This window comes from Primulina tabacum, chromosome 13, assembly GCF_025594145.1.
Source record: "Primulina tabacum isolate GXHZ01 chromosome 13, ASM2559414v2, whole genome shotgun sequence".
Lineage (NCBI taxonomy): Eukaryota > Viridiplantae > Streptophyta > Magnoliopsida > Lamiales > Gesneriaceae > Primulina > Primulina tabacum.
In genome coordinates, this window is record NC_134562.1 from 4,833,114 (window position 1) to 4,905,202 (window position 72,089).

The 72,089-nt window shown below is 40.7% G+C and overlaps 4 protein-coding genes and 1 long non-coding RNA gene across 6 annotated transcripts; 4 read left to right on the plus strand and 1 right to left on the minus strand.

Moving 5' to 3' along the window:
* The first annotated feature begins 24,189 nt into the window (after window positions 1-24,189).
* On the plus strand, window positions 24,190-26,534 carry LOC142521805 (uncharacterized). Its single transcript, XM_075624986.1, has 3 exons — window positions 24,190-25,005; window positions 25,117-25,306; window positions 25,444-26,534. The coding sequence occupies exons 1-3, from the start codon at window positions 24,190-24,192 to the stop codon at window positions 26,532-26,534; spliced, it is 2,097 nt and encodes a 698-aa protein (XP_075481101.1).
* A 22-nt stretch (window positions 26,535-26,556) lies between these two features.
* LOC142521806 (uncharacterized) lies at window positions 26,557-27,333 on the plus strand. The gene has a single exon (XM_075624987.1). The coding sequence runs from the start codon at window positions 26,557-26,559 to the stop codon at window positions 27,331-27,333; it is 777 nt and encodes a 258-aa protein (XP_075481102.1).
* A 96-nt stretch (window positions 27,334-27,429) lies between these two features.
* On the plus strand, window positions 27,430-28,131 carry LOC142521807 (uncharacterized). The gene has a single exon (XM_075624988.1). It carries the CDS (start codon window positions 27,430-27,432, stop codon window positions 28,129-28,131), a length of 702 nt encoding a protein of 233 aa, XP_075481103.1.
* Window positions 28,132-47,080: 18,949 nt separating this feature from the next.
* Window positions 47,081-50,533, minus strand: LOC142522697 (gamma-glutamylcyclotransferase 2-3). Of its 2 annotated transcripts, none has more exons than XM_075626235.1 (8): window positions 50,206-50,533; window positions 49,980-50,080; window positions 49,472-49,525; window positions 48,946-49,002; window positions 48,816-48,856; window positions 48,668-48,739; window positions 47,707-47,786; window positions 47,081-47,441 (listed from the first exon to the last, which is right to left on the minus strand). In XM_075626235.1, the coding sequence occupies exons 1-8, from the start codon at window positions 50,312-50,314 to the stop codon at window positions 47,362-47,364; spliced, it is 594 nt and encodes a 197-aa protein (XP_075482350.1). In that variant the 5' UTR covers window positions 50,315-50,533; the 3' UTR covers window positions 47,081-47,361. The 2 variants fall into 2 exon arrangements, with proteins under 2 accessions (XP_075482350.1, XP_075482351.1); XM_075626236.1 differs by having other exon boundaries at window positions 50,004-50,080; window positions 50,206-50,529.
* Window positions 50,534-66,460: 15,927 nt separating this feature from the next.
* On the plus strand, window positions 66,461-68,887 carry LOC142523459 (uncharacterized). Its single transcript, XR_012814670.1, has 2 exons — window positions 66,461-67,271; window positions 68,658-68,887. It is a non-coding gene; the product is annotated as an uncharacterized LOC142523459 (long non-coding RNA).
* Window positions 68,888-72,089: the final 3,202 nt, after the last annotated feature.

Sequence of the window (72,089 nt, forward strand, 5' to 3'; positions counted from 1 at the left end):
CGAAGTGTGTCGTGTGTTTCGTCGTTCTTCCAGTGACACATGTTGGGAGATTTAGCATAGCTTTTTACTCAGACCTTCAAATGACATGAGGCCAATTGGGGATGCAAGCCAAGAGATAGAGCTACAACTTGTCTGTTTACCACTTTTCCTAATTATGAAGGGAAGAGGCGTTTCGGAAGCAATTTTTGACGTAGCTGTGCGCAGACCGCGCCCGAGCGGAAAAAGATGTCCGCCCGGGCGGGCCTAGTTCGAAATTTTTTTGTTTCTGGCCGAGAGGTCTGCGCTAGGGCGGTAAAAGACGTCCGCCCGGCCGCCCAGCAAAGTGTAAAAGCGTGTTTTTGGTGATTTAAGGCATAAAATCAAAGGAGACTCTCATTTTTCTCATTTCTCTTCTCTTCCTTTCTCTTCTCCATCGTGTAAGGCTAGGGTTCTTCATCATCTTCTTCTTCTCTCATTCATTCAAGCAATTAATCTTCAATCCGGAGTTGGAACTTCATCTTTTTAGTGAAAGGTGCAAAGGTAAGTGGTTTCTCTTCTTGCTCTTGAGTTATTGTAGATGGTGAAGTTGAGGGATGATAGTTGTGATTGATGTATTGGATTAAATGGTCATTTAAGATTATTATTTGGGTTTATTGTTGTAGGATCATCGTTAAGGTTTAGGAAACCAATTTCTCCAAGTGTAGTAAGTGGAATCATTTCTTCAATGCATCACATGATCCTATATATATGTGTTTTGATGATTTTATGATGTTAACTCCTTTCAAATTCCATTCATGATATATATATGTAAATATGTATATATGGTAGTGCAATTATATGCATTTTTGAATTAAAGGAGTTAAACTTTATTTGATGCTTCAAAGATGTTCGATAAAATGTTTGATTGAAGTTTTATATGATTGAATGATTGGATTGATAGTGATAGTAGCGGTGTTGCCTCTGGCAATTCTAAATCCGCAATGTAATTGGCCAATTAACGATGAAAACATGTGCTCTCTTATAAGATGCATTTTATGCAGAGGTACGTGTCCCTCCTATATGATTCGTTTTTATGAAGAGGGTTAGCAATGAATGAACTATCTTATAAGAACTATCAATTCTTCAGTTGATCAATGAAATGAATATCATCCCTATGTATTGTTGTATTATGATTATTGACGGATGATATTAATGATGATTCTACGTTTATGAAATGAGATGGATAATGTTTTCAAGAAAATGAAGTTGAGGCTATGCATTTTATGTTTTTCAATAAAATGACATATATGTATCTTGTTAGTATTGATTCCATTTGCTGAGTTTTATACTCATTCCAGTTATGTTCATGTGATGCAGGCACAGGTAAGAAAGGCTGATCATCCCTGAGTTGTCGAAGCGAGAGAATGGAATATGCCAAACATTGGAGATAGTAGTTGGATGCTATTTTGATATGTATTGCTTTTTGGTTATTTTGGGAAACCTTGAAAACCTTGTTTTGGTATTTGAATTAGAAATATGTGTAGATACTATATTAAATGGTATTTGATTATTATGAAAATCTTTTGCATGTGTTTATGTGTTGCTTGAGGCAGGTGACATGTCCTATTTACGGGGAGAAGCTGCCCAAATTTTTTTAAATTACACATTTTCTCCAAATTATATTTTAAAGCTTCCGCACTAATTATGCATTTTAGTCACGAGTGTTACATTTAGTGGTATCAGGGCAAAGATTTTCGGACCAATGATTTGGCATATGACTTCCTCTGCTGTCGACAATTCGGTATGTATGTACCTGCATCATTTGATCTAATATGGATGTGTAGCCTCAATAATTATGATATGTTATGTATGGAAATGGTTTTTAACCTATATGTATCATAGGATCATGCCGCCTAAGCGTAAAGCACCAGAAGGGGAGGATAGTTCATCATCTAGAGTGGTTGATGAATTTAGCAAGTTACTGAAAAAACAGGCCAAGGTACATGGCGAGCAAATTCAGCAGCTCTTACAGATGCAGAATGTAGGGCAAGGGAGAGAGAGAGAGCAAGTGAGGCCCGAGCCCAGTAGTGAAGGCGCATACGAAAGATTTCGTAAGATGAAGCCACTAGAATTTGAGGGAAGCACTGATCCCATGGTTTCCTTGGAATGGGTCAAAGCTGTAGAGGCTATTTATGATTATCTGCAGTTTGACGATAAAGATCGAGTCAGCTGTGCCATTTTTCTACTGACCAAGACGGCGAGGATTTGGTGGGACGCCACCAAGATATCAGTTAATGTCTCGGCACTAAAGTGGCAGGAGTTTAAAGATTTATTCTATGACAAGTATTTTCCACGAGATGTTCGAAGTCAGAAAGTGAAGGAATTTCTAGAACTGAGGCAAGGAAATATGTCAATGCAAGAATATATTCTCAAGTTCGAAAGTAATGACATTGAAAAGGGTGAGCATTTTCTTAGAGGTGTCAGGGCTGAAATTAAAAGAGATGTTCGAATGTCTAAAGCTACTTCATATAAAGAGATTGTTGAAAAACAAGGATGGCTGAGCAGGAGAAGAAGGAAATTGAAAGAGAAAGACAGTTGAAGCGCCAAGATTTTTCTACTAAGGGCCAAGGATCCGGATGGAAAGGTAAGGGCAAGTTCAGAGGCAAAGAGAAAGAGGAGCATCGACCCAAAGCTCCTATGCCACCACCTACGTATGATCGACTTGTATGTCCAAAATGTGGCAAAATGCATAGAGGTGAGTGTTTGGTTGGAAGTAATCGATGCTTTCGTTGTGGAGGTGTTGGACATGTCGTCAAAAATTGTCCAGTAAAGGGTGAGAAAGGGAATGATAGGGTTCAAGGCAGAATCTTCGCAATGACCAAAGAAGGCGCAAATCCTGATTCTTCTGTTATATCAGGTACTATTTTAATTTCAGGCAAGGCCGCTATTACATTGATTGACACTGGTGCTACGCATTCCTTTATGTCTGAAATTTTCTTGCGCTCCTTGAATGTTGTTCCATCTTGTGAACCACTCCACTATAGTATTTTGTTGCCATCGGGAGACGAATTATGGCCTTCTAGTATTCTTAAAGGTTGTACAGTACAAGTGAATGAAAAAATCTATTTTGCTGAACTTATTATTATTCCCATGGTGGCGTTTGATGTTATTTTGGGAATGGACTAGCTATCGTCATATCGTGCTGTTATAGACTGTGTGGCTAAGATAGTGCGATTTCCTGCAAAAGATGATGATAGCGAGATTTTCCAAAGTTCAGATATTTCGCTTGGAACTCCTTATATTTCTTGTTTGAAAGCTCAGGAAATGTTATCAAAGGGGTGTCAGGGGTTTTTAGCTACTGTAATAGATGTGAATACTGAGATGACAATGAAGTTGGGTGAGATTGAGGTAGTTCGAGATTTTCCTGACGTATTTGCAGATGATGTGCCTGGATTGCCACCTGAGCGTGAAGTTGAGTTTGTGATTGACGTGGTTCCAGGTACTGCTCCGATTTCGAAAGCTCCATACCGAATGGCCCCGACTGAAATGAAGGAGCTGAAGAATCAGTTGCAGGATCTATTAGACAAAGGCTTTATTCGTCCGAGTTCTTCTCCGTGGGGAGCTCCGGTTTTATTTGTCAAAAAGGAAGATGAATCTTTGCGGTTGTGCATTGATTACAGAGAGATCAATAAAGTCACAATCAAGAATAAATATCCATTACCGAGGATTGACGATCTCTTTGATCAGCTGCAGGGAGCGACAGTGTTTTCAAAGATCGATCTGCGTTCTGGTTATTATCAGCTGAAAGTTAGGGAAGGTGACGTCCCTAAAACTGCATTCAGAACCAGGTATGGCCATTATGAGTTCTTAGTCATGTCATTCGGGTTGACGAACACTCCGTCTGTCTTCATGGATCTAATGAACCGGGTCTTCAAGCCATATCTGGATAGCTTTGTTATCGTTTTCATTGACGATATCCTGATTTATTCTAAGACTCGGGAACTTTATGCCGAGCATCTCAGAACTGTATTGCAGTTATTAAGGGAAAAGCAGTTATACGCAAAGTTGAATAAGTGTGAATTCTGGTTAGAGTAAGTATCATTTCTGGGCCATATTGTTTCGAAAGACGGCATTGCAGTGGATCCCATGAAGATTGAAGCAATTAAACAATGGCCTATTCCTACGACCGTCTCCGAGGTGCGTAGTTTTCTTGGTTTGGCAGGCTATTATCGACGTTTTATTGCCAATTTCTCCAAAATAGCTCTGTCATTAACCAATTTGACAAGGAAAGCAGTGAAGTTTGAGTGGACAAGCGAGTGCCAACACGGATTTCAAGTGTTGAAAGACAAGTTGACATCAGCCCCTATCCTAGCACTTCCGTGCGGCACTGAAGATTTTATTGTATACACTGATGCGTCAAAGATGGAACTTGGAGCTGTACTGATGCAGCATGGGAAAGTAATCGCTTATGCTTCTCGTCAATTGAAAGACTACGAGAAGAATTATCCCACCCACGATCTTGAATTAGCGGCTGTGGTATTCGTACTGAAAATATGGAGACACTATCTGTATGGCGAGAAATGTGAAGTTTTCACAGACAACAAGAGCTTGAAATATCTATTCTCACAGAAAGAACTCAATATGCGGCAGAGAAGGTGGTTAGAACTTGTTAAAGATTATGATGTGACCATTGGCTACCACCCAAGTAAAGCAAACGTCGTTGCAGATGCTTTGAGCCGTAAGTCAGCTTCTTCTTTGAGTTCATTGATTCAGAAACCGTTGTTATTGGATCTTCAGAGGAGCGAGATCGCTATGGTAGAGCAAGGAACCATCGCTAGACTTTCAGCTTTGGTTATTCGACCTATGTTGACAGATAGGATACGACAGGAGCAACCTAATGACAATCAATTGATGAAATTGCAATCTAAAGCCGATGAGAAAGGAAATATAGAGTTTGCGATGAACACTGATGATTTGTTAACGTTTAGAGGTCGGATATGTGTTCCCAGTGGTGATGACATTCGATGGGATGTTTTGACAGAGGCTCGTACCGCGCCATACTCGATACTTCCAGGTAGCACCAAGATGTATCAGGATCTCCGACGTCTATACTGGTGGCCAGGTATGAAAAGTGATATTGCAAAGTTTATATCCGAATGTCTAACATGTCAGCAAGTAAAGATTGAGCATCAAAGACCTGCTGGAACTTTGCAATCCCTCCCAATACCTCAGTGGAAGTGGGAGCACATCACTATGGACTTCGTAACGGGACTTCCAAGAACACCAAAGGGTTACAACTCCATCTGGGTGATTGTTGATAGATTAACCAAGTCTGCTCATTTTCTTCCGGTCAAGACAACGTTTACAATGAACCAGTATGCTGAAGTCTATGTAGCTGAGATTATGAGACTTCATGGTATTCCTGTGTCAATTGTATCTGATCGTGACCCGAGGTTTAATTCTGAATTCTGAAAGAGCTTGCACAGAGCCTTGGGCACCAGATTGGGTTTTAGCACATCATATCATCCTCAGAGTGAGGGGCAGTCAGAGAGCGTGATTCAGGTTCTTGAAGATATGCTACGAGCCTGCACAATTGATTTTCCTGGTAGCTGGGATTCTAAATTGCCACTTGTTGAATTTACGTATAACAATAGTTATCAAGCAACGATTGGCATGGCACCATACGAGGCATTGTACGGCAGGAAATGTAGGTCACCGTTGAACTGGGATGAAATCGGTGAAAGAAAGATGTTAGGACCAGAATTGGTCCAACAGACAGCTGATGTAATTACTTTAATCCAGGACAGAATGAAGACGGCCCAAACAAGACAGAAAAGTCATGCCGATAACCGAAGAAGGCCTTTGGAGTTGGAGATCATGTTTTTATAAAAATAGCTCCTCTCAAAGGCATTATGAGATTTGGCAGGAAAGGAAAGCTGAGCCCAAGATTTATCGGTCCATTTGAAATATTGGACAGGATTGGAGAAAGAGCATATCGTCTAGCCTTACCGCCAGACTTGGATAGAGTCCACAATGTATTTCACATCTCAATGCTAAGGAAGTACATCTCGAACCCTTCCCATGTTCTCAGACATGAACCATTGGATCTGATGCCAAACTTGACTTATCAAGAAGTACCAATCCAGAATTTAGATCGCAAGGTTAAAGTATTGAGGAATAAGAAGATCGGCATTATAAAGATTCTTTGGCGTAATCAGTTGGTTGAAGAAGCAACGTGGGAACCAGAGGAAGAAATGAAACAGCGATATCCTGAGTTATTCGCACAGTAATGGCAATTTCGGGGACGAAATTTCTTAAGGAAGGGAGAATTGTAACGCCCAGACATTCGTATGCATATGATGTAAGGCAATGATTATGATTAAGTATGGTCATTATTCCTTTTATTGTTTATTATGATGATCGTTTGGGGATATGTCATGTAATGGTGATGGTTTATGGTTTCAAGTATGATATGAATGGTATTGAATGATATAGAATGAAACAAAGAATGGATGGGTAGAATAGAAAGTTGATCCTTAGCCAAATAGGTAATGGAAGTGCTGAAACGGTATGAAACTGTGGCAGTAGTTGTGGTTTTTAGCATAATGTTTTGTATATTTATCCAAATTAGGTGAGGCCACTTTCATTAGAAAGATAAGATATAAAGCTATAACTTTCTTATTTTGAGTTTTGTTCAAATCATTGTGGAAGGTAAGCCAAAAGTGCCCCGAAATGTGTCGTGTGTTTCGTCGTTCCTCCAGTGACACATGTTGGGAGATTTAGCATTACTTTTTACTCAGACCTTCAAAATACATGAGGCCAATTGGGGATGCAAGCCAAGAGATAGAGCTACAACTTTCCTATTTACCACTTTTCCTAATTATGAAGGGAAGAGACGTTTCGGAAGCAATCTTTGACGTAGCTGTGCGCAGACCGCGCCCGAGCGGAAAAAGATGTCCGCCCGGGCGGGCCTAGTTCGAAATTTTTTTGTTTCTGGCCAAGAGGTCTGCGCTAGGGCGGTAAACGACGTCCGCCCGGCCGCCCAGCAAAGTGTAAAAGCGTGTTTTTGGTGATTTAAGGCATAAAATCAAAGGAGACTCTCATTTTTCTCATTTCTCTTCTCTTCCTTTCTCTTCTCCATCGTGTAAGGCTAGGGTTCTTCATCATCTTCTTCTTCTCTCATTCATTCAAGCAATTAATCTTCAATCCGGAGTTGAAACTTCATCTTTTTAGTGAAAGGTGCAAAGGTAAGTGGTTTCTCTTCTTGTTCTTGAGTTATTGTAGATGGTGAAGTTGGGGGATGATAGTTGTGATTGATGTATTGGATTAAATGGTCATTTAAGATTATTATTTGGGTTTATTGTTGTAGGATCATCGTCAAGATTTAGGAAACCAATTTCTCCAAGTGTAGTAAGTGGAATCATTTATTCAATGCATCACATGATCCTATATATATGTGTTTTGACGATTTTATGATGTTAACTCCTTTCAAATTCCATTCATGATATATATATGTAAATATGTATATATGGTAGTGCAATTATATGCATTTTTGAATGAAAGGAGTTAAACTTTATTTGATGCTTCAAAGATGTTCGATAAAATGTTTGAATGAAGTTTTATATGATTGAATGATTGGATTGATAGTGATAGTAGCGGTGTTTCCTCTGGCAATTCTAAATCCGCAATGTAATTGGCCAATTAACGATGAAAACATGTGCTCTCTTATAAGATGCATTTTATGCAGAGGTACGTGTCCCTCCTATAAGATTCGTTTTTATGAAAGAGGGTTAGCAATGAATGAACTATCTTATAAGAACTATCAATTCTTCAGTTGATCAATGAAATGAATATCATCCCTATGTATTGTTGTATTATGATTATTGACGGATGATATTAATGATGATTCTACGTTTATGAAATGAGATGGATAATGTTTTCAAGAAAATGAAGTTGAGGCTATGCATTTTATGTTTTTCAATAAAATGACATATATGTATCTTGTTAGTATTGATTCCATTTGCTGAGTTTTATACTCATTCCAGTTATGTTCATGTGATTCAGGCACAGGTAAGAAAGGCTGATCATCCCTGAGTTGTCGAAGCGAGAGAAGGGAATATGCCAAACTTTGGAGATAGTAGTTGGATGCTATTTTGATATGTATTGCTTTTTGGTTATTTTGGGAAACCTTGAAAACCTTGTTTTGATATTTGAATTAGAAATATGTGTAGATACTATGTAAAGGCCCGTATTTCGTATTCATAATTTTGCGGAATTATTAAAATTTTTCTAAATAAATAATTATCTTGTCTTATTTAATTAAAATAAACATGTAAATAATTTTAACTTTAAAATAAGACAAGATAATTATTTATTTAGAAAAATTTTAATAATTCCGCAAAATTATGAATACGAAATACGGGCCTTTACAGTTGGTATCAGAGCCTATGATCTTGTAAAGGGTTGTACTACTACTGCTCGCAAGAAACTAATGAAGTCACGTCTTCGGTCTGTAAGTTTTACGATTACGCATTTATTTTAAAGCATGAAATATTTTTACATCCTGATTGCATGAACTGTTTTATGTCAAGATTATAATTATGCAATGTTTACTTAAATTTAAAGAAAATAGTGGAATTATGCATGTTGGTTACGTATGGATTATAATTATGGAACAACATGCCTCCTAGACGCCGTGTTGGACACCCGAGAGGTGATGATGAGTGCCGTCATGAGAACGGCGAAGATCAGAGGCAAAGGGAGAACGAGGAGAGAGATCTACCACCTCCTCCTCCACAAGACATGAATGCCCAGATGCTAGCTGGGATGACTCAGTTCTTCGCACAGTTTGCGGGGAACAATGCAGTGGGAGCCAGACAGCCGGGACCGGAGGCTATCTATGAGCGGTTTATGAAGATGCGACCAAAGGAATTCTTAGGGACGTCCGATCCTATGGCTGCCGAGGGCTGGATTAAGTCACTCGAGGTTATATTCGAGTTTATGGGGCTTGAAGATGGAGATAGGGTTCGATGTGCGACCTATCTGTTCGGAGGAGACGCTCGCCTATGGTGGGAGGGAGCATCAGTGGCTTTAGATTTGACTACTTTGAGTTGGACGCGCTTCACAGAGGTATTCTATTCTAAATATTTTACTGAGGAGGTGCGTTCGAGGCTGACTACGGAGTTCATGACCCTGAGGCAGGGGGACTTGACTGTTACGGAGTTTATCAGTAAGTTCGAGAGGGGATGTCATTTTGTGCCCCTAATTGCTAACGATGCTGGAGCTAAATTGAGGAATTTTCTGAATGGTCTGCGGCCGATCTTACGGCGTGATGTTAGGGTGGCTGGCCCTACTACCTATGATGTTGTTGTTTCCAGAGCTCTAGCTGCAGAGCAGGACCAGCAGGATATTGAGCGCGATCGCCAGGGTAAACGACCATTTCAGGCACCACACCGTCCCCCTCAGCCGCAGCATCAGAATAAGAGACCTTTCCACGGTCCACCCAGGAACAGAGGGCCACAACAGCAACAGCAGGGACGAGCCGTCCCGAGGACAGTGGAGTATCCAGTCTGTGCCAGGTGCTCACGTCGTCACGCTGGGCCTTGTATGTATGGTTCGGGAAAATGTTACAAATGTGGTAGTACTGACCACATATTGAAGAATTGCCCACAGAAGAATCTGCCTACCCAAGGCAGAGTTTTTGCTCTCCATGCTGCGGAGACTAACCCGGAGACGATGCTCATGACAGGTATCGTAAATCCTTAAGTTGTATTTGAAGTTTAATGTTTTGGGTTAATATTTTGAACTTAGAATTTATGATAGGATTGCATGCTCTAATCAGTGTTATTTACGGGAATTTAGGTTAGAAGAACTTTGACATTTGCATGTCTATAAGCATAGTTCTTGTAAAACTATTGGGTTTAGCATAATATCCCAATCTTTCAGGGAGAATCTTTATAGCCGGTTCAGCTACGAAAGCCTTGATAGATTCAGGGGCTACCCTTTCGTTCATTTCAGAAACCTTTGCAAATTCTCTCATTGAAGGATTCTTTCCAAGATGAATTGCACTCTGACTGTCACAGAACAACTTGTATTGATCTTGCACAAAACTTAATTCCTCCAAAAACCATTTCATCCATAACATTTCCTTGCATGCCTCAGTTGCTGCAATGAACTCCGCTTCAATGGTTGATAATGCTACACACTTTTGCAATTTTGACTGCCATGACACAGCTCTCCCTACAAATGTAATCAGGTATCCTAATGTTGATTTTCAGGAGTCAACATCTCCTGCCATATCTGCATCTGTTGAGCCTACAAACTCAAATCTGGATCCCCCAAAACTCAATCTATGTTTAGAGGTTCCCCGTAGATATCTGAATATCCATTTTACTGCAACCCAATGTTCTTTTCCCGGTTTTGAAAGGAAATCTACTCACTACACCTACTAAATGAGCTAAATCCGGTCGAGTACATACCATGGCATACATCGGTCTTCCAACAGTTGAAGCATATGGAACACCTTTCATTTCTTCTTCCACATCCTCTGTAATAGGACTCTGTTTTGAGTTCAACTTGAAGTGGTTGGCAAGAGTACATCCAACCGCTTTGGCCTAGTCCATGTTGAATCTCTGAAGTACCTTCTCAATATACTTTTCATGCGACAACCAGGTCTTCTTGGCATACCTGTCTCGATGGATTTCTATGCCAATAATTCTTTTTGCTGGCCCCAAGTCTTTTATAGAAAAAGTCTTGTTTAGTTGCTTCTTTAGGCCTTTGATTTCAGAAGCATCTTTGCCAACAATCAACATGTCATCTACATAGAGCAGAAGCACCATCAAATCATCATCAGAGGTATCTTTGACAAACACACAATGGTCTGCAGTGGTTTTCTTGAATCCCTGTTGAGTTATCACCGATTCAAACTTTTTGTACTACTGTCTTGGTGCTTGCTTCAGACCGTACAAATTCTTCTTTAATCTGCACATGAGATCCTCTTTCCCCTTCTCTGCAAACCCCTCTGGTTGCTCCATGTAGATTTATTCCTCCAAATACTCATGAAGGAATGCGGTCTTGACATCCATTTGTTCCACCTCCAGATCGAGCTCTGCTGCTAACCCTAGCACAATCCGGATGGATGTCATCTTCACCACAGGTGAAAATATTTCATCAAAGTCGACCCCATGTTTCTGTCCGAAACCTTTGACGACAATCCTAGCTTTGAATCTTGGTTGACTACTGTGTTTTTCGTGCTTCAATCTGAACACCCACTTATTCTTCAAAGCTTTCTTGCCTTTCGGCAACTTCACCAGCTCAAACGTCTCATTATCATGCAATGATTGATTTCTTCTTGCATAGCCTTCATCCACTTATCATTGTGTTCACTGGCAATAGCTTCCTCGAAGCTTTCTGGTTCGTCCTCATCAGTTAGCATGATATATTCATTTGAGGAATATCTGGTTGAGGGTCGCACTTCTCTTCCAGAACGTGTGGTCATTGTACCACGAGAACTTTCTGATGGTGGTTCACTGTGAACACGGCTCTCATCATCATCCTCATGATCGTTCTGCAATTCTTCATCTTCAACCGGTTGTGGATTTTCCGTTAAAGGCCACCATTCCAGATCTTGTTCAGATCCAGAATTCTTCTTTTCCGCAGTCTCCAAGAATTCATTCTCCTGAAATATGGCATCACAACTTCTTATAGGATTTTTGAGATCTATATTATAAAACTTGTAACGAAGTTGATCCTCGCCATAGCCTATAAATATGCACTTTCTTGTTTTGACATCCAACTTCTGTCTTTCATCCTTTGGTATATGAACATAACTAACACAGCCAAATACCCGCAAATGATTTATAGGAAACTTCTTTGCCTTGCTACACCTGCTCCGGGACATCATAATTGAGAGGAACACAAGGTGAGCAATTCAATATATATGCAGCAGCAACCACGGCCTCACCCCAAAATTCCTTAGTCAGCTTTGCATGTGAGAGCATGCTTCTGAATCTTTCTGCCAAAGTTCTATTCATCCTCTCAGCTAATTCATTGAGTTGTGGTGTCTTTGGTGGTGTTGTTTGATGTCTGATTCCGTTCCTTTTGCATATCACATCAAAGGTTCCAATGTATTCTCATCCATTATCTATTCGGATACATTTGAGTTTAATGCATGTTTGCCATTCAACCAAGTTTAGAAAATTGTTGAACGTTTCCGCAACTTGGTCCTTGGTTTTGAGTGTCCACACCCAAACTTTCCGAGAATAATCATCGATAAAAGTTACCCAGTACCTCGCTCCTCCGAGCGACAATGGCATCGGGCCACATAGATCTGAGTGCACCAGATCTAGAATTTTATCCGCTCTGCTAGGAGGTGAACTTTTGAATGACATTCTGTTTTGTTTTCCGGCTAAGCAGTTTGTGCATTGTTTTATATGAACCTGCTTTATACCAGGAAGAACTTGCTTGCTCACAAGGCGTGTAAGATTCTTTTCAATTATGTGACCAAGACGTCGGTGCCATAACTCTGTTGAGTTTTCTTCCCCTGCGTAGTTCACTCATTCAGAATGATTTTCCTGAACTACATATAGCTTTGACATCTTTAATCCCTTTGCCATCACAAGTGATCCTCTTGAAATCTTACATACCCCATTTCGGAAGGTTGTACAGAAACCTTCTTCATCGAGTCTTTAGACCGATATCAGACTCAGGCGCATATCTGGCACATGTCTGACGTCTTTCAGGATCAGTGTAGAGCCATCCATGGTAGTTAAGCTCACATCTCCTTTTCCCACGACTCTGGATAAGTCGTTATTCCCCATCCTCACCACACCAAAGTCCCCTTGTGTGTAGGATGAAAAGCATTCTCTTCGAGATGTGACGTGGACTGTTGCTCCACTATCGATAACCCAACTAGTTACCTGAGTTGCCAAATTTACAGACTCCTGCTCTAGCTCGTGAACAACATTGAATTCGTCAATGACGTTTGTTTGCTCATCATCGGTTTCATGTTTGTCTTTCGATTTTTGGCAGTATTTTTTAATATGTCCTTTTTCTCCACAGCGATAACACTTTACGTTGGCATATCTCCCTGAGGACTTGCTTCTTCTTGACTTCTGATTTGTGTTTTTCTTGATCTTGTTTCTACCCCTTCACTCAGCAACCGAAACATCTGACTGTGAGGTAGAGGAACCTTGAGATCTCCGCCTCATCTCTTCATTCAAGATGCCACTGTTGATGAAGTCCATAATCACGACTTGGTCTTGTTTCATATGAACCTGCTTTATACCGGGCAGAACTTGCTTGCTCACAAGGCGTGTAAGATTCTTTTCACTTATGTGACCAAGACGTCGGTGCAATTACTCTGTTTAGTTTTCTTTCCCTGCGTAGTTCACTCCTTTAGAATGATTTTCTTGAACTACATATAGCTTTGACATCTTTAATCCTTTGCCACCACAAGTGATACTCTTGAAATCTTACATACCACATTTCGGAAGGTTGTACAGAAACCTTCTTTATCGAGTCTTTTGACCGATATCAGACTCAGGCACATATCTGGCACATGCTTGACGTCTTTCAAGATCAAAGTAGAGCCATCCACATCTCCTTTTCCCACGACTCTGGATAAGTCGTTATTCCCCATCCTCACCACACCAAAGTCCCCTTGGGTGTAGGATGTAAAGCATTCTCTTCGAGATGTGGCGTGGACTGTTGCTCCACTATCGATAACCCAACTAGTTACCTGAGTTGCCAAATTTACAGACTCCTGCTCTAGCTCGTGAACAACATTGAATTCGTCAATGACGTTTGTTTGCTCATCATCGGTTTCATGTTTGTCTTTCGATTTTTGGCAGTATTTTTTAATATGTCCTTTTTCTCCACAGCGATAACACTTTACGTTGGCATATCTCTCTGAGGACTTGCTTCTTCTTGACTTCTGATTTGTGTTTTTCTTGATCTTGTTTCTACCCCTTGACTCAGCAACCGAAACATCTGACTGTGAGGTAGAGGAACCTTGAGATCTCCGCCTCATCTCTTCATTCAAGATGCCACTCTTGATGAAGTCCATACTCACGACTCCTCCTGGTGCTGTGTTCGTGAGTGATACTTTCAGAGTCTTTCAAGACTCTGGCAATGAAGCTAGCACAATCAGAGATATCATCTCGTCATCAAGTTTTATGCTCATACTTGATAACTGCTCCACGAATCCTTGAATCTCGTTCAGATGATCTGCGACCAAAATTCCTTCTTTGTATCGAACCTGGAAAAGCTTGCTCAAATAGAACAATTTGATGTTGCCACTTTTGGAGGCATATAGTGTATCCAACTTTGTCCAAAGCGTACAAGCATGTGTCTCGTTAGAGATGTGATTATACACGTTGTCATTCACAAATTGTCGGATGTACCCACAGACTTGCTCGTGCTCGAAGTTCCATTCAGCATCTGATTTATCATCTGGTTTAGACTCGCTGAATACCGGTAGGTGCATCTTGGTGACGAATAGAAGATCTTTCATCTTACTTTTCCAAAGTTGATAATTATAGCCATTAAGGCTAATCATCTTGCTTGTGCGTACCTCCATCTTTTGTGACTGCTACAAACCAATTAATCGTCAAAGCCTGAACACAAAAGAACCACTTCCCTAATACTGTCTAGAAAGCCTTTTCTGATGTGGAAGTTCAGATTAAGCTGCAACCACAGAGCATACGAGGATTTCCTATAGTATTTGAGAACCTTGCTCTAATACCAGTTGTTGGGATATCAGGGAAATAAACGAGGTAACATCGCACCGGAACATCATAAGTGATATCAACAATGAATAAGATGAACGCCAATATTTATAGTGGTTCACCCCAAGATTGGGCTACGTCCACTCTAGACCACTCAAGGAGATCACTTCTTTATTAATAACAAAGAAGACAAGAGAATTGAAAATACAAAATATTTCACTCAGAACACTCTGATTTTAACACTTACTTTCTCTCCACTAATTCTATTCCTTCCAAGGATAAACACTCCTTAAGAAATCTCACACTAAATCCTTTGTCTCACTTCTACACTTATGATTATAGATGAGAGGATTTTGTGTTTTGGTATGATTTTGAAATGAAGAATGGATGAGTATTTATAGGTGAATTTTATTGAAAAAACAAAAAATAAAACATCATTGCTTACATAATCAAACCAACCATGTGACGTACCGTACTTTTACTACTTAAAATTTGCGAAAAAATTAAAAATTTTCTTAAAAGAGTAATCAAACTTCAATTTTGATAACGTAAACCGTACGTCCCAAAAGTAGTTGCAACAAAAGATCTAAAAATAAAGTTTAATAAAAGTATTTGTTTGAAATCTTATAACCAGTAGCGTGAAATCAGAGTATTAGACATTTCATAAAAGCTTAAAAACTTGGGCGGTCCTCGAGTCTAGCCTCCTGCTCAGTCCAAGCCCAGCTCCTTGGTCCCCACCCCTAGTCTCCTTGAAATCATCATCACCTGCATCGATCAAGTCTAGTGAGTCTAAAGACTCAACACGTATAAACTGGAAGTAACAAGTAATACGTAATAAAATCACAAGCAACTTTAAAATAGGAAGTACATACTTAAACTTAAACTTGCATATCAAAAGCTTGAACATACGTACATACATACATAGACGTGCCATTGTCATAAAACTTTTCTTAAACATGCTTGCATACTTGAACATACTTGAACATACATAACTTCATCATTTTGTGTAGAGGCATGTTTCAATGCAAGTGACCCATAAACATAAATTGCCTGATCAGACTAAACCACAGTACTTGGGCTGACAGGGACGAATCTACTGCCACATACATGAGATCCCCGTTCATGCTTTAACGGGTGGATTGGTCCCCGTTAATACTTTAACGCTTTCCAATCCTGATCTAAACCCGTTCATGCTTTAACAGGGTGGAGAGGTCCTCGGCCACGTTCACCGACTTCCAAACCCATTCATAATTTGGTCACAAGACATTTAGCATACCTCAAAAACATGAAAATATTTTCCTTGCATGTCTCACTTACTTACTTGGCGTTGAGAGATTCGTTGGATCTCGTTTTGGGGCCACTGCTGCAACTTATTAACATGAGTTCGAATACTTAACTTGCATAACTTAGACTTACTGTCATGCTCTCACCCAAAAATGAAAAATTTCCTTAAGACGTTCTAAATCTCTCGGGACTTGACCTCGTTTAATCATCGTGCTAAACCATGACATCAACCCCCGAAACAACTCCTAAAATGATGTGTGAACAATTCCCAAAAATGTAGAAGACATTAGCATAAAATAGTGGTTTAAAAGTCATGTTCAAGTGCCTAGGCGCTGGGCTTACTGCGCTGCGGCGTTGCCTAGGCGCTAGGCTTCTAGCGCCTAGGCGCTAGGCCTCTAGCGCCTAGGCGCTAGAGGGCCGCAAGTCTAGCGCTGCGGCGCCACAAAGGGAGTGCCTTGGCGCTAGACTTGCGTAGATCGGGCGAGCGCTGCGGCGTTAATCCTGCACACTAACAACCGAAAATCACCCATTTTTGATGCAATTTGAAAAGTCATGCTCCAACGACTCAACCTATGCAACGAGACTCCTCTTAGGACGCTATGACAAGAATTCAACTCAAACAAATGTCCCCAAGACAACGACGCACAACAACTACGCAAAATAATCCGTAAACATGAATTTTGACACCAAAATACTTCAAACGACTTCTAATGCAACCAAATGCCTATCGACACAAGACTAAATACCAAAATTCATCCCAATGTCATTCTCACAATACCCAAACGCAGCAGCTATCCACCAACGGTGTCCAACGAAGCCTGCAACTCAAAAACTTCAAGAATACATCAATACAAAATTTTTCCAGAAAACGCAGTTTGAGCAGTCCCACGAAAAACACCATAACTCACTCAATTTTTATCCAAATAATTCGAATTTTATATCAAATCGAAGGTATCGAAAAGTTCTACAATTTTTGTGTTGAACGTTTTCTCAAAATCGCGATCCAAAAATCGCTGAAATTCAAAATACAGTGAAAAAACGAAATTTCAGATCTAAAAACGTTCAAAAATCGATTCGACAAGTTTATGCTCAAACTTCCACATAATATACACATGTTTTCATACATAATCAACATCACAAAACGTAACATAATGAGATCGATGCAGAAACGACAGATTATACATGCCTTTTGATAATTAAAAGTACCGAAACGACGATACCGACGCGGAGAAAGATGCGAGGTTGATCCGGGACGAACGTGGAACGATTTTCTTTGAGAAAACACAACAAAACCTTGCTGGAATTTGAGAGGAAGGGGCGGCTGCTATTCTTTTCTAAGAACCCTAATATTTTCTCTCATAGATATGAAACAAAAATGTGAATTGTGAATTGTGTGTGCTGAACGTGTTTGTGTGTGTGTGACTCGGTGTGTGTGTGTGGTCAAGTTAAGGGATTTAAATATTGCTTAAAAAAATATTAACCCCTAATTAAAAGTTAATTAAACACTAACTAAAATACTAACTCCTCACAAAATACTAGCATCAAAAAATTTGAAATAAAATGCACAATAGGTACACCTTTTAAAGTTCTGAAATTTTAAAATCACCTAATAACAAAATTAGGCTTTTAAAATGCTAAACTAAATAAATTATTTAAAATGCCCCAACCTTAACTTAAAATAAAATACCACATTTACAAATCGTCAAATCGTCACCGATTTCCTTCCTCAATCCGCATCGAATAATCGCCTGAAACATGAAACTCGATAAAACAATTAACGTGCATCACATAAACATAGATAATTTAAAATAATGCAATTTAAATAAATCATGCCTGGCTAAAACTCATTTTTTTAAATTAAAATAAATGATTTAACAAATAAATAAATGCATGAGTTTTACGTGTACTGATTTTGGGCTCTACAAATCATATTTGACTAACTCAAACCATGTGTTAATTGTGTTGTTGAATTCTAAAATGATGTTCTTTGAATTCAAATTTAGGTGACTTCGAATTCAAAGATTGCTTGATTGATTACTTAGCAAGAACTTCCATTGTCGTATAATGGAATCTGGAGTGAGGTTTTCTTCAAATCTTGCGTTTTTCGAGTAGTTGCAAGTGCAATGGCCAACTTTTCGTGATCTCAATTTTCAATAGATGTATTTTAAAGAATATATTTCAAGAGTCTGTCGAAAAAATGAACAAATTAAATGCCAATGTATGTCACTACAATACCTACCCCCCAAAATAAGGTTTAAGTGATATTGAAAGATGATAATAATATCCTTGACTCTTGGTTTCATTGAATCCACGGGGAGGAGCAAACATTCAAAGATATTACATAATTTAGAAAGTATATTAAAAATTATTCTGTTGCTACAAGACATTTGTATTTGTACATAATTTGTAAAATGACAAAAATAAAAATTGTTGTCAATTCAACCACCAAATTTAAACAACTAATTTAATTCATTACATAAAAAACAATTATCTTGATTGAACCTATGAAATTCAACAATTATTCAATATTATCAATCTTCAATGGGATCTTGATATCCCCCATCGAAGAGAACGAGGGAACAACTTCAAACTACGTCGTACACCCAATGAAGGAACCCTCTCATAACCCAATCTTAAACCAAAATCAATAATATTTAGTTTATTAAAAAAAAATACAATCATAACTAAATAAACAAAATATGAATCATCAACCCTACATTGCATCCATCAAAATAAGTTTTTATTATATTGTTGTGTAAATCGAAATGCAGCTTCTCCCCAAGCATAGTAAAAAAATTTGGTAAGATCATTGAGATAAAAAAAGATAAAATTCGAGGAATAATAATTTTATGTGGAGAATATCATGCAATTGAATATGAACAAAATTTGAAGTCTAATAAAATGTTCAATTTCTAATTCATCATCGCTGCATGCAAGAGAAATAAGCTTTTGAAAGATTGCTGCTCGTTTTGTTTTTCTCATTTGGCCTCCAAATTGATGAGCCACAGATAGAGACTCCATTTTAAGATCTAAGTCTACTGGTTGACCAATATGATGTAAACCAAGAATAACTAGAAAAATCAGTTGGACTGAAAGGAATCTTAATATCATCACCAACAATCAAAGTGCACTAACTAATAAAATCTATTTAATATGAAATAAATTTTGCGGTTGCTGATATCACCTCAGAAGTTCATGCTTTATCATGCAAGGTTGGTGAGTTTGACAAAAAGGGAGAAGAGGTAGAAGATCTGCAGAAGCTATCCAAGAAAAGACCGAGTCAATTGACTGATCAAGGACCAGCCGATAAGTGTGCCAAGCATTGATGAAGTCCAGATCAGTTAAGAAGACAATCTTCATATTCAGTTGAGAAAATTTGGCAGATTTTGAGGATTTTAGTCAGTAGAAGATTCTTTTATTCTTTCATTCTTTGTACGAATTTGTACATTGAAAGAGTTGTTAATAAAAGATTATTTTATCTACAAAGAGTTCAGTTTGACCAGTTCATATATTCTAAGTCTTGTCAAACACCTAAAAAGGGAAAATTGTTGGAAACTTAATTTCGGAGTTTGACAAACTGAGCGTGAAAAAGATGAACAACTGATCAAGAAGATTAAAACAAATCGTAAACTGACAGTTGTCCAAACTAAAGATTAGTGCGTATTTAAGGCAATGAATCAAGCTAACTGAACTTTATAGTCAACTGGATGATTAGTTGGAACTGATCAGTAAAACTACAATCAGTTGAGATTAATAAGTTAATCATATCGACTTTGTCAATTGATAAATCAGTTTGACATGTCATTAGTTAAGGAACATGGCTATCAACCGACAACATTACAAGAGCAGAATACAATGCATAGTGGGAACTCCGCATATCAGAAAAGCTACAGTGTACGATTGTCAGAAGAATGTTGAAGTGGCTATACAACGGATATAAAGTTTCAAATGGATTTATTGTTACCGTTGGAAGCAAGCTTATAAATAGCCGAGAAGATCAGCTGATCGAGAATAATCAACAATCGAGAAAACATGTAATTCATAAATCAAGCAATCAGTTATCAAGAAAAAACTCAGTGTTCTAAATCTCTCAAAAGCTCACGATTAATATATATATTCATAGCGTTCAAGGCTATACTTCGAGCTTAATAGCACAAACTTACTATTGTATTATTCGATCTTGTAGAGATCAGTTGTGTTGAGTAGTTACGTATCAGTTGAGTACTGATAGTTGTATTAGAACTAATAGTTTCAGTTTTGGCATTGTTAAGTCAAAAAACTGAAGTGTGTTTGTACAAATCATTGTATAGATAAAATTCTTTTAGTAAATATGTTATCTTCGAGATAGAAGGTGTGACGTAGGAGTGTTTGAAGTCTCTAAACATTCATAAATCTTGTGTCTCTTTATTTCAGTCTTTATTCTATCCGCCAGTCAGTTTACTTCCGCACTTTAATCAGTTAACTGATTGACATTGACAAGCAAGGTTCCAGAATTCAGTTTGTCACCAAACTGATTCATTATTCGAAGAGTTTTGGAAAATTGTCAAGTGTTTATTCAACCCTCCCTTCTAAACACTTTTCACTTTCAACCGATCCTAACAGTGTGTGTGTGCGTGTAGGGTTTTTGTGTGCGTATGATTCTTTTAAAAAGAATTTAAAAAGGTTTCCTAAACACTTAATTAACGTGCTTAATTAAGCCTACCTTTTAAATAATTAATTAGGCTCATTAAGATTAATAAAATTATTACGCTTAAAAAAAAAGATTTAAAAATATCCATTTACAAAAAAATCATTTATAAAATACATAAAATTCCTTACTCCTACTAATTAATTTAAACTTGAATTTAAAATGCAATAATTCTTAAAATATTTAAAATAAATATTTTCTTAACTAAAAAAAAATTAGCTTTTAAATCTTTAACACTTTAATCGTCTCCGGTCCTCCGTCCTTATCCAACCATCTATATTCGTCTGAAAATATTTTAAATTATGAAACCAAGCAAAATTACACAATTAATCATTTAGTCACTCAAAATATATCATTCATGCTTCCAAAATATTTTAAATACAATATTTTAGCAATTAAATAATTTTATGCATGCGGTCTACGTGGACTGATATTTGAACTTTACATTGCACTTGCAATGGCCAACATTTTGTGATCTCAATTTTCAATGGATGTAGTTTAGAGAATATATTTCAAGAGTCTGTCGAAAAAATGAACAAGTTAAACCCCAATGTACGTCACTACAATACCTAGCCCCCCAACATAAGATTTGAGAGATATTGAACGATGATAATAATATCCTTAACATTATTTATCTTCATATATGTATAAGGTTGACTATGATCGAGTTTAGGCCCATTAGAAAAATAGAGTAGATTCTAAGAGGCTTAAATTTGGAGAGGTAAAATAATTTGATACTTCATTTCCTTTTACCATATGACTTTGCTTGTTTTTTTTTTTTTTTGTGTGTGTTCATCTTTGGTAGACTCGTAATTTAACTTTGTTAAACTAATATGAATTGTAAAGTTATGGTTCTGAAATTTGTAAAAGGTAGAGGAAGATGACAGATAATGTAGAAGTGATAATGAGCTTGAAGACACTCATGTACATAATTCACTTGACTCTTGGTTTCATTGAATTCACGGGGAAGAGCAAACATTCAAAGATACTACATAATTTAGAATGTATATTAAAAATGATTCTGTTGCTACAAGACGTTTGTATTTGTACATAATCTGTAAAATGAAAAAAATAAAAATTGTTGTCAATTCAACCACCAAATTTAAACAACTAATTTAACTCATTACATAAAAAACAATAATCTTGGTTGAACCTATGAAATTCAACAATTATTCAGTATTAACAGTCTTCAATGGGATCTTGATCTCCCACATCGAAGAAAACGAGGGAACAACTTTAAACTACGTCGTACACCCAATGAAGGAACCCTTTCATAACCCAATCTTAAACCAAAATCAATAATTTAGTTTAGTAAAAAAAAACAACACAATCATAACTAAATAAACAAAATATGTATCATTAACTCACCAGTGCATCCATCAAAATAAGTTTTTATTCTATTTGATACCCCCGGATTGAGGATGGGCTCAGCCCGCTCTCGGTGGCCCACCTAGTTGAGGATCCGGCCTTCGGAGGTCATCCGGGAGGTCATCCCAGCCGACCTCCCATATCACCAGCCCCGTCGATTGCAGAAGTCGGCTGACCTCCCTAGCCGACCTCCCAGCATGTAGCCGAGCCGACCTCCAAGACGGTGATATCGGGATGATTGAAGACTTCTCGGCCGAGTTCCCGCAAGGTCCTGGCGGCAGGCGGGCTCATACCTACAAGAGCTCTTACTCAGACATTAAGCGTGTAGCCCACAGAGATCAAAGCCCAGAAAGGTAAAGCCCATTAAAGATCTAATCAAATCTGGCACAATATCTAAACTAAATCCGGCGCAAGATCTAATCAAATCTTCCGAAGATTCTGAGGATCTAAATCTACCAAACTAGGATTCTGTTGCTCTCCTATAAATACCAGGTTCCGTTCATTGTTTTATTCATTCATATATTCACATTCTCTCAGCACGCATATTACTCTCTTAAAATTTCTATTCTCTGACTTGAGCGTCGGAGGGGCTACGCCGGAACAACCTTCCGGCCCCCTTCTAACTTTCTTGTTTGTGTTGCCAGATTTCGAAAGTCCAATCCGAGCTCCCCGAGTGACGTGCCGACCTCCCAGCCAGCTTTCCAAGGTCTGATCAGAGATCTCCAAGCGAAGGTCTGACCTCCAAGTTAGCATCACCGATTTCTGCAATATCAATTGGCGCCGTCTGTGGGAAAACCTGAGCTAAGACGTAGATATGTGGGGACAAACATGAAAAAGATCGGGCCCTAGGGGTGCTCAAGGAGGCCCTGGGGGCGGTGGGAGAGGCCCCGGAGGTGCTCAAGGAAGGGAGGCGGCTGTTCTCAGTCTAGTGCAGCTGACCCAGCTGATTAACGCATCTATAAATGAGGCCCTCCATCAAAATCGAGCTCCAACACCACCATTGCAGCCACCTCCTCCTCCTCCTCCTCCTCTTGGACACCTAGATGCAGTATGGGAGGAAATCAGGAGGTTAGGCAGACAAATAGGGGGTCGACCTCCCCCACAAGACAGGGAGAGTCCACTCTCTTATGAGATACTGAACGAGGACCTCCCGCCCAACTTTCGTCAGCCGACGGTTAGAGACTACGACGGGAGTACTGACCCCGAAGAACATTTGGGGAGGTTCAATAATGCTGCCCTGCTCCACAGATACTCAGACGGGGTAAAATGCCGGGTCTTCCTTACCACGTTGGTAGGACCGGCTCAGAGGTGGTTTGATTTGCTGCCACCACGTTCAGTCACCAGCTTTCGGGAATTTAGTACCGTCTTTATGAACCAATATGCCACCAGCAAGAGACATTTGAAGACCTCCCTGGGCTTGTTCAATATAAAGCAAGGTGACTCGGACTCACTAAGGGATTTCATTAGGCGATTTAACAGTGCAGCCTTGGAGGTCCCCGCCGTAGCTACTGAAACCCTGGTAAACGCCTTCACGCAGGGTCTTCGGGGGGGACAGTTTTTCAATTCCTTGGTAAAAAAGCCTCCTCACAGCTATGACGAGCTCCTTAGCAGAGCTGATAAATATGTTAACCTTGAGGATTCACAAAGGCAGAGACGTACGGATGGCAAACCGGGAGATAAAGACAAAGGAAAGGAAAAGGTAGAGTTGAGCAGAAAGAGGCCTGCTGAAAGATCAGAGGAACGAGGTCAAGGGCCCGGACCTTTTCCTTATGCCCCATTGGCCATGAGCTTGGAAAGGGCCATGGAAATATGTGAAGAGAGGAGGAAGTTTGAACGCCCCAAACAAGCCGAGAGGGGGCCATGTTTACCTCACTCTGATAAGTTCTGTGAATTTCATCAAGAATATGGGCATATTACCAACGAATGTCAGAGACTAGGGGAGAAGGTGCAAAGGATCATGCAAAAAGACCCTCACATGAGGAACCTCCTAGCCCGACGGGAAGGGAGATACCAAGACGACAGGAGAGGTCGAGGACCTCCCTGGGCGAATCAGAAACCTCCACCCAGAGAAAACCGACCCAACCAAGGGGGCGGGCGGATCCTCAACGACAGCAGGGACCCTAGGTTGAACAGATAGCGAATGACCCGACCCGAGGTATAATACACATGATATCTAGCGGCGCAACTGATGGGGATTCCGGGAGAGCTCGAAAAGCCCATGGTAGAAGATTGGAGAGCCTTGGGTTAGACCTCCCTCCCAAGTCTGACCCCACCATTAGCTTCGGACCAGAAGACCTAAAAGATGTTGTCGCACCTCACAACGATGCTCTGTTAGTAACTCTTACTGTCGCCAACTATGACGTGGCGAGAATCTATGTCGACACCGGGAGCTCAGTCAACATTCATTTCAAAAAAACCCTGGATCAAATGAAAGTGGAAGGGTTCAAGTTTGACCCCATCTCAACACCTTTATTTGGCTTCACAGGACATGCGGTCCAAACCACGGGACAAATCATGCTCCCCTTATCCTTGGGAACGGGACCGCACCGTATCACCAAAATGACATGTTTTACTGTGGTGGACGCCCCTTCCTCATACAATGGGATAATGGGTCGACCAGCCCTGGCTGACTTCCGGGCTGTGAGCTCCACTTACCATCAAAAGCTGAAGTATCCTACAGGGAACCACGTGGGAGTTGTTTGCGGGGACCAAAATTCCTCGCGTCGTTGCAACGTAGATGAGGTGAGGGTAGAAGTAAAGAGGTCCCGGACTGAGATAGGGATGATTGGGACTCAACGAGGAATGATCTCCAAGAACGAGGCTCAACTCATATCCGAGGAAGAACCCGAGACGGTGGAAATAGGGGCCCATTGGAACATCAGGGTGGCGGCCGACCTGGATCCTGAAACTAAGAATGATTTGTTGGCATGTTTGAGGGCTAATCTCGACGTATTCGCCTGGTCCCCGCAAGAGCTTCAGGGGGTCAGTCCAAAGGTCATGGAACACCGCCTCAATGTCCTTCCTTAGGCTCGACCGGTTAAACAAAAGAAAAGACACTTTGGCCCTGAGAAATACAAGGTAATAACGGAGCAGGTGGATGAGCTTCGTAGGGCAGGACACATACGGGAGGTCCTTTTTCCAACATGGTTGTCGAATGTGGTCTTGGTTCCTAAAAGCTCTGGAAAATGGAGGATGTGCGTCGACTTCAGAGATCTTAACAAGGCATGTCCAAAAGATTGCTATCCCTTGCCAAGGATTGATCAGCTAGTTGACAACACTGCAGGTCATTAATATCTATGCTTGATGGATGCTTAACAAGGATATCATCAAATACCACTAGCGGAGGAAGACCAGGATAAGGTAAGCTTCATCACCTCGGAGGGAACATTCTGTTATGTGGTGATGCCTTTCGGATTAAAGAACGCGGGGCTACATACCAAAAGCTCATGGACAAGATATTCTCAGCTCAAGTGGGAAGGAATGTGGAGGTTTACGTGGATGACATCTTGTTGAAATCCAAAAGTGCGAGGGACCTCATAGCTGACCTCCGCGAGACCTTTGCCACTCTTAGATCTTATGGATTGAAGCTGAACCCACAAAAATGCACATTCGGGGTCAGGAGCGGAAAATTCCTGGGATACATGGTGACAGAAAGAGGAATTGAAGCCAATCCCGAGAAAGTAAAGGCCATTCAATCTATGTCACCTCCTGGGAATCTCCAGGAGGTCCAGAAGCTCACCGGAAGAATCGCGGCCTTATCACGATTCATTTCAAGAGCAGTGCACCGAAGTCTGCCTTTCTTCTGTGTTCTCAGAAAAGCTAAGAGGTTTGAGTGGGATGAAGAATGCATGAAGGCATTCGACGACTTGAAGACATATCTGGCCGAGCTCCCCATATTAGCCAAGCCAGCTCCAGGAGAGCAGCTATATGTTTATCTCTCAGCCATTGAAGCAGCTGTAAGCTCAGTCTTGATCAAGCAGAAAGGCACCGAACAGAGTCCCGTATATTACATCTCTCACGCACTCAGAGGAGCGGAGCTCAGATATACCGTGGTAGAAAAACTTGCTCTAGATTTGGTCACAACAGCTCGAAGATTGAGGCCATACTTCCTCTCTCACCCCATTATGATCTTCACTAATAGCCCTCTCGGGAAAATAATGACGCATGCTGATATCTCAAGAAGATTGGTGAAATGGACCACTGAACTGGGAGAATATGACATTCAATATGGACCTCGGACCGCAATCAAAGCGCAGACCTTGGCCGATTTCCTGGCTGAGACTTTGCATGTCGAGATGGAAGACCTTTGGAAGGTCTATGTGGATGGCTCATCCACTAATGAAGGCATCGGAGTGGGAGTATTATTGATATCACCAAAGGGGGATGAATTAAAATTGGTTGTGCGGCTAGACTTCAGGGCATCTAATAATGAGGCGGAGTATGAAGCTGTCTTAGCGGGTCTAAGGGCGGCCCGGCAGGTCATGGGCCGCTCGAGTTCACGTCTTTTCTGATTCTCAGTTGGTGGCTCATCAAATGAATGGATCTTATGATATCAAGAATGAAAGATTGATGGAATACGTAAAGGCCGTGGAGGCGACCAAAGAGATCTTTACAGAACTTGTGTTTAAGCAGATCCCTAGAGAGGAGAATGAAGGAGCCGACGCCCTCGCAAAAATGGCAAGCTCACTTAACAGTTGGAAATCAAGGGATGTGGTAGTCCAAGTAGAGTTACTTCCTTCTCTGGATGCCCCATCTCCCGAGCCTGAAGATCAGGATTGGCGCGCCGAGTTACTTGGATACATAAAAAATGGGGTGCTCCCTAGAGATCCAAAAAAGGCATACAGGATGAAAAGAAGGAGCCTTCGATTTATACTTGTCAATGGAGTTCTCTATAAGAGGTCACTCTCTCAACCTCTTCTCAAATGCTTAGGTCCCAAACAATCTAACTACGTGCTAAGGGAGACTCACGAAGGCAGTTGCGGAAATCACTTGGGAGCTTACTTCTTGGCGCGGAAGGCACTTCTGGCCGGATATTTCTTGCCAACTATGTTGAAAGACGCCGTAGCTATCTTCACCTCATGCAACAGTTGCCAACGCCATGCTAAGCTCCAGCATCAACCAGTTGCACTAATGAAGAGCATTGTGGCGGCCTGCCCGTTTGACCAGTGGGGAATCGATATTGTAGGACCTTTTCCCATAGCGCCAGCTCAGAAGAAGTTCTTGCTTGTCGCCATTGATTATTTTTCAAAGAGGGTAGAGGCTGAGGCGTTGGCTAATATCACTGAGAATGAGGTCCTCAAGTTTCTCTGAAAGAATATTGTCTGCAGGTTTGGGGTCCCGAGGAAGTTGGTATCTGACAATGGAAGACATTTTCTGGGAAACCGAATCCAAGCCTGGTGCAAAGATATGAAAATTCAGCAGCACTTCACCTCCGTGGCTTACCCTCAGTGCAAAGGCCAAGTGGAGGTCACCAACAGGTCTTTAGTGCAAAGCATTAAAACCCGACTGGGGAAGGCAAAAGGTAAATGGGTGGAAGAGCTCTCCAGTGTGCTTTGGTCATACCGGACTACTCCAAAGATTGGCACGGGGGAGACACCTTTCAGCCTGATTTATGGGAATGAGGCGGTGCTTCCAGCAGAGATTGGCGAAGAAACCTCCCGAGTGATATTCTACGATGAGCAAAACGATGAGAGGCGAGCAGCAGACCTAGATTTTGTGGAAGAAAGGAGGGAAGCCGCGGCCATAAGGATGGAAGCTTACAAGAGACGCATAGCCCAGTCCTACAATAAGAAGGTCATTCAGAGGAGCTTCCAGGTTGGAGACCAGGTATGGAAGAAGATTCAAGACGTGGAGGTGGGAAAGCTGGATCCAAGGTGGGAAGGACCATTCAAAGTAATGGAGAAGCTCAGCTCAGGCGCCTATTACTTAGAGGATTTGGCAAGGAAGAAATTGAAAAGGCCATGGAATGCTTATCACTTACGCAAATATTACGCTTATATATTGTTAGAAGCTTTAGTTTCATTTATTATGTTAGTTACTTTTGTTGCAAAGACATTGGATTTTAATGTTAAGATCAGATTTAATAATAAAATTATGCATTTTCGTTGAAAGTTATTGTAGATAAGGGTGTTCACCCTCAGTCAGTTCAGGAGCCCAGAGCTCACCTCATCCGGGTTACGCCAAGTTTACATGGGTTTTCACCCTCAGCCAGTTCAGGAGCCCAGAGCTCACCTCATCTTTGTTACGCCAAGTTTACAAGGGTTTTCACCCTCAGTCAGTTCAGGAAGCCAGAGCTCACCTCATCTTGGTTACGCCAAGTTTACAAGGGTTTTCACCCTCAGTCAGTTGAGGAGCCCAGAGCTCACCTCATCTTGGTTACGCCAAGTTTATAAGGGTTTTTCACCCTCAGTCAGTTCAGGAGCCCAGAGATCACCTCATCTTGGTTACGCCAAGTTTAGAAGGGTTTTTCACCCTCAGTCAGTTCAGGAGCCCAGAGCTCACCTCATCTTGGTTACGCCAAGTTTATAAGGGTGTTCACCCTCAGTCAGTTCAGGAGCCCAGAGCTCACCTCATCTTGGTTACGCCAAGTTTACAAGGGTTTTCACCCTCAGTCAGTTCAGGAGCCCAGAGCTCACCTCATCTTGGTTACGCCAAGTTTACAAGGGTTTTCACCCTCAGTCAGTTCAGGGGCCCGGATCTCACCTCATCTTGGTTACGCCAAGTTTGAAATGGTTTTCACCCTCAGTCGGTTCAGGAGCCCAGAGCTCACCTCACCTTGGTACGCCAAGTTTACAAGGGTTTTCACCCTCAGTCAGTTCAGAAGCCCAGAGCTCACCTCATCTTGGTTAAGACCTAGCCTTAGCCGTCACGCTATGATCCCGAAGAACATGTGTTTATACGTACCTCAGCTCGGCAGGAATGTTTTCATTCATGATCAATTTGTTAAAGTGGCTGGCCGAGCTCACCTCTCACAACATATTATTTTGTTAAGTGTTCTGACCGAGCTCCCCTGGCCGAGCTCACCTCTCACAACATATTATTTTGTTGAGTGTTCTAACCGAGCTCCCCTAGCCGAGCTCACCTCTCATGATATTATTTTGTCAAGTGTTCTAACCGAGCTCCCTTGGCCGAGCTCACCTCTCACAACATATTATTTTGTTGTGATCTGACCGAGCTCCCCTGGCCGAGCTCACCTCTCACAACATATTATTTTGTTAAGTGTTCTGACCGAGCTCCCCTGGCCGAGCTCACCTCTCACGACATTATTTTGTTCAGTGTTCTGACTGAGCTCCCCTGGCCGAGCTCACCTCTCACGACATTATTTTGTCAAGTGTTCTGACCGAGCTCACCTCTCACGGCTCGTTATTATTGTCAATTGTTCTGACCGATCTCCGCTGGATGAGCTCACCTCTCACGGCATGTTATTGTTTCTATTATGGGGCCGACCTCTCTCAGGGTCAACTCACCAAGTTAAAATTTTGTCAAGTTCTCATCATATTTGCTAACCTCATACGGGATGAAATAATGAAATAAAATTTTCATTTAAGGAATTCAGTACAAGCAAAAGAAAATAAAAATGAGCCGGGACGGGGAGCTAAGCTACTCAAGCTTCCGGGGCTTCTGGGGGGAGGTTATCCACCACCTTCTGAGCATCGACAAAATCAGCTGAGGATCCCTCCGGAGGATACCCAACTTCCTTGAATTGAGCCACGGCCCCCTCAAAACCCACGTATATGAAGCCGAGAGCCCTCTCAGCAACAGTAAGAGCAAATTCTTAAGACTCCAGGAAGTCCTCTTTGAAAGTCTCAGCCCCCTTTTCTAGGTCGGCAAGAGCGACCTTGGCAACCTCCTGAGCAGCCCTGATCTCCTCCTGAGATGCCTCGAGCCGGACCTCCGCCACTCGCAACTCATTCCTTAATTTCAAGGCCTCCGCTGCAAAGCCCTGGCGCATGTCATCCTCCCGCCTCTTCGAGTTGGCCTTTTCCTTCTCGAGGGCCTCCGTCAGGTCAGCCAGTTTTTTATCCAGCTCAGCTGAGGTTGCCTGGAAGGCCCGGGCATCCTTCCAGGACTCCTTCCTAAAATTCGTGGCTCGGAAAGCCACCTCGGCATTCAGCAGGGCAGCCTGTCAAAAAATGATCATTTAGCCAGGTTCAGAGAAGGCATCAAAAGACCAATCGAAAAACATTACCTCGACGCTGGCAGCGGTAGACCTCGTGACTAGCTCGGACCAGTTAAGCTCTTGGAGAAATTCCGCATCTGCTTCGGAGACGACGTCCCGAAGCACGGCTCCCGCCAGGGCAGAGGGCCCTGCCCCTATGATCCGGTGGTCGTCCCAGTACATATCATACAGGTTGGATCTGCAGCGAAGGACCTTGGAATGAGGGTCCGGTTTGAACTGACGCAGGGGCACAACATTAGTCTAAAGGGGCCCGAGCTCCCCGCTACTGCCGGACTGACCTAGAGGGCCGGGGGTGCTCGGCGCTCGTCCTTTCCGGGAAGAGGCGCCACGAGGGACTTCCATTGCCTCAGTAACCGTCACCACGGTGACCTCCTCAGTACTGGCCTCGGTGGCCACCGCTTTACCCTTGCTCGCAGCAGCTGAGATGGCCTTCTGCTGCTTGCGGGCTGCAACTTTTTGGATCAGGGCATTCATAACTCTGTTGGCTGAGACAAATAAAAGAAACAGGGTCAAGATAAAAAAAATAATAAATAAAATAAAATAAAAGAAGAGGCGAATGACTTAGGTTGGGCTGAATTCCATACCCTCATTGCCCTTGGGAGTGACTTTGGCTGAGCTGAGCCCATAATAGCGCAAGAGGTCCTCAGCTAAAAGGGTGGGGGTATGGAAACGCCGACCCCGGATGACCCCGAAGGGCTCAAGGAAAGTATGGCTCTTATGAAAGCTCGGAGGCGGAGAAGGGAACTCCGGGAGGGTAGCCCTCCATTGGGAATAGATGTCCCACGAATCGGAGGGTCAGACAAAAAAGAAGTGGTTTTTCCAAAATTTGTTAGAGCTCGGGGCCCCCTCAAAGAACTGGCAGTTGGACCGAGCTGAAAAATAGAAGGGACCCTCTTCTGACCTCTTGGGGAGGTAGAAATGGGAAAAGGTTAGGGGGTCGACCTCGAAAGCTAAGGCTTTGAAAAGAACCACAAAATTACACAGAGTACGGAAGGCGTTGGGGGTAAACTGTCCAAGGTGGATTTGGTAAAATTGGCTCAGCTCTTGAAAGAAGGAGGGGAGAGGGAATCTAAGTCCACCTTCTATTTGGTCTTCATAAAAAGTGTAATATCGAGGAGGGGGGTTATTGGCTCTATCCTCAGAATGAGGGAATATAAAATTATAATCACCAGGGGCGTAGGAGAGAGCTCGGATGCGAGGCTCGTCCGAAGCATCCACCCACGAAGTGTGGAGCTCGAACCAGGGTCAGACGTCTTGATTGGCTCCTCGAGGTGACTGAGGCTAAGCTGGTTCAGGACTGCTCCGTCATCACCAGTATTAAGGCGGGAGCTGACCCCCTCAGTCTCAGGACACTCACCTAACACCGGAACAATCTCCGCGAGGGGATCATACTGATCCACCTCTCGGAAGACCTCCTCAGAGGTTGACTGGGTATTAATGTTTGGGGAGGACATGAGATAAATACCTAGAGAAGATCGGGATATCGGGAGCAGTGAAGAGAAAAAGGAATTCTTTTGGAAGGTCGGAGCCGAGTTGAAACGAGAGGAAAGTAAGAAATGAAGTGAAGGGGGTGGCTGGTATTTATAGAGGGACCAGAAGGAGATCAGACCGTTGATTTCTAAGGGGTCGAACGGCCAAGATCGTCTCGAAATAAGTGAAACTAGCCGTTTGATTGACAGCTGGCAGTGACGTTTCGTGTTTAGGACAGGAACCAACAGGGCTAGAAGCTTGTGGCATCAGCTCTTCCTCAGCTCAACACGAGTAATGACAACTTAATCAAAGGGGTTGGGGACTTCGAGTCTAAGCTAAGCTACATCAGAACCTGGCCGCACCCCAGCATAGTATGGGGCTTTCTTTAGTTGCTCAGCCCGGCTAAAAGCTCAGTCTTCCAGATCAGGAAAGCCAAAAACTAAGACCTAAGCCAAAGGTTTTCCCTCCTTGGGTCAGCACATCCTATAACTTTATCATCTTCAACTCAGCACAGCTAAATGGTATTAAGCTCAGAGTAATCAGGGGCCACCGAGAGCTCAGACAACCACGAGCTTTTGGTCTTCAACGTCAGCTCGACTTGAGGGGGGGACTCGTGATACCCCCGGATTGAGGATGGGCTCAGCCCGCTCTCGGTGGCCCACCTAGTTGAGGACCCGGCCTTCGGAGGTCATCCGGGAGGTCATCCCAGCCGACCTCCCATATCACCAGCCCCGTCGATTGCAGAAGTCGGCTGACCTCCCTAGCCGACCTCCCAGCATGTAGCCAAGCCGACCTCCAAGACGGTGATATCGGGATGATTGAAGACTTCTCGGCTGAGCTCCCGAGCCGAGTTCCCGCAAGGTCCTGGCGGTAGGCGGGCTCATACCTACAAGAGCTCTTACTCAGACATTAAGCGTGTAGCCCACAGAGATTAAAGCCCAGAAAGGTAAAGCCCATTAAAGATCTAATCAAATCTGGCACAATATCTAAACCAAATCCGGCGCAAGATCTAATCAGATCTTCCAAAGATTCTGAGGATCTAAATCTACCAAACTAGGATTCTGTTGTTCTCCTATAAATACCAGGTTCCGTTCATTGTTTTATTCATTCATATATTCACATTCTCTCAGCACATACATTACTCTCTTAAAATTTCTATACTCTGACTTGAGCGTCGGAGGGGCTACGCCGGAACAACCTTCCGGCCCCCTTCTAACGTTCTTGCTTGTGTTGCCAGATTTCGAAAGTCCAATCCGAGCTCCCCGAGTGACGTGCCGACCTCCCAGCCAGCTTTCCAAGGTCTGATCAGAGCTCTCCAAGCGAAGGTCTAACCTCCCAGTTAGCATAACCGATTTCAGCAACATCACTATTGTTGAGTAAATCGAAATACAGCTTTTCCCCAAACATAGTAAAAAAATTTGGTAAGATCATCGAGATAAAAAAAAGATAAAACTCGAGGAATAATAATTTTATGTGGAGAATATCATGCAATTGAATATGAACAAAATTTAAAGTCAAACAAAATCTTCAATTTCTAATTCATCATCGCTGCATGCATGAGAAATAAGCTTTTCATAGATTGCTGCTCGTTTTGCTTTTGTCATTTGGCCTCCAAATTGATGAGTCACAAATAGAGACTCCATTTTAAGATCTAAGTCTACTGGTTGGCCAATATGATGCAAACCAAGAATGACAGAAAAATCAGTTGGTTTGAAAGGAATCTAAATATCATCACCAACAATCAAAGAGTACTAATTAGACAAAAACTTGTATGAGACGGTCTCACGGGTCGTATTTTGTGGTACAAATCTCTTATTTTGATCATCCATGAAAAATATTACTTTTTATGGTAAGAGTATTACTTTTTATTATGAATATCGATAGGGTTGACCCGTCTCAAAGATAAAGATTCGTGAGACCGTCTCACAAGAGACCTACTCCAAGAATTAATATCAAATCTCTTTAATAAGAAATAAATTTTTTGATTGCTGATAACAAGTTCAGGCATGTCAATCCAATTGCCAAAAGGTGTATCATTTATCCTAATCCTATGTTGTTGCCCAAACATCTGTTTCAGTTCTTCCATCGCATCTTTAAAGCAAGTGGGTGAGCGTCAACTATGGTATACTTTCACACTTTTGTTCATATATATATTATCGACAATGATCTCTTGAACAAAAATTTATAAACTGAACAAAAAAGAAATAGTATAATTAAATCAGGTAACCAAAAAAAAATATATCATCATAATGAAATTCCAGCACATGCCGTCTTTTTTCTAAAATTCAACCTATAACCATACAAACACTAAAATACTATTTCAAATATGTAAGCAAGTACCTTAACAATTATACCAACATTAGCAACCTATAAATTTGTGATATAGAGGAATAATCGAGAACTACATTGAAATTGCTAAACTTTTTCTTTCTTGTTCAACCATTCTAAATAACTATTTCAATATCAGGAAAATAACTGTGAATGTCATTACAAATCAACGACAAAAACTTGATAATCTAGGAATAATGAGTGATATCCCCATAAGAGTCCGGGTCATGGATGACCCGGTATATTGAATGGATATCCCAAATCTTCTTCTCAAGCCGGACATGTGGATGCCCAGAACATCTTCTTCCCGGGCTACCAGAAGCTCGGGCTCTCATATGAGCTCTAGGATGATTTCTACCGGGGTACCTCGATAACAATACCGCACTCGAGTGCTTGCTCAGGTAAAATCTTACCTCGATAAGCGTTCCTGACAAAATCCTAATGATGGGACACGACGGAAAAGTAGGACGGCGTGACAGAAAGTCAACATCTAAGATTACAATTGATAAGTAGGCACTGAAAGTAAGGTACTCATCACCTTCTTTCCTATAAATAGCAGGTATGTTTTACATTGGAAGGGGTCGGATACTCTTGTTTAAAAACTCTTGGAATTCACATATATCTTCACATATATTGCCTTTATCGTTCATCTTCACATGTTGACTTAAGCATCGGAGTGACTACGCTGGACACCTCCCGGCGCCCATTCACGAGTTCTTTTCATTGTCTGCAGGTCACGTTGGAAGCCATAACTTACAAATATACCTTCATCACAGATACATCTCCTTGCTCATTGTTACTTAAATACAATTCTCATAATCATTTGGTGAATTGCCCTGACCCAGCTCATCCGATTCACTCGGATATCATCATCGGCACCGTTTGTGGGAAATTGAGCTCAAGACGTTGACATGGCTCCTACAAGAAGGAAAAATCAAGACACTTTTCGGGTTCTGGGAGACAATGCACTTACCTATGGACAATGTGGTCGTCCGCCCACATGACCTCCACCTTTTATTACTTTATCTCTAGAGGATTTGGCTCGGATTATATCCGATTCAGTGGATATGGCAGTAGCAAGAAGTGCCCCTTCTCATCACGCACAACACGAAGGGGAGCAGGAGATGAGAGAGGAGGAAGTAAGGATGGAGGAGAGGGAATCCAGTGCTGGTTCAAAGTCTCCTACTGTGGCCAAGGAGTTGGAAGAGTTGAGGTAGAAGATGAGAGTTTTGGAGGGGCATATGGATGGTCGGAGTCATTCTCAGGTAATCGCTAAAGGATGCCCATTTGTTGATGCTATTGTCCGGGAACCTCTGCCCGGGCATTTTAACTCTGCCAAAATCAAGGACTATAATGGTAGCGCTGACCCGGAGGAGCATTTGGCTAGGTTTGAGAACATGGTCATGCCGCAATGTTATGCTGATAAGATCAAGTGCAAATTATTGCTGACCACTTTGGTTGACTCAACCCAAAGATGGTTTGAGGGATTGGCCACTCAGAGTATACATCCTTCCGAGGATTTCAGAAGGTGTTTCTACATCACTTTAGCAGCAACAAGAAGTACAAAAAGACTGTATTTAGTCTTTTTGAAGTAAAGCAGAGCCCATAAGAGAGTCTGAGGGCTTACGTTCGTAGATTCAACAGAGTTACTTTGGATGTCTCTTTTTGCGCCACCGAGACCAAAACTACTGCATTCACTCAGGGGCTAAGGGAGGGGGATTTTTTTCGGTCATTAACCAAGAAGATGCCTGGGGATTTTTTAGATCTGTTGGCTCGAGCACACAAAAGCAGAAAAGATAGGTGTTGAAGAGAGAGAGGGGAAACAAGGTATCTAGACCCGAAGAGAGAGTGTAGAGGAGGGGTAACCCGGGGCATTTCTCTCATCACGTGCCTTTGAAAGTTGCCTGGGATTGGGATGTCCAAGAGTATAGCAGAAACATGTCCCCCTCAAAAGTTTACCAGGTCCGAGAAAAAGGGATTTTGTACCCTTCACAAAGTGTGTCACCATAACAATGAGGATTGCCAAACGATGAGAAGAGATTATGTCCCACCCGCTGTCCAGGGACATAATCCACCAAATAAGAGGCCAATATTGCCACCCTTGGACAACTCGGCAGCCGGTACACAATGCACAAGAAAGTTCAAGAGGTGCCCCAAGTGGGAAAAGGAATAATGAGCCCGAGAGGAAAAGAGACTCACCCCCTGCCTTGGGGGTAATCAAAATAATATCTGGAGGTTCTACTGATGGTGAATACAATCGGGCAAGGAAGCCGAGGAGTAGGAGAGATTGCATGGAGGTGGAACGAGTAAGGAGGAGTGAAGCAGTTATCAGCTTTGGCCCGGAGGATCTTAAGGGTGTCAATCTTCCTCATAATGATGCCCTGGTTATCCAAGCTCGGGTGGAAAATTATGACATTATGAGGGTTTTCGTTGACTCGGGCAACTCTGTGAACGTTATTTTCAAGGAAATCCTCGTACAGATGGATTTGCAGGGGTACCAGCTGGAGACAGTGGAAAGGGTACTTTTTGGCTTTGTTGGCCATGCTGTTTACCCGGAGGGAGAAATTGTCTTGCACTTGACTTTGGGCACCAGGGAGTTGAAGAAGACTGTTATGACTACTTTCACTGTGGTAGATGCCCCATCATCGTAAAATATCATCTTGGGGCAGCCGGCCATGAATGAGTTGAGGGTCGTAGCATCCACATACCACCAGAAGATTAAGTTTTCAGTGGGAAGCCGAGTAGGTGAATCCGGGGAGATCAACTTTCTTCCCAGAAATGCTTTGTAGAAGCGGTCCAGGTGGACCAAAAGAAGGCGAGGAGAGAAGAGAGCGAGTGTGGGTGTAGAAGTGGAGAGGGCAGTAGAGAAGGGGGAAGTCCAGTTTGTGGCAGAGGAAGAGCAAGAGGTGGTGGAGATCAGGCCAGGCAAGGAGATCTGGATGGCTCGAGACCTTGACTTATCAACCCGGGTCAGTTTAATAGACTGTTTAAAAACTAATGTTAATGTGTTTGCCTGGTCCCATCAAAAATTGATCGGGATCTCTCCCCTGGTAGCTGAACATCATCTGAATATCCTCCCGGGATCTCAACCTGTGAAGCAGAAAAAGAGGCACTTTGGTCCCGAGAAGGACAAACTAATTGATGTACATGTTCGAGATTTGGTGCAAGCCGGCAATATTCGGGAAATACAATTTCCTACCTGGCTCTCGAATTGGTGCTGGTACCAAAGGCTACCGAGAAGTGGAGGATGTGTGTTGATTTCAGAGATCTCAACAAGGCTTGCCCCAAATACCATTATCCCCTGCCCAAAATTGATCAATTGGTGGATTCCACTTATGGATATAAACTGCTCAATTTCATGGATGCTTATCAGGGGTATCATCAGATTCCCCTGGCCAATAATGATCAAGATAAGGCCAGATTCATCACTTCGGGTGGTACATTTTGCTATGTTGTCATGCCTTTCTAGTTGAAGAACGTAGGGGCCACATATCAGCGTCTAATAAACAAATTATTTGAGAAGCATCTGGCAAGAAATGTATAGGTGTATGTTGACGACATCCTGGGCAAGTTTAGGGAGGTTTCTGGTTTCATTTCTGATTTAGAGGAGACTTTTGTCACTCTTATTCAATATGGGATTAAGCTCAATCCAGCCAAATGCATCTTTGGCGTAAAGAGTGGTAAAATTTTGAATTTTATGGTCACTGACCAGGGAATCAAGGTGAATCAAGAGAAATTCAAGTCAGTGATGAACATGTCATCCCCTCGATCTGTCCGAGAAGTGCAGAAGCTGATCGGGAGAATTGCTTCACTTTCTCGATTCATATCTCAATCAGCACATCGAAGTTATCCCTTCTTCCAGGTCCTAATGAAGGCGCGGAAGTTTGGGTGGAATGAAAAATGTGAACATGCCTTCCAAGATCTTAAGAGTCACCTGGCAGAGCTTTCTGTCTTAGTGAAGCCAGAGCCCGGGGAAAAATTTTTTGTCTATCTATCCACTACTGAGTATGATGTCAGATCAGTACTTATAAAGGAAGAAAGCTCTGATCAGAAGCCTGTTTAATTTGTCGGCCATGCTCTTAGAGGTTCCGATCTCCGGTATAGTGAAGTAGAGAATATAGCTCTGGCTTTGGTTATGACTGCCCAAAAACTGCGGCCTTATTTTCTGTCGCATCAGATTATTGTGCTTACTAGTAGTCCTCTCAGGAGGATTATGACTCGTGCAGAAGTATCTGGAAGAATGATCAAATAGACATTCGAGCTGGGAGAGTATGACAATGAGTATAGACCCCGGGAAGCTATCAAAGCACAGGCCTTGTCAGATTTTATGTCCAAGATGATCCAGCCTGATGAGGAGGATTTTTGGAGAGTATTCGTGGATGGGGCGTCTAGACTTTCTGGATGTGGTGTGGGAGTAGTGATAATAGCTCCCCCGGGAGAAAAGATAAAATTGACATTAAGAATTGACTCCCGGGTGACTAATAATGAAGTAGAGTATAAGGCTATTCTCGCCAATATTCGAGCTTCCCGGGAAATTGGAGCTTCCCAGATCATTTTGTATTCCGATTCATAGTTAATTACCCAGCAGATAAAGGGCGTTTATGAGGCTAAGGATGACAAGATGCTTAAATATCTAAAGCTCATTAAAGCACAGGCCGAATTCTTTGTGGATTGGAGCATTGACAAAATTCCCCGGGATGAGAATGGGGAAGCGAATGCTTTGGCTAAGATGGTCGCCTCTTTAACAAAATTCAATACCCGAGAAGTATTGCTGTTATCCGGCTAATTCTTTCCACGGATGAGGAGATATTTCCAGTGCGAGAGGATTCTTGGATGACATCCTTGATCAAGTTCATTGTCAACAAAGAATTACATGAAGATAAAACTCAAGCTCAAAAGATTAAGAGACAAGCTCCTAGGTTTGTCCTCTTAAATAATATCTTGTACATGAGATCATTTCAGGGGCCCATGTTAATGTTTTTATCTGTGGGAGAGGTGGATTATGTCCTCCGGGAGATCATGAAAGGTGTTGTGGAGAGCATCTCGGAGGAACATCATTGGCCCGAAAAACAATGCTTGTCGGATTTTGGTGGCCCAGTATTAGCCAAGACTCTGCTCGAGTGGTCCGGGCGTGTGATGGTTGTCAATATCATTCTAATTTTCAGCACAACCCGACCACTCTTATGAAGCCTATCTAGGCATCTTGCCCCTTTGATCAGTGGGGCATGACATTGTTGGTCCCTTTCCCGTTTCTCGGGCTCAGAAGAAATTTCTTCTGGTGGCAGTTGATTATTTTTCTAAGTGGGTAGAAGCCGAGCCCTTGGCCAGGATTACAGAGAAGGAAGTTTTGAAGTTTCTGTGGAAGAATATTGTATGCCAATTTGGAGTTCCTAGGAGACTAATTTCTGATAATGGGAGACAGTTCCAGGGAAAAAAGATCACAGCTTGGTGCAAGGAAATGAAAATCACTCAGTTTTTCACTTCTGTTGCTTATCCTCAAGAAAATGGTCAAACAAAAGTTGTAAACAGAATTATTGTGCAAGCCTTGAAAACTAGGCTACAGCGCAGAGGAAAAGACTGGGTGGAGGAATTGCCTAGTGTTCTCTGGGCATACAGAACTACTACCCGAGCACCTACTCGAGAGACTCCTTTCAACTTGGTGTATGGTTCTGAAGCCGTTCTTCCTGTTGAGATTGGACATTCTTCTGCTCGGGTAGAATCGTACCCGGATGATAATGATCAAAGCAGGGCAATGGAGTTGGATCTGGTGGAAGAGAAAAGAGAGCAGGCTATAATTCGAAGGGACGCTTACCGAGGCCGGGTTCTGAAATCATATAACAAGTGAGTCCGAATTCGAGACTTTCAAACAGGAGATTTGGTGATGAAAAAATTCAGTCCAGCCGAAGATGTTGGAAAGTTGGAAGCTCGGTGGGAATGACCTTTTAAGATAACCCGGAAGGTTAGTTCAAGAGCTTTTTATTTAGAGGATGCTCTAAGACGATCTCTCAAGCGACCATGGAATGTATTTCATTTCAAAAAGTATTATGCTTGAATGATGTAATTATTGCTTGAAGATATAATGAAAGTTCTTTTCTTCTCAGAAAATGTATGAATATTATAACCCGGGAGGTACAAATCCCCGGTTGATCTATAAGTCCCGGGACATGATCCCCGGCCCAAGGCTCCGTACCTTGGTTATTAATAAGGCCAGGGCTCCGCACCTCGACCATTACCAAGTCCCGGGACATGATCCCCCGCCCAAGGCTCCATACCTTGATTATTAATAAGCCCAGGGCTCTGCACCCTGGCTCGGGGCTCCGCACCTCAACAATTCCCAAGTCCCGGGACATGATCCCCGGCCCAAGGCTCCGTACCTTTGTTATTAATAAGCCCAGGGCTCTGCACCCTGGCTCGGGGCTCCGCATCTCAACCATTCCCAAGTCCCGGGACATGATCTCAGGCCCAAGGCTCTGTACCTTGGTTATTAATTAGCCCAGGGCTCTGCACCTTGACCATTCCCAAGTCTCGGGACATGATCCCTTGCCCAGTGTTCAAAACTCTGGTTATTTATAAAATCCAGGGTTCTGTACATTGAGTTAGGGGTTCTACATCTCGATCATTTTCTAAGTACAAGAATTTATACCCGGCTCAGGGCTCAACATCCCGACTACTTACTGAAGATACCGGCTACTTTACAACGTTTACAAAAATTCAGAGGTTCAACATTCACAAGTACTTATGAATAAAAAGAATCTGATTATTTCTAAGGCCGAGTATCTGACAAGTATTTATTAAAGCAATAGTTAAAGGAATTTAATTTATAAAAGCCCGAGGGAAAAAATTACAAAATAATTGAAAGAAAATTACAATACTACTCTATTTGTATCATTTGCCGTTTTAAAGGTGCGAAAATAAATTTTTTTTATTTTTTTTATAAGGCTCACATTTTGAAAATAAGCCATTTGAATAAATTGCATGCATGCAGTCCTATTGAAAATATCATTTAAAAATAGTCGGAAGTAATTACCAATAAAATATCACAGGAAATAAGCGAGTAAAAATCCTAACATCCAACAATGAAAACAACAGCATATAAAAATACGCATATCCTCTCAATATCATAAAATCATAAATGTGCGGAAGAACATAAGGTCCTCGGGTTGTGTCGTCCCGTAAATTCTGCCAACTCAAAGTTCAGCACCTCCATTCCCCTAGATATCAAGCTCACTTGCATCACATACGCCTAGTGAGTCTAAAGACTCAACACATCTGTACCATAAATAACAAGTACATACACATAACACACAGCAGTGGAAAATATCATACTCAACACATATTTCATGAACTTTAAAAGCGTAATGTAAACGTGTCATATGAAAAACATGTCCTAACAGGCCCTAAAACCTCAAACCCAACTCCTTAACCATCGACCAAATCCCTGAAAAGCTGCTGGAAATTTCACCCTTCCTAAATTGCACCCTAATGCACTAACCTTCCAAAATTCACGATACTAGCCTACCCCCGATGGTACCAGCCTACCCTAGACCTAGACCGACCCTACTAGACCTACTTGAGCCACGGTCACAGCAGCCCCATTCAGCCTACAAGAGCCACGATCGCTAGAACCCTAAAACCCCTTCACTCGAGTTTCCCTCCTCAACGCGTGCGACCGGCCATTCTGGTTGTTCCAGCGGTGGTTGGCCCTCCATGGGCAGTGACTCAGACCCACCAGGGTCTGGTCCAAGCCTTGTTTCAGCCTTTGCACCCCCTGTTCCATCCCATAACCGAACCACAGCCCCATCTGACCACATCCACGATACAACCCCTCGATCTTTCCACCTACAGAAACGACAATCGGTGTTAACCCAAAAACCACATCTTGACACCGTTATCATTTTCTTACAACTAAAAAACCGCAGCCCCTTCCACATCAATAAGAAAACGTGAGAGTTGAACAAGAAAAACGCAATAATCACATGTAAATCGAAATATTTTTCATGCACTAAGCTAGATCGGAATTTTCCATGGATAAATACGTTTTCCAGCATATAAAACATGTATGATGCGTAAAAAATGATACAAATCATGTCTTGCTGTTATAGACGCGAGGAGATCGAAGAACGAGTGCCGGGTAAATTTTTCCTTGCAAGAAATGGGGTGGCCGAAGCTCTTGCTGTTGAAGAATTATTGAAAACAAGAGAAAGCTGAGTGGAGGTGGAGGTGTCGGCCAAATGAGAGCTTAGGTTTAGGTTAAATGGAGTTTAGGTAATAATTAAATAGTAATTTAGTATATAATGGGCCCTAAATTGCCAATTAAAAGTTTAAATAGAGTTTTAAGCCCAATAAGATTAAAATTAGGCTCATTAAGTCCAAACACAATCCCGAAAGATATTTTGTTATGGTAAGTTCTTGAAAATATTAGCGAATCCTCAAAAAGTCCTCCGTTTCGAAAAAATTTACGTATCGCTGAAAAATATGCTCTGGCGGGTAAAAATACCCAATAAAACCCATTTCTTGTAAAATACCTTTAAAACATCTTATATTAATTAATATAAATTAATCATGTGATAAAAATAATTTTCCTGAAAATTCCCCGGTCTTCGTTTCTCGTTCGAGCACGAAATCCATCTAGAAACCCTAATGCATGAGCTTTTAAAATTTCATGAAATAAATCCTATCATGAAAGAATTATGCATAAAATGCATAAAATAATTTAACACATAAATAATTAAAAATCCTAGATTGCATGCATTCAGGTTACGTGAATTAAATTCATGGACCTTACACTATATCTACTGGGCTCGACCCCGGCTGCTCTTCTTCTTGGGGCCCCTCCTTCTCCTTTTCTGCATCCTTGGGAAGGGATGCTATGGCTTACTCAAAGTCAGGAAAATCTTCCCTATCCTCAGGCAATAGCTCGGCCTCTTCAAATTTCTCCCGACATTTGTCAAAGTCGGTCTTTAAGAGAGGATAGGCCCGATCGTCGACAGTCACCTTGAACTCTGGAGATTATAGGAAGGAGGCCTGCCACTTGTCTTTCTGATAGTCAGCCGCAGCCAGGGAACTCTCAGCTCTCTCCGCCCGGGATTGTTGTATCTTTACCTGCTCGGATAGAGAATGATTCCTCGACTCCAAGAAAGATATGGTACCTTGCAAAGCTTCCTCCCAGGCGAGGACCTCATCGGTGTCATCTCTGGCCTTCGCCAGATCTGCCTGGACCGTCAGGATTTGCTGATTGACCTTATCCAAAGCAGCACGGAGGTTGGACATTTCTCCCTCGTGGGCTGATTGAGCCCAGGAAATCTCCCTTTGCAATTGCTCTTGAAGCTCTTGGAAGGACCGAGCTCTATTATTGGCAATGGTGGCCGCCGCTGCCTCCTCTTCAAAGGCCGAGATCAGCATTTGAACACCCTGTACAAATAAAACAGATAAAAAAAGAAAAGAGAAAAGAGAGAGAAAGGAGTTCAAGAAGTAAACTTACGGATAAGATACGACTGGACCCATCGAAGAGTTTGGGGGTGGGGAGGGAGCTCTTCAAATTCGCCTCCTCGAGTGGAAGCACCATCTATTTGAGAAGCAGAAGCCCAGTCAGAGTAGCTCCCTCCGAGAAAATTTTTTCCCTGGTAGGCGGGCTGGACTGAATAGGCTCTCGGAGTGCTTGAGTTTGCAGAGGAGGAGATGAGTGGAAAGCCCGGGAGGTTCCCTGCTCTTCACCCTGATTAAGCCCGGGGAGGATGAGCTCGGGGCTGGTCACTGCCTTCCTTTCCTCTGGATGAGAGGAATGTGATCCTCAGATTCTTCCTAGGAGCTCGCTCGAGTCGCCTCACGGTCTTGTTGAGCCTCTACTCGGACCGTCTCTTTTACCTGGGCCGCCTCCTCCTCAGCCTTTTTCTTCTTGGCAGCTGCTCTCCGAGCTGTCAGCTTCTTCTCTTTGGCCGCCTTCTCGGCCGCCCACTTCTTTGCAAAGGCCTCTTGCATCTCTGTATTGTCTGCATAAGGAAGAGGGAGATGGTCAGTATGATTACAAAATAATAAAACAAGAGAAATAAGGAAGATGTTCAAGAATTGAAAGTTACCGGGTGGAGCGCCCAAGACAAAACTTCATCTATTACCCAGTCTGTAGGGTCTTCAGCATGGGCGCTCAACACATATGTTATCAAATTCCCTTCAACAATAAGGGTAAAAGAGGAGTATTTTTTACCCTCCACCAATTCCTGGCTTCGGGTGTATGGCTCTTCGAATTTATATGATCGGGGAAGAGTGGGTTGTACAGGGAGAGAAGGGAGAAACACGGTCAGACAAGGAGGAGGAGCCGGGAGGCGAATGTAGAAAAAACGTCCTTTCCATCCCTTCTGAGAAGAAGGGATATCATAAAAGAACCGAGATTTCAGCCGGGCAGACAGAGAGAAATCGTTGTCTCCCAGCCGACAAACAAAAAGGTAATGAAGAATAAGGGGGTAATGAGCATGTTGTGCATACGGAAAAGGGCGTAGGATGAGGCCTTAATACGGAAGGAGTTAGGGTGGAGTTGGTTGATAGCTACACCAAAAAATTTGTCAACCTCGATATAGAAAGAATGAATGGGGAAGCGAAGCCCATTCCTAACCTGGTCTCGAAAGAAGGTGGTGAAACCAGAGGAAGGTTGATTGGCCCTATCAGAAGGACCGGGTATTAAAATTTTAAAAGTTACGGGGATGGAGCCAAGAGTCCTAAGCTCTTCATCCGCTCCCGAGCGCAGAGTGCTGCTCATTGAAGCGAACCATGGAACTCCTGGAGTCTGAGATTTGGGAGGGGAGAAAGCACGGGCTTTGCCCTTGCCTTTTCTCTTTTTCAGAGCTCGGGAAGGGCCGGAAGACGAGGACTTTGACGGTTTGGTTTTTGGTTTGATAATGAAACGTTGCGGGGGAGGAGAATGGGAAGAAGATGAGCATAGCGCGGTGGACTCATCGCTAGGCGAGCCTCGCGCATTCGCTCCAGATGTGAAAGAAGTGGAGTTCGACATTTTTAAAGAAGTGAAGAAGAGAATACTTACTATGGTGATGGAATGAGAAGGATTTTTGAAGAATCGGTGGTTGGAGATCAACGGAGTGCAAGAACGCCGCGCGTGGGAGGATTTGAGAGAATCTTGAAATTTTTGAATTTTAGAAAGTAAGAAATGAAGAAGGTATTTTGTTTTATATAGGAGGAGGGGATTGATCTCCACCGTTGATCTAAAAGGCGAACCGGACGATCAGGAGGCGTTTTGGAAATTATGCGGGTAGGACGTGTCAGACTTATCATATTCTCGGAATACGAAACGTTTCGGACTGTTTAAATTCTACGGCATACGTCATCATGACATCAACTCAACTGCCCGAGAATACTAAACGACAAGAATATTTAAAATCCGGGAGATATGAGGCCCCAACATCTTATTCAAAGTCTGGGAAATTGGAGGTTCTGACAACTCATCCCATCCTTGGGATATGTGAAGCCCCCGATACTTTTATTTTCAGGATTGATCATCTTTCTGTTGGAGTCGAAGCATGACCGATCGGGACCGCGCGTATGACTCTAGCCCAACTATTTAAGAGATGGGTGGTGATACCCCAATAAGAGCCCGGGATATGGATGACCCGGTATATCTAATGGACATCCCAAATCTTCTTTTGAAACCGGGCAGGTGGATGCCCGGGACATCTTCCCAGGCTACTAGAAGCCCGGGCTCTCATATGAGCTCCCAGATGATTTCTACCCGGATACCTCGATAACAGTACCGCACTCGAGTGCTTGGACAGGTAAAATCTTACCTCGATAAGCGTTCTTGACAAAATCCTACTGATGTGACACGATGGAAAAGTAGGATGGCGTGACAGGAAGTCAACATCTAAGATTACAAGTGGCAAGTAGACACTGAAAGTAAGGTACTCATCACCTTCTTTCCTATAAATAGCATTTATGTTTTACATTGGAAGGGGTCGGATACTCTTGTTTAAAAACTCTCGTCATTCACATATATCTTAACATATATTGCCTTTATCGTTCATCTTCAACTGCTGACTTAAGCATCAGAGTGCTACGCTGGACACCCTTCCGGCGCCCATTCACGAGTTCTTTTCATTGTTTGCAGGTCACGTTGGAAGCCATAGCTCACAAATATACCTTCATCACAGATACATCTCCTTGTTCATTTTTCTTAAATACAACTCTCATCATCATCCGGTGAATCGGCCCGACCCAGCTCACCCGATTCACAAGGATATCATCAATGAGTTTGCATATGACAAAAAAATAGGCTCATTACCAAACAAATATGACAAACAAGAATACAAAACAAGTTGTCCAAATTCACAACATATTACGGTGCAAAGCTTTTGTCACTTTTACATTCTCAACAACTTTTTTGGACTTCTTCTGCTTCTTAGCTATCGGCATTTCTCTAGGATTTTTCTTCGTCTTCATACCTTAATTTACTCGACTTCTTCGTTTACTACTAATTTTCGGGATTTTGGAAAAAATAATCTGCAACATGAGGATGTCAAAGTCTGCCGTTGGGGATGGAGGGAGAGTGAGATTTTCTTCAATAATCATAATGAGGATGGGAAATTCTATTTTGGGTTTTAAACAAAATTATAAGGGTATATTTTTATTTAATGCTAACTGGGGAGTTGAAACAATTATTGTAGTTGGTCGTGAGTGTAGAGAACAAATATCTAACATGAGGACTGTCCCTAACCTGACTTTGTGTTTGAGGATTTTAAGCCTATTTATTGATAATCTAAGACATATATATTATATCTAAATGTCATTAAACTTTGAAGTAAAAGTAAACAAATATAAAATTAATATTTTACTTTCTTGGTATATTTTTACCTCTAAGATTTTTCGTAATAAATTTAAATCCTCATCATTCAATTTCTCGACTATTAATTACAACATATATATTCAAAATTTCTATTAATAATATTTATTCATATTTTCTAAAATTATTATTATTTTGTCGTCGTAATTGTGCTATATTATTAGTATAAATTTCTGAAAATTCTGGATAAGTGATACAATCAAAGCAAAGAACACAATTACAGATAAATACAAGGGAGCAAAATAAAACTAATTCTTGATTATACTTCTCCATCCCTCTAAAAACTAAATTTTTTTATTACATTAAAATAGCTTCTTAGGATAATAAATACACAATAATGGCAATCACCATCACCTCATTCTTACATTTTCTAAACAGACAGACACACACTTAAGTTTATAAACACACACACACACACACACATGTGTGTGTGTGTGTGTGTGTGTGTGTGTGTGTTTGTCTTACAGTATTTTAGGTTCAAAAAATAATATTGATACACTTCCTTTTTAGAAGACATAAATCAGTCACTGAAGTCCCCTTGTAAGAAGAGCATGCGCCTCACTTCATTAGATAGATCATTCACATGGTTGTCCTCACATCCTGATTCAATTGGATACATGAAGAAAAAAAATCAAACAGTGAAACAGAAGTCGGAAAACTACAAGTCAGTGAAATACAGGACAACGAATCTGGGAAAAACTACACATAAAATTTGAAGAAATTTTCTCTCCGGGGGGTGGGGGGGTGGACTGCCCTTCCTAGCCCCCCATTGGGTCGATCCCTACAAACGCCTAAGCGTTGCTGAAAGAGGATGACATGGAACTATACTTTTGAAGTTCACAGGTATTTAAACCAACATACTTACCTATTTGGATAAGTGCATTCTCCAATTTGAAGAGGTAGTCTCGATTCGGACCCGAAGGGCCTTCTGCTTTGAGAATTTGCCTGTTAAAAATGGCAACGGAACCATGTTAAAATGTCTATAGACCATGTGCCAAGATTTCTTGTTGCCGTCTAAATTATCTTGGAATAAGAATATTTTTAACCTTTTACCGTCCATCTAATGCTTATTTAGACATTCGACATATCAAGTGTATCCGAAGAAATAAAACGACAAAGTTACTGATATAAACTAACAATATATATGTCATTATCGATCAATGCTTCATCACAAAATCTAAGAACTATGCAGCAGAGGTTCCTAAGATATAATGGTTACGAAGCACATCTCGCATTAGCAATATTCGTTGTCATCTTGTCTGTCAAACATCATTAGGCAACAATACATTTAGCCCAATGATATAAACAAGAACTTAAGAGGGACCAAAACTTATAACGTTTAGCAAACGTGCATCTTCATTTCCATATAATCTTGGCAGGCCAAAGCCACGTACTTAGTGACACACAGATACGAAGGATTCGCAAAGGCAAACCTTTAACAAAAATCCAGAGTTCTAAGCATCATATTAATAGACTCAACAGTTCGCATGCTTTGATACTGATTGCCATGTATCACTATGCCAAAAGTTAGCTTTTAGCAGCAGTACACCTTTATATCCCGATTCTATTGACGACAAAAGACTTATACAAAATGACAAGTGACATACAAATACCGCACCAAGCAAAGGAAGTTGTTGCTCACAAAGGTCCAACAACAGGTATGGACAAACTGATAATTATTCAACAAGGCCGCAGTACCATCTTAGGAGCTTTAGATTCGCTAATGAGCTTGAGCTCAAATGTTTAAAATCCGATTCTATTTTCAATATTTTTAAATACTTCTTAAACGCAGTGTTTAAAGATTCTAGCAGAAAAGAAGTACGTACACTGCAATTTCTTCAACTGAGGCAGGTCCCAAGTAGTTCTTGTTGAGTTTCTTATCTGCAGATGCTATATATCTGAACATTAAAGCCATAATCTTTAGTCCTAAAACTTGATGAATTCAAGCATGAGGTGGCATAGTGCAAAACTTACACCATGACGCTGGAAACAGCGGGTGTTGAAACAGAGGACTCCTGAATAAATGCAGTATATGTAATATGTAAAAGTAATTTAAAATCAAATGCAATAACTTTAGCTGCCGCTGCATAGGACAAAGTCTTACGATGTAAAAATTGACATAAGCCTTCTTGTCATATTGTTTCTCCCTCACTTCAAGATGCTGAAGGATACAATGAGGAGAAATTTATTGATTTATCTTACGTAAATGAAAGAAATATAAAAAAAATGTAAGTTTTACAGGTTGAGGCACTACATTGGTGGAAAGAAGACCCAAATAGGGTAATAATCAACTCACGTATATGACGAACATTCTGTAGGTAAGTTATCAACATGTCTACGTCCATATTATCTTTTACTGAAACAATGAAAATAACTTTCACCAGACTAGATTTGCTGAAAGATTCTGACGAATGACACACGCGAAGACTTCTGCTAAGGAAAATTAATAACTTCATAAAACCAAAAGGCATCTCTTAATAAAACCAAAAGGCATGCTGAAAATTTGAAAACGTGTAGGTCCAGAAAGTGAGGAGCTTATTCAAAAAGGTACTCTTCTAAGCATTTATTAATTAGTTGTTATTCGAGGCAGGGGAAAAGATAAAAATAAACAGGGTTCAGAATCGAGCTACCTCCAAAGCTGTCTCTTGATCTTCCTTGTGTATTATCTTGTAGGCAACACCCCACTGACCTTGCATGTCAACAAGTTCTTAAAGTTCACATAACTCGAAAGGAGTTCAGAAACAGCAAAGAAAAAGGAAATTGAAATAGGAACAAAAGAATATGTTAACAATGCGACCATATGTGAGCCTTGTCATACAGGAATCTAAATAGATAAAACCTTAGGAAATGAGGTAACTTCAACCTACAATGAATTCACATCTTCAATTATGTCTTCTTACAAAGGCTGAAACATTGACATATGGAACTAACCACACAAACTCAGACACCAGTCAATATGAGAATGTAATCACAAATGTGAAATTCCCCTGAATAAATAATCACAGTTTACTTGAACAACCACGTCGATAAATCAACAATTTCGACAAAAATAGCCCACCAAAAAACAGCAAATCACACCAAAAAAGAATCTATTAAATGCATAAATAAATGAACCAAGACAGAGCAACGAGATTTAACAGGTGATAAAGAATAAGAACTTACACAAACTTCCCCCTTAGCAGGCTCCAATGTCACTGTTCTACCTGGAAACTCCGGAGTCCCCCTATGATCGGTGCTGCCTGCAAAACCAAAAACCCGAAAAAACACAAAAGAAACACTCATATAATTTCTTGAAAAACCAAAAAAAAAAAAAACACACACACACAGAGAGAACCCAATAATCCTATGGAGCCCAGGTGAAGACCTTGGTAGAAGACACGGCGATAGTCTTTAATGAAACCCACAAGCCGATCATCGTAGCGAAAACCTGCTTTCCATATCAGAGAGCCGTATCCAAATACCCACATCGCCATTTTCTTGATTAAATATGTTATATACCTACAATATACAGTTTCTTGATTCCTTTTTCTCTCCGATTCTTCAATTTTTGGATAATCTATCGCCTCTCTGCTGCTCTTTAGTCTCCCCCACCCATTTCCTCTCACTCGGACTGAGCCGGGAATTATTGGCGAAAGTGAGTGAGCAGGTTAATGTGGATAAGCGGAGGAATCTACAATGAAGAGATTCATGAAATTGCTCTTTCTTTTGTCCCAACCATTTAATCACATTGTCTCTCTTTACCCAATGAAAAAGTGACACGTTATCGTTTTTATTTGCATGTGAAAAACATGGATATCAACTAATTGGTTTTATAATAATATGGTAATTTGATCAAAAAATTAAATTTTTTATTAATGGATATTTGAATTGAGAATTCGTCTCATAAAATTTATCTTGAAATAGTCTCAAAGTAAATTTTTTTTGTAAATAATATTGTAATTCATAATTTTATTTTTATTAAATTTAGAATTTGTTTTTATCCTTAAAATAAACCATTTAAAAATTTCTATTACTTAAGTGATTTTATTAAAATTTTATAAGAATCTTAAACATAAAAAAAAAAAAAAATTGTTAGGATCGAAAATAAAATTAGAGGAGGTGAATAAATTTGTATCGTCTACTCGTTTTGAAAAGTTCGGAAATATTTGTTTTAAAAAAAGCTCACATTTTCGAAAATTGATATTCAAATAATTTGCATGCATGCAACCCTGCTAAAAATGACATTTAAAATAATTGTAAACCACCGACTGAAAAAGTATCGCTAGTTTAAAAATTATTGTCACTCGGCCCACGATCATGCATCTACAAAATAAAATAAGTAAAATCTTGAAAATAAACAGCATATCGTAAAAACGTATAGAACTGCTCGTGTCTACTCAAAGGTCATAAAATCGTGATGTGCGAAAAGGTGTGGTCCTCGGGTCGTGCTCGCACATCCAGCCCTGCCAACTCAGAGTTCAGCATCTCCAGTCCCCTCATCATCAAGCTCACCTGCATCACACACGCCTAGTGAGTCTAAAGACTCAACACACCTGTACCAGGAATATAAAGTACATGTACAGGCACACAGGAGTGAAAATATCATACTCAACATATCTTTCATGAACTTAAAAGTATAACATAAAAGTGTCGTGTAAAATCATCTCGTGTCAAATCATATACGTATATGTTTTCAATTAATTGAATTCAGTTCATTAGTTGTGACTTCCGTATCAGCTCTATCGATGGATCCATCTACGTATAACCACAGTACCGGGAGGCGGGGGACATCAGCGACAGCATTACCCGTCCATTGAGCCCGGGCCTCAACTCATCATATCTTATGTCATCGTATACATATACATCGTCAGTCACAATCAATTCTCATCCTTCAAAATAACATCATATTCACCACTTAATCAAAACATGCATATACTTAACTTTTTTCCTTAAAACAAGCATGCACTGTATTTATCATTATTTCATAAAAAGGTCATATACATGATGCATGAACATTTAAAACATGATAAAATGTGCTCAGGGCACTGTCTGGACCAAAATCTCACCCTGGGTACAAAATTACCGTTTTGCCCCTAGACGTAAAATTTCACGTTTTGACATTTTCTTAATTCCATTGATTCTAACATGTCCCAAATAATTATTTAAGCCAACATGAATTTTCCCATATTTTATTTGGCTTAAATCGATGACTTTTAAATTAATCTTAAAATATAACATATTAATGCATTTTAATCTCAAATTAAACCAAACCTTAGCATAAAATTCTCAAATTCAAAACTTAGACTTTTAATAATTATTTGAGCTTAAATATAATTTTTTATAATTTTATTAAGCTTAAATCTAGGCGTTTCAATTAATTCTTTAATTAACGTTTCGTGCGGCGATTACATCTCGGATAAATCCAAAACTCATTATTTTGATCCGAAACTTACCAGACTCTTAAAAATGTCTCAAAACATATTTAAAAGCATCCCTAGACGTAAACTCGAGCACATTATACAACTTAACCGATTCGTTTTAAAACTTCGACCGGGGTCCCGGTTTTAACGTGAATCGACTCGAAACCTAACCAAATTCCTCCCAACTTTTTACCACACCTAGTAAAAACTTAAAAGGCCCTAAAGCCAGCAAGACTCAGCCCATAAACCTTTCTGAATGGGCCACAAAGTTGCTGGACAGATTCAGCTATTTCTATCTCTAACCCTTCCATACACCACTCGAATTCTAACACCCCTAGGCTCGCACCAGTCACGAGCCCAGCCATCTAGGACCTAGACCAGACCCTAAGGGACCTACTGAACCCACGCAACCAGCCCCATGCAGCCCACACGACCGCAACGAGCACTAGAACCCAAAGTCCCCACATCCGAGCCCATCTTCTTCCCGCGTGCGAACCACCAACTTAGGCGGTTCCAGCACGTGCCAAGCCCTTCCAAGCCTTGTCTTAGACCCACCAGGGTCAGGTCTAAGGCTCGTCTAGGTCCCTGTGTTGCTGGAAGACCCTTGCACGCTGTTATCCCAAGAACCGAGTCACCCCTATTGCATCATACTCCCGATCCAACAACCTACAGCCCCCAGCATGATTTGTAATCCTCCATACAACATCTTGTCCTCACATTCAGTCCTTAAACTCACAAGAAAACAGCAGCCCTGATACTCACGGAAAATTTAGGGTCCGATTCCAGAAAGTGTCACTAGTCCAGACGTAGGCTTTGAAATTACCCTGAGCTTGAAATCACAAATAAGATCGTTAGGAGGGGGCCAGGAGGGTGTCCTGGCGTAGCCCCTCCGACGCTCAAGTCAGTGACTGAGGATATATGGGGGGGAGCAGCTAAGGGTGCTGCTGAAAACAATATCCCATGAATTAACAATCAAACCTGGTATTTATAAGAGAATACCTGGGCCCTTGATGGGCCTGTCTTCCATTTGGGCTAGGGATGGGCCAGGGATAATGGGCTCATCCATGGGGTATCAAGCCCCTTGCACATATCGTGAAACGCGAAAGAACAATAATAAAACATGATAATCATGCAGGAATCATCAGCGAAGAACACACCCACACAGACCGAGAATTTTACATACATAAATACATTCACCAACATATACAGCGTGTATGATGCGTAAAAGATGATACAAAGCATGCCTGGTAAATATATTTCGCAAGAAAACCAAAGAACGAGCGTCGGGAATCAAGCCGGAGAATTTTCTTGAAAGGAAATGGATATGGCCGAAGCTTGCTGCTGAAGGGGTTGCTGAAAACGTGAGAATGGAGTGGTTGGAGAAAGGGTGTCGGCTGCTTCAATTATTTGGGTGTAGGGTAGGTGTAGGTTTAGTTTAGGATATTAATTAAATAATTAAATAAAAGATAATGGACCTTAAATTATCAATTAAATGTTTAAAAAGCTAATTAAGCCCAATAAGCTTAAAAGCAGGCCCATGAAATCCAAACACACTCCCGAAAAATATTTCGAGTTGGAAAATTTTTGAAAATACTAGCCGAGCTCTCAAAAAATCCTCCGATTCGATAAAATTTACGTATCGTTAAAAATTAAAATCTCGTGGATAAAAATATTCAATAAATCCCAATGCTTGAAAAATATACTTAAAACCACCTTATATTAATTAATAAAAATAAATCATGTACTTAAAATAATTTTCCTAAAAATTCTCCGGTCTTCGTTCCTCGTTTGAGCGCGAAATGCAATTTAAAAATATTTAATGCACAAAACTTTAAAATTTCATGAAATAAATTCTATTATGCAGTAATTATGCATAAAATTTAAATAAATCATGAATTAAAACAATAATTAATGAAATAAACATGCATTTAATGCTTTAAAACAATTTAATAAAATACCAAATAAATTTAATAACTTGCATGGATGTGGTTTACGTGAACCTTCAAATTTTTCGGGACGTTACAATCTCCCCCCTTAAATTGAATTTCGTCCCCAAAATTAGCTTATCATTGATAATCACAAATTTTATACTTAGTTCTAGTATCCCAATAGTCCACGCTTCCGTGACGCTATTCTGATAAAAAATAAGTCTTAATATGTCCTTATGTCTCCTCGGTCCTGATAAACTCTACCTTCTAAATCCTCGTTTACGAAACTCAACTTATAACGACCCATGGTGACCTAGTTTCATTTTTCTATAACCTCAAATTTCAACTTTTCTTAAACTTCCCAATATTAGAAATGGCAGTCCGAATTTTATTGCGTCTTACTTTCTTATACTATATCCAGGATGTTCATTGACCTATTACATTTGTATTTATGCAGTTCAACTTAAGAAACCTTAGCACCAAAATTTACTAATCGACTTTTATCCTTGGTTTTACACTTAAAAGTTAAACTTTACCTCAACCCCATAATAATATTAGCCATAGATCCTTGAATCGAATATTTGTCTTACGACACCTAACTTACGTAACTTAACTATTTACAGGTACATCCCAAATACAAAATTGTTGCAAATCTTTAAATTCGGAGTAGCGTTAATCCATAAAACCCAAATATACAATATCGATCTTCGACCTAATTAACGAAACCCTTATAGCATCAATCACATGCTTAAACTATTTCCTTTCTAATTACAATATAGTTGAGGCCTAAGACTCTGAACTTTCCTCATTGGAACGAATGTCGTATTCTTACGTATCCTCAATGCTTAAATATGTGACGTCCCGAAAATTTGAGTTCCACATGAACCACGTGCGTGCAAGTTATCAAATTTCTCATGTATTTTATTAAATGGTTTTAATGCATGTTTATTTCATTAATTTGTGTTTTAATTCATGATCTATGAATTTGCATTATTTTAAATTATTATATGATGCACGTTAAAACGTTTTCCTTGAGTTTTATATTTCAGGCGATTATTCGAGGCGGGATCGAGGAAAAGAGACCGGTGACGATTTTGGCGATTTTAAATGTGGTATTTTATTTTAAGTTGAGGTTGAGGCATTTTAACTAATTTATTAAGTTGTTAGTTATTTAAGAGTTTGAAACTTTTAAAATTAGCATTTAATGTGTGTTATTTTATTTAGGGGATTTTTATTTAAAGGTGAGTAGGGTTAGCATTTTTAATTAATTGGCTAATTGAGTAACATTTTAATTAGTATATTGATTAGCATGGTTAATGGTTTAATTAAGCACAAATCACTCCTTAAAATATTTCTAACACACGCACACACACACATAAACGTATCACACAACACACACAAGCACATACTCACCCATTCATTCATATTATGGAAAAGAAAACCTAGGGTTCTATAAGTTCTTGCAGCCGCCACATCCCCTCATTATTCCAGCAACTTTTCGTGAATTTTATTACAAGATTTTAGCGCCAAGTTCGTCTCAGATCGACCCTCACTCCGTCTCCGCTTCGGTATCGTCATTACGGTATTTCAAAGTATCAAAAGGCACGTATAATCTCTCTTTTCTGCGTCGATCATGTCATAGTATGTGTTGCGTTGTTTTTATGCGTAAAATCCATGTATGATGTGTAGTAGTTTGAGCAGGAAATTTATCAATGCGTATTGAAATAGTTTTTAGATCTAAAATCCCGTTTTTCACTGTATTTTGAGTTTCTGTGATTTTTCATTCGAGAATCTGAGATAGCTTTCAACACAAAAAATGTAGAACTTTTTGATACCTTCGATTTGATATAAGATTCGAAATTTTTGGATGAAAATTGAGTGAGTTATGGCATTTTTCGTGGGACTGCTCAAACTACGCTTTTCAGAAAATTGTGATGTTGATGCGTTCTTGAAGTTTATTTGTTGCAGGCTTCGTTGGGGATCGACGGGACGATCGTTGTTGCGTCTAGGTATGATTATTATGATGTTTGGTTGGTATTTTGTATGTCGTTTAGTGTCGATAGGTACTCGAGCACCTTAGTAGTCGAGGAATCGAGTTGGTGTCAATTACCACGTTTTTGAATTGTATGTGCCATAGGGTGAACATCGTTGCTTTGGATGTTGTACGAAATTGGTTTGATGTTATAGCATGCTAGGATGGGTCTCGGGGTGTCGATTCATAATCCGTGCAATCGAGTCTAGAAAGTTAAGCAAAACATGTACAAAAATTTTCGTAAGTTCGCGTTCACAGTAGGTACACGGACCCATACACGGACCCTGACATGGGATCCGTGCCTTTGTTATTCCTTCAATGTCGTTTTGCGAGTCAGCACGGACCCCTACACGGATGAGGGCACGGGGTCCGTGCCTTTGTGTTTCACTCGATGTATGTTTGCAGTGCCTACACAGATGTTCACCCGGACCTCTCCACGGGGTACGTGCCTTTGTTCTTTCAGGAGTGTCATTTTTCCGCACCTACACGGACCCTTACCCGGACCTAGAGACGGGGTCCGTGCCTTCTTCTTCTTCACGCACATAACTTAGCGAACCTACACGGACCCGGGGCCGGACCTGGGCACGGGGTCCGTGTACCTTCAATTTTGGGTTAAATTCTCTTATCACTTAAGGTTCGGTTCGAGGTTTTATGCTATGGTTTAATACGATGTTTTACAAGGTCGAGTCATGGAAAAATCTAAAACGTCCTAAGGGATAGAATGAGCAAGTGAGTAAGCATGATTTCGAAGTCTAAGTTATGCAAGTTAGGTATGAAATTTCATGTTATTATGTGCAGCAACGGCCCAAGTCGGAGTCCAACGAACCCCACAATGCCAAGTAAGTATGTGTGACGTGCAAGTAAATATTTTAAGTTTTTGAGGTGTGCTAAATGTCTTGTGACAAAATTATGTTTAGGATTGGAAAGCGTTAAATTATGAACGGGGGCCAATCCGCCCGTTAAATTATGAACGGGTTAGATCGAGGTTGGAAAGCGTTAAATTATGAACGGGGACCAACCAGCCCGTTAAGTTATGAACGGGGATCTCATGTATGTGGCAGTGGATACGTCCCTATCAGCCCAGTACTGTGGTTTGTCTGATCAGGCATTTATTATGTTATGAGTCACATGCTTTGAAACATGCCTCTACGCAAAATGAAGTCGTGTATGTTTAAGTATGATCAAGTATGCAAGCATGTAACGCCCCAGATTTGACGACTGTCCTCACTGTGCCAAGACGAGTCTTTCCAGCGTGCTTATGTCCTCAATCACACACACCCTAGGAAACTTCCCAGGAGGTCACCCATCCCAAAATTTCCCCAAGTCAAGCACGCTTAACTTTGGAGTCTTATGTGATGAGCTACCGAAAAGAAGATGCACCTTTGTGATATGAGTAGTACAAATCAAATCTTTTAAGCCCTCGTCAACTGTACAGTCCATTACATTGAACAGTCTCGGAATCCCTCTCATTCCGGTGTGGGATCGGTTCATTCATGTTTCCTCCACCTAGAAGCCTGCCAGGAGCCGCTCATTGTCCGTGCAACTGATGGCACCGGCGATCACCCCCCGCCCTATTCAGCCCCGGGCCTCACAAAGCATGTTTATGAAAGCTTTCAAGTTATGGCACGTCTATGTATGTATGCAAGTTCAAGTTCATTTCGAATCCAAGCTTCAAGTATGTATATTCTATTTTAAAGTTGCATGCGATTTTATTATGTATTACTTGCTATTCTCAGTTTATACGTGTTGAGTCTTTAGACTCACTAGACTTGATCGATGCAGGTGAGGATGTCTTTGAGGAGACAGGAGGTGGGGACCAAGGAGCAAGCTTGGACTGAGCGGGAGGCTAGACCCGAGGACCGCCCACGTTATTTTAATATTTTTATGCAAGTTTAAAATACTCTGATTTTATGTTGTGATGAGAGAGGTTTGAGCAAGTATTTTGTTAGCAAATTTATTTGGTGATGGATGATTTCAAAGATATTTTTATGATTGATGAGATGACGACTGTATGGATGTTTATATTTAAGAAAATTTTTAATTTTTTCGCAAATTTTAAGTAGTAAAAAGTTCAGTACGTCACAAAATAATCCTAGCGTATAAAACTTAATAAGTTATCCCATGGTAGCATTAGACTAACTCTAATAAATCAACTATCGCTTATAACCCGTAGAGTTCTAGAATCCCCATATCAAGATTTTAGATTTCTCACTCGATGAGAATCTTAATATTCGTTCATTGGTAACATATGCTGAACACCACAAATTACCTTTTGTTTTTATTTCACTCAAAATTTTCCGTATGAACATTTATCTTATAAATCTTGAAATTCAAGCTTATGCAATCTAAATAATATTATATAACATAATTCCAACACACATATTCACTTATCCTCAAGTTTCTTAATGACTTAAAAAAAAATTTCCTCAAGACAAGGCGTCTACCTCATCTCTTACATGCGTCTATCAAATATCTTAACCATCAATCACACTCAACTTTCTAAAAAAATTAAATTCCAACAAAGGTATAATTTTAACTCTTAAGATCACGATTAAAAATTATGATACATCAAACTTAAGTTCCCAAAATTTTTGTTATCTCCATGTCTACTTTTATAACTTAACTAACTGATCAACTTCACATTAAATTGTCATCACTTTAAATTCTTAATTTGCCACAATATTATTTCACTAACACTTAAATTTTCAAGCCTAAGATTGTTTCATCATACAATGGCCTTGATTACCATTTCTTATAACATTAAAACCCAGATATCTCAAGGTTCCAAATATCCCTTCAAATCTAAATAATCAAAAATTCCGGTCATTTAAACCATTTGCTTCTCACTTACTGCTAAACAAATCCCCCAAATTTCTTAAAAATTGCAAAATCAGTTCTTACTTTCCTCGAATATTATCCGATTTGTCCTTAATCTCAAGAATCCAACAATTACCCATGAGTTCTTGGCGTTCATAATTCCATTTTATAGATTTCTTGTAACATAAAGTTCAAAAATTTTAAGCTAATTAAACCCAAAATCAATTCCCATAACCTCGAAAAATTACTGATTTTGACCCATGTGTTCCTCAAAGTTCGAATTTAATCCTCAAAAATTTTGAAATTTGCAATTTGGCCATTGAAGTTCTCAAAAATTACATTTCCAGCCCTACAACTCTTCGAAATTTGCATTTTGTCCCCATAAAATTTTCGACTTAGCCTCATTAAACTTTAAAATTCTCGAAACTCAAAATTTAATCCCAAAGTTTGGTAAATTCGAAAATAGTCCCTTAGGATTATTTTGCACTTAGGTCCTCAAATTATTGGTTATTACAATTAGGTCCTTAAAATTCTCAATTTATGCAATTCAACCCCTAAATTCAACTAGGTAGAGCATGAATCTTAAATAAATTCTACATTTTATACTTCCAAAGATCGTCGTAGTCTCCGAATCAATATTCCTTACATGGAATCCTAAAAAATTAGCTTAACTAGTAACCACGAACCATCATTAATTTCTTAGAAAATCTACAAGTCTCAAAAGCATTCATAATTGTCAAGTTTAATTTATGAACCACAAGTAGAACATCAGTACTACTAACAAAAAATTAATATAGCCAAATCATTTCCAACCACTCCTAATGCGCAATAGCAAAATTCTTATTCATGTCCAATTCCACCACAAAGCCAACATGCAAGAAAATCATATAATTTCTCATTTCATGTCGTAACATGCATAAAAAAAAATTTAAAACATCTAACCTCAAAATAGAACGACAGATAAACATGTCCCGTAAAACGTATAGCATGTAAACATGCAGGTGATAACATTAAAAACATTTAAACTTACAGACTTGAGGCTTGAAGACTGAGCGGCAGAAGCTGGCGGTGGCACAACACTATACAAGACTTTTGCTCTGATACCAACTGTAACGTCTACTCGTTTTTAAAGGTACGGAAATATTTTTTTTTAAAAGCTCACATTGTCGAAAATAAATATTCAAATAATTTGCATGCATGTAACCTTGCTAAAAATGCCATTTAAAATAATCGTAAACCAACCGATATAAAAAGTATCGCAGTTTAAAAATTATTGCCACTCGGCCCATGATCATGCATCTACAAAATAAAATAAGTAAAATCTTGAAAATCAACAGCATATCGTAAAAACGTATAGGACTGCTCGTGTTTACTCAAAGCTCATAAAATCGTGATGAGCGGAAAAGTGTGATCCTCATGTCGTGCTCGCACATCAATCTCTGCCAACTCAGAGTTCAGCACCTCCAGTCCCCTCATCATCAAGCTCACCTGCATTACACACGCTTAGTGAGTCTAAAGACTCAACACACCTGTACCAGGAATAACAAGTACATATACAGGCACACAACAATGAAAAATATCATACTCAACATATCTTTCATGAACTTAAAAGTATAACATAAACGTTTCGAGTAAAATCATCTCGTGTCAAATCATGTCATCTCGTGTCAAATCATGTCAATTCATATACGTATACATTTTCATTTAATTGAATTCAGTTCATTAGTTGTGACTTTCGTATCAGCTCTATCGTATCAGCTTTATCGATGTATCCATCTACGTATAACCACAGTACCGGGCGGCGGAGGACATCAGCGACAGGATTACCCGTCCACTGAGCACGGGCCTCAGCTCATCATATCTCATGTCATCGTATACATATAAATCATCAGTCAAAATCAATTCTCATCCTTCAAAATAACATCATATTCACGACTTAATAAAAACATGCATATTTTCAACTTTTGTCCTTAAAACAAACATGCACAGTGTGGGGACCCGGACGCTAATCATGTTCTTAATCATCATTAGGAAAATTTAATCAATTATAATAAATAGGGTCTAAATTTTTTTTTAAATTGCGGCACGTAATGGAATACATGCAAATATACATATCAGTATATTAAAAGTACAAGTCTGGTACTATATGCAATCATTCGAGCTAAGCTTTAATAACTACATGTCAAGTATTCCAAACCCTATCTCAGATCAAAGTCCGCAGTCTCCACTCTAATCACGATCTCTCTTAATCTCCTCGACCCTGAACCTGTCCCACCTGTTGTCATGCACACATACAAACACGACAACAGCCGGATAACTCCGGTGAGAAATAAATCCCAGTATAAATCAACGAAACATGCAGTTATATCAACAATGTAAAGGCATGTAAAACATGTAACAAATGTCAGTAACATGTAACAAAATCAGAACATAATCAATATAAAATCGCCAATCAGACTCGTGACTCCACGTTTCAGACTAGACTCAATCCTAGTCTAGGGATCCCGGTTTCCAGACGTTGGCATTCCATATCGATCACCAGTAATAGAAGAAACTCCAATTCTATCAACATCGATATGGTATCGATCACCATTAATAGAAGAAACTCCAATTTATCAACATCGATATAACCAAACATCCAGTGTCTTGACCTAACCGTCACAGACTTTGGCGTTTTCACCAATTTCCTATCTTGTGACATCGTGCAATGTGCCCGTGGCGATCCCACCACTATTAGGCGCTTCTGTCACAAGATCACTCGTCTAATACTCGTCGAATACATGCTTCCTATAAATCAATAGAACAAGCATATCAAATCAAATCAATAAACACAATCATAATAATAAGTATGTGATTTAGGGAAACTCAAGTATATCATACTATACTCGAGTCGATCTCCCGGTACCACATTGAATTATACCTTTCGTTTGTAGTCTCGGTCTGATTCAATATCAGTTCTGAACTCAAGACTGTCACTGTAAATCTGAAACGACATATCGAGAATCAAAATATCAATGTTCTATTCTCAATTCAACACCGAATCTGATTAATCTGGATTTAAGTCAAATCAACAGCATAACGGCACAATCTCAGTATCCCCGTCAATACCAAATCAACAGACATCAATTACAAATCATAACTCATATCCGATACAATCTGTAATTCATTCATAATCCAAATCTATCCGATTTCAAATCAATATAATCAGAAACTCATAACAATTCCATAATCAGTCTGCTTCTCAATCTGACTTCGATTTTACGATGTCTAACATGTCAAGAACATCATATATGAATCATATCAAATTCCTAAAACATCATATTTTCAAGTGATGAAGGAACTCAGTAAAACTTACGTCCAGTTGTAGCCTGTGTTGATAGGAACACAATACTGAAGTCGGATTCTAATTCGGACGGACGGATTTCTCACAAACTGAATTCTAAAATCATGAATTGGAAATCTTCTTCGAAGCTCTCGGTTTTCCTCTTGTTTTTCATTCTGAAGATTTTTATGTGTATATATTCACACGTTGCATGTAAAGGTTAGGTGGCTCGCCCTTTGTAAAACATGTCTCGCGCATATGCGCGACATCACTCGGCGCATATGCGCGTGACCATATGTTTCGGCGCGTCCTCTGCACAGCACATCGCGCATATGCGCGCCCTTACTCGGTGCATATGCGCGAGGCCTTTGTTCATTTTACCCAACTCTCGGGTACCCTCGCGCATGTGCGCGGATACACGTTGCGCATATGCGCGAGGTTCTCTAGACATCTCGCGCATGTGCGCGCTCCCCGTCGCGCATATGCGCCCACTTCTCTGGAGTTGACTTTAAACCCTCGCACAGCTCGCGCATATGCGCGCACACCCACCGCGCAGATGCGCGAGACCCTCTGCCCGTTTCGCGCATGTGAGCGTCTCATGTCGCGCATGTGCACGAAAGGCACTGTCCTCGCACTTACATCTTTTCATGCTGAATCAAATCGTGTCCCGATTAATCCTCTCTTAATCATATCGAATTATAAATCAATAATTACAGATTACTAGGATTAAATTCTCGGGCATTACATTTCTCCCCTCCTAAGATATGATTTCGTCCCCGAAATCACAGGCAATCAATCATACCAATAAGAAGGGATGTAATAGAAATGGAATAGAAACTTACATCAGTGAAATAATGCTGGGAATTCCTGTCTCATGTCTGATTCAGTTTCCCAGGTGGCTTCTTCAATGCCATGACGAGTCCATTGAACTTTCACAAGCGGAATTGTCTTTGTTCTGAGCTGTTTTTCTTTACGATCGATAATCCGAATCGGTTTCTCGACATAACTCAATGTCTCATCCAGCTCGGTCTCGTCTGGCTGCATAATATGAGATTCATCGGAGAGATACTTCCGCAGCATAGATACATGGAAGACGTTATGTATCCCTGATAATGAAGGCGGTAATGCGAGTCGATAGGCACGATCTTCTATCTTCTCGAGAATTTCATATGGACCAACGTATCGTGGAGACAACTTTCCTTTCTTGCCAAATCTGACAACTCCTCGGAAAGGTGAAATTTTCAAAAATACTCGATCTTCAGTCTCAAATACCAACGGTCTTCGTCGAACATTGGCATATTTGGCTTGTCGGTCCTGAGCTGCCTTCATTCTTTTCTGAATCAGTTTCACTTTTTCCGTCATATCTCTGATCATATCAGGTCCAGTCTCGGGAACCTCAGAGATATCATCCCAAAACAGAGGGGATCGACATTTCTTTCCGTACAACGCTTCAAATGGAGCCATCTCAATACTCGTCTGATAGCTATTATTGTACGAAAACTCGCAGAGTAGCAATGTATCCTGCCAATTAGTGCTAAAGTCAAGCACTACCGCTCTCAGCATATCCTCCAATGTCTGAATCGTCTGATCTGATTGTCCGTCAGTTTGTGGATGATATGCGGTACTCAGATGTAACCTCGTACCTAGAGCCTGCTGCAAACTCTGCCAGAAGTGCGAAGTAAACCGAGGATCACGGTCTGAAAAAATCGACTTCGGCACTCCGTGCAATCTAACCACTTCTCGGACATAAATATCGGCCATCTGGTCATATCTGTATGTCATTTTGTATGGAATAAAACATGCAGATTTGGTCAATCGATCAATCACGACCCAAATCGCATCACAACCTCTGGAGGATCTCGGTAATTGCGTCACAAAATCCATGGAAATGTGATCCCATTTTCATTCAGGAATGGACAAACTCTGTAACAATCCTCCTGGTTTCTTCCTCTCAGCTTTCACCTGTTGGCAATTCAGACACTTGGCTACAATTTTAGTAACATCAAATTTCATCTGTTTCCACCAATACTGTGTTTTCAAATCATTATACATTTTCCTGCCACCAGGATGAATGCTAAAACGACTGCTGTGCGCTTCTGTCAGTATTCATTTTCTCAATTCTGAAACATTTGGCACAACAATACGATTATTCACATACAAAAAACCGTCACGAACCTGATATTCCGATTGATGACCAGCTCTGACCATTGCAATCGAATTCTGTACGTTCTGATCAACTTTCTGTGCTTCTTTGATTTTCAATATCAATTCTGGTTCAGCTCGAATTGCACATAATCTCAGAGGCTGACAATCTGTTTCGAAGGCTAATCCAGACAAACAGCAATCTTCTATCAAATTGGAAACACCAATCGTCGACAAGGATAAAGAACATACCTTTCGACTCAGTGCATCTGCTGCTGCATTAGACTTTCCTGGGTAATATTTGATTTCACAATCAAAATCCTTCAATAAATCGAGCAATCTTCGTTGCCTCATATTCAGCTCGGACTGTGAAAACAGATACTTTAGGCTCTTGTGATCAGAATAGATCTCAAACTTTTCACCGTACAGATAATGTCGCCATATCTTCAAAGCAAAGACAATGGCCGCCAGTTCAAGATCATGAATTGGGTAACGAGTCTCGTGTGGTTTCAGCTGTCTCAAGGCATAGACAATAACATGCCCTCGTTGCATCAGAATACAACCCAATCCTCGATGAGATGCATCACAATAAACCACAAAATCACCAGTACCTGAGGGAATAGTCAATATCGGTGCACTGGTCAGTCTTTTCTTTAATTCAAGAAAACTGGTCTCACATTCCTCAGACCAAACAAATGGAGCATTCTTCTGAGTCAACTGTGTAATCGGTTTGGCAATACTAGAAAAATCTTTGATGAATCGTCGATAATATCCTGCCAAACCCATAAAACTGCGAATCTCGGGCACTGATGTCGGTCTCGGCCAAGAAATCACTGCCTCAACCTTACTGGGATCAACTGATATACCGTCTGCGGATATAATATGCCCCAGAAATACTACCTGTCTCAACCAAAACTCACATTTCGACAGTTTAGCATATAACTTCTCAGCCCTCAAAATTTTCAACACAGTTCTCAGATGATTAGCATGCTCAATCATATTCTTTGAATAAATCAAGATATCATCAATGAATATGATAACAAAATCATCCAGATATCTCTGAAATATGTGGTTCATCAACCCCATAAATACCACTGGTGCATTCGTCAAACCAAATGGCATGACAATAAATTCATAGTGTCCATACCTGGTTCTAAATGCAGTCTTTGAGATATCAGAATCCCTGACTCTCAGCTGATGGTATCCAGATCTCAGATTGATCTTGGAATATACGGATGAACCCTGCAACTGATCAAACAAATCATCAATGCGAGGCAAGGGATATTTATTCTTTACCGTTGCTTTGTTCAGTTGCCGGTAATCGATACAGAGTCTCATTGAACCGTCTTTCTTTCGAACAAACTATAGAACCCGTAAATTGGACTACGTATAAGCCATGCATAATTCTTAGTATTTAAATTAAATTGATTTTTCAGTGCATGAGTATTTAAATTCTTTTCTTTAAACTTAAGTATTTTATTCAGTAGTTTAAGTGCTATCTTTTCAGATAAATACGCGAGGCCGGACCGGAGTTGGAGATTAGAGTTAAGATTAATAATAAGAAAATATTCCTAAATTTAATTTAAGCCAAGAAATAATTTATTTTAATGATAAAGAATGTTTTAGGATTTTATTTAATTAATTAGACTTAAGTTATTAATTAATTCTTTTATGCTCATTAATTAATTAAAAGCCTAAATTAAAGTGTATTAATAATGGGAATAAACTAATCTAGGCCTAATATACTAAAGAGATTATAACCTAACATCTTCATAGTAAATTGTTAGACAAAATCTTACCATGCAAACTCGTGACCACAATTTAATTTATTAAAATTCATAATAAGTGTTTAAATCTTAAGCCTTTAAAACACATGATTTATTCAACAATTTCACCTTGCTTTTAGGTAGCAAACTTTCGGCCATTTATGAGCGCATCTACCCCACAATTCACGTACATTATGGAGAGGAAAGAAAGCATTTGATTTGCAATCAATCCCTTGACTTGCACCTTCCATCTTATCCCCTTGCATGATTCCTTTATCTTTCCTAGTAGTTTCCCTTTCATTCCTTAGCATCTTCCTCCACACCTTACCTTCGAAAATCCCATAGAAATCAGCAGCCATAATTGTGTAATCAGCAGCAAGAAGAACCGAGAACTTGCAGCAGAAAATAATAAGAACATGCAAGATTCATTTTTGCCATTCAATTATCCCATTCATCTTGCACCTTGCCCTGCATTTCCATAGCACTCTCCCTTCCATTTCCACCGAAATTCAGAGCAGATTCAGTAGGAAAAATCGTGACTTTCATTCAGTAAGAAAGCAAGAGAGTAATACCACTCCGACTCCGCCGCGTCGTATCCGCCGTATCATTTTTGTTTGCTTCTAAACAAATTTGCAGGCATGTGTATATTTTCCTTGACTCTTCAATCAAGTCATAATATGATTTTTAAACATTACATGATCATGGTTTGATATCCAAAAACCGAAATTTTTGACAGCACCATTATTGAAAATTCTGCACAGATTTTGTTCCACCTTGTGCTTCACGGTTGTGCATGGTTTTAGTGATTGCAGGGGTTGGCTCACGTCCAGGCTTTCCAGGATACATCTAGGATTGATATAGAGTGTATTAAGAAGGGATTTGACCATTGGTTAAAGCCTCTTTTCCCCCCCAGCAACTCGAATGGCAGCAACACTTCCCTTAGTGTCATATTGAGTTTCGAATTTGCAGCTTGCTGTCAAGTGGGATGAATCTGATCTTGGCTGCCCCAGGGGCCATAGCCATTGTTAGAACATCTCCTTATGATGTCTTAGACATGACCAAGTCGGCCTTTCAAGGCTTGGTCCATGGTTGCATCGGTTTTCAAATCAAAGAACAAAAACAGCCCCTTCGCCCCTTTGAATTCTGCATGTGTCCCTCGGTTTTGGGTGGTTTGGGATGGACCTCGGTTGGAATCTCGCCCTTAGCCCTGGTTCACACCATACCCCTTGATATCTAGATCATGCCATGGTCAACCAAATGGCCACTGGAAAGGTCCATGACAGCAAACGAAGCAAAACTTCCCAAGCGCGCAGATTACGTTCTCGGCTAGGAGTGTGGTCGTGTTTCTGGTGTGGTTCGGATTGTGGCTGGCCTAGGGCCCTTAGCCATGGTTCAAACCTTTCCTTAGGATGTTGATAAGAGGTCATGGTCGGTGGTTCAAGCCCCAATGACCATTGGCCTCGCAAACGACGCAAGGGAACCAAAACACCGCTGCTGTAATTTTTGACAGCAAGTGGTCGGCGGTTCAGAGGTGCATTTCGAGTTCTTGGTTGGCTTTTAGCCTATGGCCTTGGACTGGACAGTGCCTCATTGAGTTAGAAAGGTCACGTTTTCGGCCGTTTGTGATTCGGATCATTTTAGAGGTCGTACGAGAATTTACGGTGCAAGGTGCCAAAATGACTCTCGAAAGAGCGTTTCATGTTTTTGGTCTCCATTCACTAAAATTCGAGTACTGTAAATTTAGGAGCATTATTTCATTATTTTAGGCATATTTTAATCATGACTAAATGATGGTTCGGTGTTGGTTCGGGTTGGTACGGAGTCACGATTAAATACGAAGTCGATAGGCGTAATTGTCTCAGTTTTTGGATTCAATTACAAAGTTTGGTCAAGTTAAATCAATTGCATAATTTTCATGTTAGATTTAAGTCGCAGCGAGCCTGGGAGCGATTCAACCCAATCAGTAAAATTATTACAGGATATTTAATGATGTTATTTAATTATATTACGTGCAAAATATTAATTTTAGATTTATGCGATATTGCTTGTGGTCACTTTACTGTCATGGGATTATTACTTCACTCGGTCGCCAGTTACCGGTCAGTTCAGTTTGGTACCATCCGGTCGCCAGTTACCGGTCAGTTCAGTTCAGGTTCCACTTGCGTAGACCATAATCTCACCAAGAAAATTATTACAAGTTATTTCATTACAGGGCTCCAAGGAGCAAACATTTTTACCATGATATTTTCAGTTCAGTTACGCACGTATTATAATTACTCATGAAACGATATTTTACATTGCACCTCATGACATGATATTTTCACTTGCACGCGATTTTATTATTTATATACTTGTTATTTACGATATATGCATGCTGAGTCTTTAGACTCACTAGACTTGATTATTGTAGGTACTGATGATGTCGGGACCGAGAGCGAGGACCAGTGAGCTAGCTTGGGTCGGCAGTAGTGGAACTCGAGGATCTCATTTTTAGCGTTTGTTATTTTCCGAACTCAGTTTTTATCTGTTGATGAATTATTTTAAATTGATGCTTTGCAAACATTGAATTCTTCCGCTGCTATTTTGAATATTAAACTTTATTTATCAGTTTATCTTATGAATGAGACACTTTAATTTTTTTTTTTTAAAAAAGAAAATTTTTAAATTTTTCCGCAAATTTTCAAACACGAATTTACGGGCCTTTACACAAATAGTACTGGAGCACCCCAAGGAGACACACTCGGTCTGATATACCCCTTGGCCAGTAAATCCTCCAACTGTTCTTTCAACTCTTTCAACTCAATCGGTGTCATTCTATATGGAGCCCTTGAAATCGAAACTGTACCTGGCATCAACTCAATGCTGAAGTCTATCTCTCGAATCGGAGGCAAACCAGGAATCTCATCTGGAAAGACATCAGCAAACTCACACACCACTGGCAAATCCGCCAATGATGGACTCGATTTCAGTAAATCAACTGAATAGACAAGGAATCCTTCCGCTCCTTTCTGTAGCAATCGAGTCATAGACAATACGGATATCAAAGGAATTCTAGATCGAAAACCCTTACCATAGAATTTCCACTCGTCAGCCATCTCATGTCTGAATCTCACAATCTTGTGGAAACAATCGACAGTAGCTTTATACTTGGTCAACATATCGATACCGATAATACAATCAAAATCAGACAACCCAAGCACAATACAGTCTAACTCAATTTCATGCCCATCATACTGCAGTATAAAATGTTTAACAGACTTCACTGATATCAAACATGTCCCCAACAGAGAAGAGACAGACACTACAGCAGACAATGACTCAATAGGCAAAGAATGCATCAAAGCAAATCGCTCAGATATAAATGTATGTGATGCACCAGTATCTATCAATACATATGCAGGATAACCAGAAATAAAACAGTTACCTGCAGTCAGGTGCCTCCTGTGCTTGCTCCTCAGTCAAAGCGAATACTCTGGCCTGCTGTCTCGGAGGCTGGCTCACTATCTGGCTTCCTCCTGGCCTCTGCTGTGACTGAGTAGACGGTGCTGGTTGGAAAGAATGAACACCGGCTGATCGTCGGTCAGTCTGTGCCGCTGATCCAGATGATTCGGCACCCTGTGTTCTCTGAGAGTCTCTCTGTGGGCACACTCTAGCAAAATGTCCCCATTGCCTACAAATACGGCAACTGCCGAACACTCTTCGGCACTGCTCAGTGGAATGCTTTCCTCCACAAGTGCTACAGTAAGGTCCTGTATAGCTCTGGCTCTGTCGAGGACTCCCAGAGCTAGAAGAACTACTTCCTGACTTCTTGAATTGCTTCTCTCTAGCTTTCAAGAAATCCTTCTTTCCGCCACTAGTGCTGCCACTTTCAAATCGAGGAGGTGGTGGCTGTGGTCTCGGTGCTGGTGGCAAAAACGAAGCTCCTCTCTGTCTTATCAGACCGGCTTCGGCTCCCTTGGCTCGGTTCAGGGCATCAGTAAAATTATTCGGTCGCCCTGTGTTCACCAATGTAAAAATCTCGGGATTCAAACCATTGATAAACTGATCCGCAATAGCTTCTTCATTCTCGGCCACATGTGGAGCAAATCGCAGCAAGGTAGAGAACTTAGTCACATATTCCTCAATATTTAGCTGGCCCTGTCTCAAGTTTGCAAACTCCGCTCCCTTATCCTTCCTGTACGACACTGGAAAGAATCCCTGATAGAATTCAGTTCTAAAGACATTCCAGGTAATAGTCGTACCTCGATGCTCCAAGGCCCGCTTTGTGGTAATCCACCAGTTCTTTGCCACATCATGCAACTTGTGCCCTATCAGTTTCACTCTCTTCTCATCAGTATAGTCCAAAGACTCAAACAGCATCTCGATATCATCTAGCCAACTCTCACAATCCACTGAATTCTCTGTACCCTTCAGAGTTGGTGGATGAAATGACTGAAATCTTTTCAATAGTGTCTCCATAGGAGTGGCTGTAACATCCATGGGAGGATTCGAAGTACTACCCTGTTCTGGTATTCTTCTCGGAGGCATATCTGATAATCAAAAGGGTTAGCAACCAAATACACAAATATGTTTCAGTCCTCCTCCGATCATCTTACTGCTGATCCAGAATCAGTGCTGATTCATTCTCAATAACACATGTTTTCACATCAAGTCAGATAAACAGATAAACATGCATTATAAAGCAGTAAATCATGCTAGCAATCAAAAGTCAGGAAAGAACACACCTTCTACCCCGCTCCCTAGTTCCTATCTCAATCTAAAGGATCTATCGCTTTGGTACCACCTGTTGTGGGGACCCGGACGCTAATCATGTTCTTAATAATCATTAGGACAATTTAATCAATTATAATAAATAGGGTCTAAATTTTTTTTTAAATTGCGGAACGTAATGGAATACATGCAAATATAAATATAAGTATATTAAAAGTACAAGTCTGGTACTATATACAATCATTCGAGCTAAGGTTTAATAACTACATATCAAGTATTACAAACCCTATCTCAGATCAAAGTCCGCAGTCTCCACTCTAATCACGATCTCTCTTCATCTCCTCGACCCGGAACCTGTCCCACCTGTTGTCATGCACACATACAAACACGACAACAGCCGGATAACTCCGGTGAGAAATAAATCCCAGTATAAATCAACTGAAACATGCAGTTATATCAACAATGTAAAGGCATGTAAAACATGTAACAAATATCAGTAACATGTAACAAAATCAGAACATAATCAATATAAAATCGCCAATCAGACTCAGGACTCCACGTTTCAGACTAGACTCAATCCTAGTCTAGGGATCCCGGTTTTCAGACGTTGGCATTCCATATCGATCACCAGTAATAGAAGAAACTCCAATTCTATCCACATCGATATGGTATCGATCACCAGTAATAGAAGAAACTCCAATTCTATCCACATCGATATAACCAAACATCCAGTGTCTTGACCTAACCATCACAGGCTTTGGCGTTTTCACCAATTTCCTATCTTGTGACATCGTGCAATGTGCCCGTGGCGATCCCACCACTATCAGGCGCTTCTGTCACAAGATCACTCGTCTAATACTCGTCGAATACATGCTTCCTATAAATCAATAGAACAAGCATATCAAATAAAATCAATAAACACAATCATAATAATAAGTATGTGACTTAGGGAAACTCAAGTATATCATACTATACTCGAGTCGATCTACCGGTACCACATTGACTTATACCTTTCGTTTGTAGTCTCGGTCTGAAGCAATATCAGTTCTGAACTCAAGATTGTCATCTGTAAATCTGAAACGACATATCGAGAATCATAATATCAATGTTCTATTCTCAATTCAATACTGAA

Excerpts from the sequence above, each read along its gene's own strand:
- LOC142521806 (XM_075624987.1), top strand. The coding sequence starts at position 26,557 with ATGAATGGATCTTATGATATCAAGAATGAAAGATTGATGGAATACGTA.
- LOC142521807 (XM_075624988.1), top strand. The coding sequence starts at position 27,430 with ATGAAAATTCAGCAGCACTTCACCTCCGTGGCTTACCCTCAGTGCAAA.
- LOC142521805 (XM_075624986.1), top strand. The coding sequence starts at position 24,190 with ATGATATCTAGCGGCGCAACTGATGGGGATTCCGGGAGAGCTCGAAAA. Across the intron at positions 25,006-25,116 it reads CCCCGCAAGAGCTTCAGGGG|GTGGATGAGCTTCGTAGGGC; the intron begins GTCAGTCCAAAG and ends ATAACGGAGCAG. Across the intron at positions 25,307-25,443 it reads GCTAGTTGACAACACTGCAG|AACGCGGGGCTACATACCAA; the intron begins GTCATTAATATC and ends TTCGGATTAAAG.
- LOC142522697 (XM_075626235.1), bottom strand. The coding sequence starts at position 50,314 with ATGGCGATGTGGGTATTTGGATACGGCTCTCTGATATGGAAAGCAGGT. Across the intron at positions 50,081-50,205 it reads TCGCCGTGTCTTCTACCAAG|GCAGCACCGATCATAGGGGG; the intron begins GTCTTCACCTGG and ends TTGGTTTTGCAG. Across the intron at positions 49,526-49,979 it reads GTTCTTATTCTTTATCACCT|TGGGGTGTTGCCTACAAGAT; the intron begins GTTAAATCTCGT and ends ATGCAAGGTCAG.